This window comes from Physcomitrium patens, chromosome 18 (assembly GCF_059467195.1).
Source record: "Physcomitrium patens ecotype Gransden chromosome 18, ASM5946719v1, whole genome shotgun sequence".
Taxonomy (NCBI): domain Eukaryota; kingdom Viridiplantae; phylum Streptophyta; class Bryopsida; order Funariales; family Funariaceae; genus Physcomitrium; species Physcomitrium patens.
Window position 1 is genome coordinate 5,449,031 of NC_143427.1, and position 72,089 is coordinate 5,521,119.

Genomic DNA, 72,089 nt, shown 5'->3' on the forward strand with positions numbered 1-72,089 from the left:
TGGACCAAATTGTATGATTTTTATAAATCTATTTTTATATATATCTTTGCTTGATTGAGTTGGTCAAAAATTTCTTAAAATAGAAATAAGTTATATCAATTCTTAATGGTGATTTTATTAAGTCCTCAATAGTCTATGTATATTTGTAGAGATCCATTTTTTTTCTTTACAAATAAGATAGGAGTTCTTGCTTGAGATTTTGAATGGCATATGAAATTCTTAGCCAAGTTCTTGTTACTATATTACTTTTGTGGAACCAATTCATTTTGCAATAAGTTATAAATTGGTTTGAATAGTGGTTAAGCTCTTTCTTATAAATCAATTGAACAATCATATGATCAATATTTTACAAGAATATCTATATTTTTCTTTCAAAGAACGTGTTGAAAATCTATATACTTACTAAGAATATTACTTGATGTCTTTATTCAATCAAAAATAAGTGTGGTATATATAAAAAAAGATGATTATTCTTTTGCAACATGCATAAAAGCTTTTGCATCTATTACTAAGGATTTAGATGTACTAGACTTATGTATTTTTACTTGACTAACTAAATTTTAAATTAAACTACAAAAATAATTAAAGTTATGAAAAATTCTATCTATTTGAGGGTTATATTTTTTTAACTATGATAATCTTCAAATAATTAAGTTAAAAAGATATCTTATCATATTAAATATTATTAAACTATTATGATCTTTAATTATTACATTTAAAGGAATAATATCATAGATAATATCTCTAGAAGACAACAAATAACTATCTATGATTTTTATATGTAGGGGTTTAGTTTTCTTGATTAACATTATTCCTTATTTTTTGAAAAAGTCTTTATTTATAAAATAAGATTAGGTGGCTACATCTAATAAGATAAAGACTTTATGATTTTTGGATTATATATATATATATATATATATATATATATATATATATATATATATATATTAAAAAAATAAACTAAAAGATCTGAGAAAAAAATAAGACCTTTACTATGTGATGCATATAATTTCAATCTCATGGTTCCTATTATAGGTGGAAAAACTTGTTTTCTAAGACATTGCCTTCTTTGGCAACTTTACTCTTTATTTTTTAATTATATTATAATTTTGGATAATATTGAGTAGTGAGCTTAGCTTCTCTACAATATTAGCACAAATCCTCTTGATGACGTTGAATATTTTTTTACTTAGTAAAAAATTTAAAATATATTCTATCAATTTTCATGGATTCTAACTTAGATGAATATGTTTTTGAAAGATTAATGGCTATCGTCATTATTTGACTTATTCCTATTTAATTAAATCTTTATTTTTATTATCATTCAAATAGTTGATTGTCGCATGGAATGGCTGAAGTAATGAATTACTATAAAGAATCTACTTTTGATATTTTTAATAACAAAATTTTAATTTTATCCTTCAATCCATATCAAAATTGATTAATAAGGGCTTTGTCATTTTAATCCATATCTCAAGCAAGGTTTTGGAATTAAGCAATATATATGGTGGTTGATGATGATCTATATTGTAAAGATAAGAATTTAATCTCTGTTACTTTTTCTTGATTATTTTCTCTAAATGTGGCTATAAGTACTTCTAAGAATGAATTCAAATTATAAAAGAGCCATAAATTCTTTTCTATTAAAGGTGCAAACTAAGAGATAATACTTCAAAAAAAAGTGTATCTATGAATCCAACTTAAGTAAATCTATTGAAGTATTAAAAAAGATACAATCTTAAATAGAACTTAACTTATTATAGAAATCTTTGGAATTTTGATCTTATTCTATTAAAATTCTTAGGCATACTAATCCTTATTTTTTTTGTGCTTATAGAAGCAAAATTTCATGAATTTGGTTGTGAGGCTGATTTACTTACTTCTTTCAAGTACACAATTTCTTAGTATAGACTCTAAACTTCTCCTATAGGTATAGAAATAGTGCATCTGTGCTTGGTATTGGTAATGCATAAAATTTTCTTTCTAACAGTGTTCACAAATTCGTGAAGATTTGTATTAGTTACAAATCTATTCTGACTTTTGCTAAGTATAACAACCATAACTTTTCTTTCTATGTCAAATAAGTTAATGAATTTAAGAGTCAAATAAGAAGAAAGTAATTGGCAACCTTTACTGTTAAATAAAAAATTCCACAAAAAGAGATGATTGGCTCTCTTTTAAAAAAAATTAGTATTAGAAAACTAAATTATTTGTTTGAAAGTAGGTAATTGGCAGCCTTTAAAACACAATAATAGAAGTAAGATAATCCACTCATTTTTAAAATAAGATAAAAATAATAAAATATCACTCTTGTCAAATTATCAAGGATATAAATTTCAAAGAAAGAAAATTCAATATACTCTTATATCACTCAAAGATAGTAATATATTGAACTAAAATAGCTATTGTCTAAGATAAAATAATTAAAAAAATCTTAAAATAAGACTAAAAAGGCTTCATTCTTACCTCTATATATAGTATCTAATTAAGAGATATATAGTGATGTTCTATAGAACATCCAATATGTATTGACTTTGCTAAACAAATGTTTTAACTTACAAAGCAAGTTTTTTATATATACGCCACATAGTTGGTTTGTTCCACAAGCTATCAATACATATAATATATAGCTAATTTGTTAATTAGATTTCTAATCTATCAATTAATTATAAATACGTATAAAATCAAAAGAGCATCCATGAAGCTTCTAAAAAGCTATTTTAGAAGATATTATAAAATTAATTTATTATTACTTATTTCTATTTAATCATATAGGTAATTATTGGAATAAATATGTATGTTTGTAACAGCTCATACTAGAGATTTGAAATTGCATATGAAATTTTTGACTAAGTTTTCTTTAATATATTTCTTAAAATTTATCAATTCATTGTATAATAAACTATAGACTGATTTAAATGGCAATTGAGCTCTTTCTTAAAGGTCAATTGAGCAATTATAGGAAGTATATTCTAAGAGAGTATTTATATTTTTTTTTCAAAAAAATCTTAAAAATCTTAATATTGACTTAGAATGCCACTTGTAGTCTTTCTACTATTAAAAAAAAGTGTGGAATAAATAATATAAGGTAATCCTTCTTTTATAACATGCAAAAAAGTTCTTGCTTCTATAAATATATGTTTGGTTCTACTAGATTTATAACTTTCTACTTGAATAATAATATTCTTAGTTATATCTTCAAAAATATCATGACTATAAAAAATCCAAACTATTCAAGGACTATATTTTTTTAGTCATAATAAATCTAACATCTTTATTTTAAAGAAAGATATAATAGTAATAAATATTATAAACCTATTATGACTATTAAGTGCTACTTCTATAAAAAAAAATTATAGATAATATTTCTAAAAGACAAAAAATAATTAGTTATGAATTTTATATGAATATATTTAATTTTTTAAATTAAAGATATGCTATGTCTTTTAACAAATTCTTCATCTGAAAAATAAGCTCACACTCTTAAATCTAATGAAGCAAAGGCTTTGAAATATTTAGGTTTTAAATTGATATATATTATAAAATAAAGAAAAGAAAATAAGACCTTGACTAAGTATTATACATGATTCTTATTGTATAATTCCTATTATATCCAAATAAACTTTTTTTTGAAATATTATCTTTTTTAATTAAACTTAAAGCATTGTTCTAATAAACCTAACTTATGATTTTGGAGTTGTATAGCTTTAAAATTGAAGTTCAATTGCAAGTTGTACTTGATTGATGAATCTTCAAAATTTTGATTTTATGCCATCAAACTTTTCAAGCATGTCAATTCTTGGTTCTCTAAAGCTTGAATATTATTCTACCATATGAAGAGTAATATAATTTAGTGTAGATGTTGATGTACCTCCAATAATTTCCATATCTTCACTTCTTGCCAATCTTATTATTGTTTGTTGTGGTAAATTGAATTAATGCATAGTGTCACGGACACAAAATACAGACTTGAAATCTAACAAGAAGTTCAAGAAGAAGTGGCAGAAGTAGATTAAACAGATGAGTACAAGAACAACACCAGAAAGGTGAGCTAGAACTCCAAGAGATGTGTTGTCGAGACTGAAGAACCCTTCAGCCTCGACTCCTATATATACTACTGAATAGGAAGCTTCTCGAGCTACTTCCGCTAACTAGGACGCTTCTCCAACAACTTCTACTAATTAGGAAACTTCTCGAGCAACTTCCTAGAATCTATCAGAATATTCTAGAATCTTCTAAGAATATTATAGAACCTTCTAAGAGAATCTTTAGGGAATATTCTAAGAATCTTCTAGAACCTTCTAAAGGAATCTTTAGGGAATCTTTAGAGAATATTCTAGAAGAATATTCGAAGAATCTTCCAATGTATGTCCATGACATCACCTCCTCTTCTAACTTCGAGGTCTCCGAGAAGCAATGTTGTTATCAGTCAATACCAACGTAAGAAAATGAAAATCTGTCGCATCACATCCGCTATGAATTCCAATTGTTGTTCGCGAGGCAAATGATTCATCGGCCCTTGGAGCCAACGGTAGTGACCAACACCTTCAACCTCTGACCAAGCGTGGACTTCTGTGTCTTCATTGTGAAACTGTCCTCCAAACACACCTTCTGGCTGACCGTCATAGGCAGGCTCGACCTCAAATACAATTACTAGCGATCTGTTGCTCGGTATCCTCCGACGTCGTCGTGGTGCAGGCGGTTCTTCAACTCGCGATCGTCTTCGTGAGCTAGTCGCTTGAGATGACATAACAAGTGTAGTATCTTGACTATCCATGTCCAAAGGCTAAAATGATGAGAGCAAACTATACTTGCTAACAAAGTTCTACACTATCGAACTATGGATTTTGGAGGTGCCCTTCCCTTTTTATGCTACTTGATGAACAAGCTTCAGCAAGAAGCTATCGTTGAATCAGCTTAGGTTTATGAGGATATCGTTGATGAAATTCTTGTACCTTTTTTGGCGTATTGGCAAGATTTTCGGCACGCTCCCACGTTCGTTCATTGATGTCGTATCCACTCCAATACACTAAATACTCCAATTTTCTCCTATTACGCCGTGAATCTAGTACCTTTTCCACCTCGTATTCCTCATGGTTTTCAATTTCGATACTTGGTGGCGGACTTTATACTCTTTGGGGAAAAGCTGACTCTCGATAAGGTTCCAACAAAGACACGTGAAAGACTGGATGTACCTTCATAGTAGTTGGTAACTCCAGACGATATGCCACCGGATTGATCTGCTTCTCGATAACAAATGGCCCTCATCTCCGATAGTCCAATTTGTCACATGGCCGCTTGGTCTTGATATTCCGTCAAAGAAGCCATACTTTACTTCCAACTTTAAAAGTAGGCGCCTCATTTCGATATTTATCTGCAGATGCCTTGTAACTCTCTTGGGCAGATTGCAATTGAAGCTTCAACGTCGCTTGAAGCTCCGATAGTTGCTTCACAAATCCTTCAGCTGCTGGGTTGTTATTTGCTGAAGAACTCAATAAATCGAGCTTGGGGTGGTATCCGTAGTTGGAGAAGAATGGTGTTTGTTGAATTGACGCATGAAGAGTGTTGTTGTATGCGAACTCAGCAAGCTGTAGATATAAAGTCCAATCATCTTGTTGATAGTTGATGCTGCATCGTAAATATTGCTCCAAAACTTGATTCACCCGCTCCGTTTGACCGTCAGTTTGAGGTTGAAAAGCCGAAGAGAGCTTAATATCCACCTTCAATATCTCAAAGAGGGACCTCCAAAACTTGGATACAAACTGAGTACCTCGATCCGACACGATATCATCTGGTAGGCCATGATAACGATATATGTTATCAAGAAAGAGTCTTGCGGTGTCTTCACTTGACGATGTTTTCTTGCAAGGCACGAATTGCGCCATCTTTGTAAATCGATCCACCACAACAAAGATGCTGTCAAATGAATTCGATGGCGGTAGGTCAGTAATGAAGTCCATAGAAACTGAAGACCATGGTCGGTGCGGAATAGGCAATGGCTGGAGAAGTCCATACGGACGATGTCCAGGGATCTTGGATCTTGAACAAACATCACAAGAAAGGACAAATTCCTTCACATCCTTCCACATTTGAGGCCACCAAAAATCTCGTGAAATGAGCTCCAAAGTCTTGTTGAATCCAAAATGTCCCGCAACTGGAAAGTCGTGGCAAGATTGAAGTACTCGGAGTCAAGTTGGTGTCATGGACATACATTGGAAAATCCTTCGAATATTCTTCCATAATATTCTCTAAAGATTCTCTAAAAATTCCTTCAGAAGGTTCTGGAAGATTCTTAGAATATTCCCTAAAGATTCTCTTAGAAGGTTCTATAATATTCTTAGAAGATTCTAGAATATTCTGATAGATTCTAGGAAGTTGCTCGAGAAGTTTCGTAATTAGTAGAAGTTGTTGGAGAAGCGTCCTAGTTAGCGGAAGTAGCTCGAGAAGCTTCCTATTCAGTAGTATATATAGGAGTCGAGGCTGAAGGGTTCTTCAGTCTCGACAACACATCTCTTGGAGTTCTAGCTCACCTTTCTGGTGTTGTTCTTGTACTCATCTGTTTAATCTAGTTCTGCCACTTCTTCTTGAATTTCTTGTTAGATTTCAAGTCTGTATTTTGTGTCCGTGACAGTTTGTCGAGACTACATTTTCACTGGTATCAGAGCTAGTTCCTTCTTGTTAGAGAGTGGATTATCCCTCTTCTTGAAGGTGTGCTAGTGTTTTAGAGGTTGCGGATTACCCTCCTCTAAACTGATATCTCTTCTTTCTCAATATTGGAGCCTTATTCTTCTTGGAGAGAGTGGATTACCCCTCATCTTGGAGTCTTAAGGCGTTTTAGAGGTTGCGGAGTACTCTCCTCTGAACCAATATTGTCCTCTTGTCAAAACTCTTTTTTCTTCTTTCTGAAGGTTAGTCGAAGGTTAAGACGTTAAAATGGCTGAAAGTTTGGAATCCAAACTAGACGCCATCATAAATGCTCTTGCCTCGTTGTCACATAGGACAACAGAGATCGAAGGAGTCATGGTAGGACTCCATAACAATGGAGCATCTGGGATAGCGCCATCTAAAGCATATCAGCCTCAAACTTCTGCGCCAGAAGAAGCAGTTCTACCTCCATTTCAACAAGATCGAGTAGTCCTACAACGAAAGGAGCCTCGAGTTAGTCTTCCGGATAAGTTTGATGGAACTCGTTCCAAGTTTCGAGGTTTTGTCAACCAAATCAGGTTGATAACAATTTTACAGCCCGAACGTTATCCGACGGAGGAAGCACGTGTTGGGCTTGTTGGAACCTTGCTTACAGCACAAGCTCTGTCTTGGTTTACTCCCTTGTTTGAGAAGCGATCGCCAATCCTGAGCAACTTTGAAACGTTCTTGGAGGCATTTGCAGAAGCATTTGGCGAGCATGATAAAGTTCGATGGGCTACAAGAAAGATCCGATCGCTACGACAAGGAACACGCTCTGCATCAGTCTATGCCTCGGATTTCAGACAATTGGCAAGTGACATTAATTGGGGTGAAGAGGCGTTGGTGAGTCAGTTTTATTGGGGCTTGAAGGATGATGTGAAGGACTTGCTGTTATCTCTTCCTGATCCTCAAACGCTCAACGAAGCTATTAGCCAAGCTGTAAAGTGTGACAACCGCCTATTCCAGCGTCGCCAAGACCAACGTCCAAGACACCAAATGACTCGTTACGACGTGACTATGTCTGCAAATAGCTTAAACTCACATTCGGAGGCAACAGACATGCAAATCGACACTGCGCGTGTCCGATCTCTTACTCCAACAGAGAAGAAACGGCGTATGGAGGAAGGGTTATGTTTGTACTGTGGAGAAGAAGGTCACAAGGTTGGAAATTGCCCAAAGAAGCAAAATTGGCACCCTGTCAAGACTAGAAGTGCGATGATTCCGGAAAACGACGACGCCCAGCCACAGTAGGAACCGTGCGGCTGGACAATCTAATATCACGACAACAATCAGGTTCCTCCTTCTCTGTCCAACCTGCCCGTTGTTTTACAATTCCTTTGTTTTTAGGCCCTCAAAAACAAAAAACTTTAGCTTTATTGGATTCGGGGGCATCTACTTGTTTTTTAGATGAAGAGTTTGCTAAACGCCACAAGATCCGTTTAGTACAGAAGTCCAAACCTGTTCACGTAGAGGTGATAGATGGACGACCCTTATTGTCAGGCAACGTTACCCACGAATCAGAACCTATAGAAGTGGTGTTTAAGGACCATAGTAGTCACGTTATTTTTAATATTATTAGAACCCCATCAAGCCCTGTTATCCTTGGTTTTTCTTGGTTAGAAGATCATAATCCGTCCATTGATTGGAGGCTACGAAGGATAACATTTCCTCAAAAAAAATAATAATAAACCTGTTAGTAGAACCTACATGAAGAAATCCATGTTTATTGGAGCGAGAGCGTTCCTAAGTTCGTCCAAGGAAGGCGCACCATTTGTCATTTATGCAGCTCCAACTAGCGGCGAGAATATCTCAACATCGAATATACCAGAGCAATATAGGGATTTTGAAGACGTATTTCAGAAGAAGAACGCCGATATACTGCCGAAACATCGACCATATGATTGCGCCATAGACTTAGAGGAAGGAGCGCAACCACCTTTTGGTCCAATATACAACCTATCGCAGACGGAGTTGGCAGAATTGCGGAAGTACATCCATGAGAATCTAGCCAAGAATTTTATTCGACATTCAAAGTCGCCAGCTGGAGCACCAATCCTATTCGTGAAGAAAAAGGATGGCTCACTGCGGATGTGCGTGGACTACCGAGGACTCAACAAGGTGACCAAGAAAAATCGCTATTCCTTACCTTTCTCCGGCCTCTTAGATCAACTTGGACGTGCAAGAATTTTTACAAAGATTGATTTAAGAGGAGCCTACAACCTTGTGCGAATCAAAGAAGGAGATGAATGGAAGACAGCCTTTCGTACAAGGTATGGCCATTTTGAGTACAATGTCATGCCTTTTGGTCTTACCAATGCTCCAGCGGTCTTTCAGCATATGATGAACGACATCTTTCGGGAGTACCTCGATGACTTTGTTGTCATCTATCTGGATGATATTTTGATATTTTCCAAGAATGAAGAAGAACATGAGAAGCACGTTTGTTTGGTTCTTGAAAAACTACGCGAACGAGGATTCTACGCCAAGTTGGAGAAGTGTCAATTTCACCAGAATGAAATGGAATTTTTGGGCTTCATTGTGACTACAGAGGGCTTGAAGATGGATCCAAAAAAGGTAGAAGCAATTATATCTTGGGAAGTTCCGAAGACGGTTAGAGATGTTCAGTGTTTTCTTGGATTTGCTAACTTCTATCGGATCTTCATCAAGAATTATTCTCAAGTTGCTGCACCACTCACGCGTCTAACAAGCAAAGATAAGTTCGAATGGGGATCACAAGCAGCAAAAGCATTTCAAGATTTCAAGACGGCATTCACTACGACTCCAATCTTGGTACAACCTGACTTTGCAAAGGCTTTCTATTTAGAGACCGATGCTTCAGATTTTGCTTTGGAAGCTGTGCCTTCACAGATGGGTATAGACAAGAAGCTTCACCCAGTTGCGTTCTATTCACGAAAGTTCTCTGCTGTTGAGATCAACTACGAGATCCACGACAAAGAGCTGCTTGCTATAGTGGATGCCTTCCAAGAGTGGCGTCACTTCCTTGAAGGAGCTGCACATCCAGTGACTGTTTATACGGACCACAAGAATTTGGAGTACTTCATGACAGCTCGAATTTTGAATCGTCGTCAAGCTCGATGGAATATGTCTCTATCACGATTTGACTTTATTATCACCTACCGCCCTGGAAAACAGCAAGGATTATCTCACGCATTATCGAGGAGATCGTATCTTGCGCCAAAGGCTGAAGAAGCAGCGTTTGATCAACACTGTACAACATTGTTGAAACCAGAAAAATTCAGGATTTTTGCTACTGTTGCAACTATCGATGACGGCTTCCTCAGCGAGGTATGTACTGCGACCATTGAGGATTCTATAGCTCTTGACATCAAACAACGTGTCGATAATGACAAGTTTAAGGTAGAGGGAGATCTTCTGTATTTTGAGGAGCGTTTGTATATCCCAAAAGGACCAACTCGACTCCGAGTACTTTAATCTCGGCACGACTTTCCAGCTGCGGGACATTTTGGATTCAACAAGACTTTAGAGCTCATTTCACGAGATTTTTGGTGGCCCCAAATGTGGAAGGATGTGAAGGAATTTGTTCTTTCTTGTGATGTTTGTTCAAGATCCACGATCCCTCGACATCGTCCGTATGGACTTCTCCAGCCATTGCCTATTCCGCACCGACCATGGTCTTCAGTTTCTATGGACTTCATTACAGACCTACCGCCATCGAATTCATTTGACAGCATCTTTGTTGTGGTGGATCGATTTACAAAGATGGCGCATTTCTTGCCTTGCAAGAAAACATCGTCAAGTGAAGACACCGCAAGACTCTTTCTTGATAACATATATCGTTATCATGGCCTACCAGATGATATCGTGTCGGATCGAGGTACTCAGTTTGTATCCAAGTTTTGGAGGTCCCTCTTTGAGATATTGAAGGTGGATATTAAGCTCTCTTCGGCTTTTCAACCTCAAACTGACGGTCAAACGGAGCGGGTGAATCAAGTTTTGGAGCAATATTTACGATGCAGCATCAACTATCAACAAGATGATTGGACTTTATATCTACCGCTTGCTGAGTTCGCATACAACAACACTCTTCATGCGTCAACTCAACAAACACCATTCTTCTCCAACTACGGATACCACCCCAAGCTCGATTTATTGAGTTCTTCAGCAAATAACAACCCAGCAGCTGAAGGATTTGTGAAGCAACTATCGGAGCTTCAAGCGACGTTGAAGCTTCAATTGCAATCTGCCCAAGAGAGTTACAAGGCATCTGCAGATAAATATCGAAATGAGGCGCCTACTTTTAAAGTTGGAAGTAAAGTATGGCTTCTTTGACGGAATATCAAGACCAAGCGGCCATGTGACAAATTGGACTATCGGAGATGAGGGCCATTTGTTATCGAGAAGCAGATCAATCCGGTGGCATATCGTCTGGAGTTACCAACTACTATGAAGGTACATCCAGTCTTTCACGTGTCTTTGTTGGAACCTTATCGAGAGTCAGCTTTTCCCCAAAGAGTATAAAGTCCGCCACCAAGTATCGAAATTGAAAACCATGAGGAATACGAGGTGGAAAAGGTACTAGATTCACGACATAATAGGAGAAAATTGGAGTATTTAGTGCATTGGAGTGGATACGACATCAATGAACGAACGTGGGAGTGTGCTGAAAATCTTGCCAATGCACCAAAATAGGTACAAGAATTTCATCAACGATATCCTCATAAACCTAAGCTGATTCAACGATAGCTTCTTGCTGAAGCTTGCTCATCAAGTAGCATAAAAAGGGAAGGGCACCTCCAAAACCCATAGTTCGATAGTGTAGAACTTTGTTAGCAAGTATAGTTTGCTCTCATCATTTTAGCCTTTGGACATGGATAGTCAAGATACTACACTTGTTATGTCATCTCAAGCGACTAGCTCACGAAGACGATCGCGAGTTGAAGAACCGCCTGCACCACGACGACGTCGGAGGATACCGAGCAACAGATCGCTAGTAATTGTATTTGAGGTCGAGCCTGCCTATGACGGTCAGCCAGAAGGTGTGTTTGGAGGACAGTTTCACAATGAAGACACAGAAGTCCACGCTTGGTCAGAGGTTGAAGGTGTTGGTCACTACCGTTGGCTCCAAGGGCCGATGAATCATTTGCCTCGCGAACAATAATTGGAATTCATAGCGGATGTGATGCGACAGATTTTCATTTTCTTGCGTTGGTATTGACTGATAACAACATTGCTTCTCGGAGACCTCGAAGTTAGAAGAGGAGGTGATGTTATGGACATACATTGAAAGATTCTTCGAATATTCTTCTAGAATATTCTCTAAAGATTCCTTTAGAAGGTTCTAGAAGATTCTTAGAATATTCCCTAAAGATTCTCTTAGAAGGTTCTATAATATTCTTAGAAGATTCTAGAATATTCTGATAGATTCTAGGAAGTTGCTCGAGAAGTTTCCTAATTAGTAGAAGTTGTTGGAGAAGCGTCCTAGTTAGCGGAAGTAGCTCGAGAAGCTTCCTATTCAGTAGTATATATAGGAGTCGAGGCTGAAGGGTTCTTCAGTCTCGACAACACATCTCTTGGAGTTCTAGCTCACCTTTCTGGTGTTGTTCTTGTACTCATTTGTTTAATCTACTTCTGCCACTTCTTCTTGAACTTCTTGTTAGATTGCAAGTCTGTATTTTGTGTCCGTGACAGTTGGTCCTTTTGGGATATACAAACGCTCCTCAAAATACAGAAGATCTCCCTCCACCTTAAACTTGTCATTATCGACACGTTGTTTGATGTCAAGAGCTATAGAATCCTCAATGGTCGCAGTACGTACCTCGCTGAGGAAGCCGTCATCGATAGTTGCAACAGGAGCAAAAATCCTGAATTTTTCTGGTTTCAACAATGTTGTACAGTGTTGATCAAACGCTGCTTCTTCAGCCTTTGGCGCAAGATACGATCTCCTCGATAATGCGTGAGATAATCCTTGCTGTTTTCCAGGGCGGTAGGTGATAATAAAGTCAAATCGTGATAGAGACATATTCCATCGAGCTTGACGACGATTCAAAATTCGAGCTGTCATGAAGTACTCCAAATTCTTGTGGTCCGTATAAACAGTCACTGGATGTGCAGCTCCTTCAAGGAAGTGACGCCACTCTTGGAAGGCATCCACTATAGCAAGCAGCTCTTTGTCGTGGATCTCGTAGTTGATCTCAACAGCAGAGAACTTTCGTGAATAGAACGCAACTGGGTGAAGCTTCTTGTCTATACCCATCTGTGAAAGCACAGCTTCCAAAGCAAAATCTGAAGCATCGGTCTCTAAATAGAAAGCCTTTGCAAAGTCAAGGTGTACCAAGATTGGAGTCGTAGTGAATGCCGTCTTGAAATCTTGAAATGCTTTTGCTGCTTGTGATCCCCATTCGAACTTATCTTTGCTTGTTAGACGCGTGAGTGGTGCAGCAACTTGAGAATAATTCTTGATGAAGATCCGATAGAAGTTAGCAAATCCAAGAAAACACTGAACATCTCTAACCGTCTTCGGAACTTCCCAAGATATAATTGCTTCTACCTTTTTTGGATCCATCTTCAAGCCCTCTGTAGTCACAATGAAGCCCAAAAATTCCATTTCATTCTGGTGAAATTGACACTTCTCCAACTTGGCGTAGAATCCTCGTTCGCGTAGTTTTTCAAGAACCAAACAAACGTGCTTCTCATGTTCTTCTTCATTCTTGGAAAATATCAAAATATCATCCAGATAGATGACAACAAAGTCATCGAGGTACTCCCGAAAGATGTCGTTCATCATATGCTGAAAGACCGCTGGAGCATTGGTAAGACCAAAAGGCATGACATTGTACTCAAAATGGCCATACCTTGTACGAAAGGCTGTCTTCCATTCATCTCCTTCTTTGATTCGCACAAGGTTGTAGGCTCCTCTTAAATCAATCTTTGTAAAAATTCTTGCACGTCCAAGTTGATCTAAGAGGCCGGAGAAAGGTAAGGAATAGCGATTTTTCTTGGTCACCTTGTTGAGTCCTCGGTAGTCCACGCACATCCGCAGTGAGCCATCCTTTTTCTTCACGAATAGGATTGGTGCTCCAGCTGGCGACTTTGAATGTCGAATAAAATTCTTGGCTAGATTCTCATGGATGTACTTCCACAATTCTGCCAACTCCGTCTGCGATAGGTTGTATATTGGACCAAAAGGTGGTTGCGCTCCTTCCTCTAAGTCTATGGCGCAATCATATGGTCGATGTTTCGGCAGTATATCGGCGTTCTTCTTCTGAAATACGTCTTCAAAATCCCTATATTGCTCTGGTATATTCGATGTTGAGATATTCTCGCCGCTAGTTGGAGCTGCATAAATGACAAATGGTGCGCCTTCCTTGGACGAACTTAGGAACGCTCTCGCTCCAATAAACATGGATTTCTTCATGTAGGTTCTACTAACAGGTTTATTATTATTTTTTTTGAGGAAATGTTATCCTTCGTAGCCTCCAATCAATGGACGGATTATGATCTTCTAACCAAGAAAAACCAAGGATAACAGGGCTTGATGGGGTTCTAATAATATTAAAAATAACGTGACTACTATGGTCCTTAAACACCACTTCTATAGGTTCTGATTCGTGGGTAACGTTGCCTGACAATAAGGGTCGTCCATCTATCACCTCTACGTGAACAGGTTTGGACTTCTGTACTAAACGGATCTTGTGGCGTTTAGCAAACTCTTCATCTAAAAAACAAGTAGATGCCCCCGAATCCAATAAAGCTAAAGTTTTTTGTTTTTGAGGGCCTAAAAACAAAGGAATTGTAAAACAACGGGCAGGTTGGACAGAGAAGGAGGAACCTGATTGTTGTCGTGATATTAGATTGTCCAGCCGCACGGTTCCTACTGTGGCTGGGCGTCGTCGTTTTCCGGAATCATCGCACTTCTAGTCTTGACAGGGTGCCAATTTTGCTTCTTTGGGCAATTTCCAACCTTGTGACCTTCTTCTCCACAGTACAAACATAACCCTTCCTCCATACGCCGTTTCTTCTCTGTTGGAGTAAGAGATCGGACACGCGCAGTGTCGATTTGCATGTCTGTTGCCTCCGAATGTGAGTTTAAGCTATTTGCAGACATAGTCACGTCGTAACGAGTCATTTGGTGTCTTGGACGTTGGTCTTGGCGACGCTGGAATAGGCGGTTGTCACACTTTACAGCTTGGCTAATAGCTTCGTTGAGCGTTTGAGGATCAGGAAGAGATAACAGCAAGTCCTTCACATCATCCTTCAAGCCCCAATAAAACTGACTCACCAACGCCTCTTCACCCCAATTAATGTCACTTGCCAATTGTCTGAAATCCGAGGCATAGACTGATGCAGAGCGTGTTCCTTGTCGTAGCGATCGGATCTTTCTTGTAGCCCATCGAACTTTATCATGCTCGCCAAATGCTTCTGCAAATGCCTCCAAGAACGTTTCAAAGTTGCTCAGGATTGGCGATCGCTTCTCAAACAAGGGAGTAAACCAAGACAGAGCTTGTGCTGTAAGCAAGGTTCCAACAAGCCCAACACGTGCTTCCTCCGTCGGATAACGTTCGGGCTGTAAAATTGTTATCAACCTGATTTGGTTGACAAAACCTCGAAACTTGGAACGAGTTCCATCAAACTTATCCGGAAGACTAACTCGAGGCTCCTTTCGTTGTAGGACTACTCGATCTTGTTGAAATGGAGGTAGAACTGCTTCTTCTGGCGCAGAAGTTTGAGGCTGATATGCTTTAGATGGCGCTATCCCAGATGCTCCATTGTTATGGAGTCCTACCATGACTCCTTCGATCTCTGTTGTCCTATGTGACAACGAGGCAAGAGCATTTATGATGGCGTCTAGTTTGGATTCCAAACTTTCAGCCATTTTAACGTCTTAACCTTCGACTAACCTTCAGAAAGAAGAAAAAAGAGTTTTGACAAGAGGACAATATTGGTTCAGAGGAGAGTACTCCGCAACCTCTAAAACGCCTTAAGACTCCAAGATGAGGGGTAATCCACTCTCTCCAAGAAGAATAAGGCTCCAATATTGAGAAAGAAGAGATATCAGTTTAGAGGAGGGTAATCCGCAACCTCTAAAACACTAGCACACCTTCAAGAAGAGGGATAATCCACTCTCTAACAAGAAGGAACTAGCTCTGATACCAGTGAAAATGTAGTCTCGACAAACTGTCACGGACACAAAATACAGACTTGAAATCTAACAAGAAATTCAAGAAGAAGTGGCAGAACTAGATTAAACAGATGAGTACAAGAACAACACCAGAAAGGTGAGCTAGAACTCCAAGAGATGTGTTGTCGAGACTGAAGAACCCTTCAGCCTCGACTCCTATATATACTACTGAATAGGAAGCTTCTCGAGCTACTTCCGCTAACTAGGACGCTTCTCCAACAACTTCTACTAATTAGGAAACTTCTCGAGCAACTTCTTAGAATCTATCAAAATATTCTAGAACCTTCTAAGAGAATCTTTAGGGAATATTCTAAGAATCTTCTAGAACCTTCTAAAGGAATCTTTAGAGAATCTTTAGAGAATATTCTAAAAGAATATTTGAAGAATCTTCTAATGTATGTCCATGACACATAGCAAGCATTAACTTCATCAATTATTCATGTATTTGTATCATTGTGTTCTTCATTTCAATAAACTCTACCACGATTAGAAAATAAAAAAGATGATGTCTAATATTTTTCAAGATAAATAGTAAAAAAGATGGAAGTATAAAAAAAATTCTTAAAATAATATTAATTTAGAGGTAGATAATCTATAACTTCTAATATATTTTTTCTAATAAAGAAAAAGGAATAATATATTATTAATGAAAAAGAGACAAAGCTCTAATATTATAAGTATAATCTTATTAATCTATCAAAGATAAAAACTTGATGAAAGCAAATAAACAAGTTAGACTTTTCAAAGACAAAAATATGAAAATATGTATTTTAAAAAGATACTAAAATGGCTATTGCCAAAAGACAAGAAAACTAGAGATCCTTGAAACAAGACTTGAATCAAGAAAAGAATTAACAAAAGTGAAGAAGGCTTCTTTCTTACATTTTTATATACTATCTAATTAAGAGTTATATGACAACATTTTGTAGAATCTCTAATATATGTCCAATTTGGAAGACATGTGTCTTAACTCTCAAAGTAAGTTTCTTATATGTACACCACATGGTTAGTTTATACCACAAGCTACCAACACATACAACTCGTGGCTAACTTATTGGCCAAGTGTTCAACCTATCAATCATCTTTAGATATATATAAAAGTAAAATTGCATCTATGAAGCTTCTATAAAACTTTTCTATCAAATTTATCTACTTCTACATATTCATATTATTTAAGTAACTATTAGTATAAATATGTATATCCATGAGACTAACTTATGGAACTATGGTGACATTAGTACTATCCTAAATTTATGTTTCAAAAGTTTAAATAATAGATTACATGTGCATAGAATTTTTCAATGTATATAAACCTTATTACAATATCAAAGTATCCTTCAATTTATTAAGATTTTCTTAACTTGAGATTCAAGATTAAAAACAAGTGATATTAAGTTCTTTCATTTCCAATAAACTTTACATTATTTTAGAATGCATACTTTTAAAAAAAAAACATTGATATGTTTTCTTCTAATGATCAGCTATGTTTTCCAACATTATCAAGACTCATTTAGAGATTGAATGTAATTACTATACTATATATTTTTCACAAATTTTAGATAAAGATAAAATTGAATTTGGAAAGTGGACATCGTGGTAAAGAGAGCCAGATTCCGATAAACATGTGGAATCTTCATCCAAAGGATGAAATATTCCACCAACTGAGACGAACGCGAAAGAAGAAGGAGGGAAACCATTCCGACCTGTGCACACAGCGCTTTGACCTCTCTCTTACTGGGGATCTGCGTCCAAAAGTCCGACGGACGCCGACGAAAGTTGGAAAATTCGTTGGAGTTACTATACTCATCTAATTCCGCGAATTAGTACATTACTTTTTCAGTAATGTGTTACGAATGCTGACTAGTATGTTACTCTTTGTCATCCTAGAAGGCTCTCGAGACTTGCAGAGAGAGCTGAATCGCTCATTCCAGCGCCATAGCCAGTATTATTCTCGAGCTTTCCAGAGCACTGTACCTGTACCACGCGTTACCAAAATTGTCTGTGACATGCAAATTGTTAGGACAGTCCCTTCGGCCTGCTGCGATTTCATGCAGACGTTCGAGTGGATTGTGGAGTGAGAAGCTGGTCGTTGAATGGGAGCTACGAGAGTGTCATGAGTTTGTTTGCAGAGCCGAAGCCAGGGTTTGAGTTTCAGAGTCGCCGGTTGACCGCTGGATAACACCATGAGCGCGTGGGCGTTGCATGCGAAGCGGAAGGAGCCGGAGGAGGCTGTTGTGGAGTTGTTGCGCAATGTGAGCTTGTCGCCGCCGAAGCGAATGCGAGTCGCGGTACTGTTGCTTACACCATTGTGCTTTTGTGTCTAGTTCGGTTGGTGTTGGAGGTGTGGTTGATTTTTCTTGTGGGTTGGCGCAATTTGTGGGCGTTCGATTGATTTTGGACCTTTTTTGTGGTTCATGTGGGATTGCTGCTGCGTCAATTTGGCTTGTTTATTTTTGCTTCAAAGAACGTGAGATCCCTTCGAATATTCTCGTGCCCCCTTTTTTTCAAATTTTAATGCTGGATCAACACTCTGGTCGTTCGTTCTGGATCAGCGTTCTCCTACTGTATGTTGTTCTTATTTACGTCTGTTGCACTCTAACTTTAGTTTCGTTCTTTCGATGTAGTTGTACGTTAGGTTTATAGTTGGTTTCGTCTCAAAGCGAATTCCCAACTGCTGGGCTTATTCCTTTTAGGAAAACAATTCACTCGTCTTCTCCCCGCATTTTTTTTCACCACTGATGCTCTGATCGTGTTAAGACGTGGTTATGCAAGTATTCCTCCTCTCTAAAATGGGACATTTCCTTTTGGGGATTTAGAAGGTCATCTGCTGATCGATGCTGGAGATGTTGCACGTCACACTGTACATCAGTACTCCTGTAATGAAGGAGGTGGCAGTTGCCTAGAATAGGGGGGAAGTGCATGGTTATTCCTCTTTAACTGGCCTTTCTGCTGAATCTCGCATGGTAGTATCGTTCTAGGATATTGTTTTCCTTCCCTGAGCAACCTCGCCTACAGTGGAAGATTGTTTACCAGTTGAGCGGCACTGTCAACTTTCGAAGTATTGAACAGTTGCAGCCAGCCTTATGGCCCATATTTTACAAGTGCACTTCAGTAATTGCATTTTTGCTGTCTTTTTAGAAAACAGTGCTCTACTTAAAACACGTCCCGAGAGTGGTAGGGTGGCACTGGAGATTAAACAATTTGAAACTCGTATTGCTTTCGCAGAAGTGAAATGCAACCCTCTAGGTGATCATGCTTCCCTACGTTGTTAGAGGGCAGAGTGCGGGTCAACAGCTTTCTTATTGTTTGTCTTTTTAGGGTTTTCTGACCAGCTTTCCAAAATTTCCCATGTTTGGAACCTGATGTCGAGGACTCCCTTTCGTCATGACTTAGTGAATATTTGTCTGAAGTATTTATGTGTTGATCTCTATTATCGTCCTAGTAGTCGTTATGTCTCATGCTGTTGGTGAACATATTCTATATACTGTCCCAGATTCTTTTTTTGGGCCTCGATAAAATCTCTTGCTACTAAATTCATTTCCATGCAATCTGTATAATTTTCTGGCCATTAATTCCTGCTGTGGAGTAAGACATTGTGATATTTTATTTCAATATTATGTATTATCTTATGATTTTGATGTGCACATTTCAGGATTCGTGGATTTCAACCAATTCATGGCCCATGCCAAGTTTTCAACCCCAATTAGAAGCACAACCAGCACCTCCACAAGTAGATCCATTGAATTTTTTTCAAGCTCTTGAGTCACCGCTACCATCACCGTCACCGCCACCTCCTGTAGCCACTGCCGTTCCTGCTAGCGCTACTGATGAGAAAGCTATCGTATTGTATAAGCCAGTCAACCCCCCACTTTTCCCAGGAGGTCCACCGACAGGATCGCCAGAGCCACCGTTCATAGTAGATGCTACTGGAGCTCTGGCCGCTTGCAAGGGTACTGACAACAATGGCTCTAGTGTCGATACTGGGCATGCTTCCTCTGCTTTTGCTAATTCTTCTTCCACATGGACTGACCTCTTTGAAGGTAGCCCATTATACTTTCTAGTTTGTAGGCGGGGGGATTTCAGAATCTTTGGAGCTCAGACTCTCCTCGGCCTGTATCTTTCGATAGGGCTGACGCTGGCTTGTCAGATCTTGGCTCATGTCTGGCTCATCAGGGGGTATTAGCTGTGGATGGAAAATATCTTGCTGATGATGTTTTCATGCAGTCAGTGGATTTCAAGGTTTATGTGAATACTTCTGGATTTTGGTCCCGTTGTCTACAGTTTGTCAGTTTTGTTCTGCATTAATACTTGCCTCTGGACCAAAAACTCAATTGGAAGAATTTGCGGAGTACAGAAGAATGGTTGCCTGCTTTTTCTTCTTTTTCTTTTTCTTTTTCTTTTTTTCTTCTTTCTTTCTTTCTTTCTTTCTTTCTTTTCTTCTTTCTATACTTGTTTATCACAGTCTCTAAACTGTTCTATTCTAATCGTGTCTCCCATTTTGCTATGTTTGCAGCCCTTGATCTTCATGGTAAGAAACCATCGCTGCCCATAAGGAGGCTCCAAAGGACTTCATCATGCTCATCCTTACCTCGGGTTTCGTACTCTATGAATGACACCTCAATGGAAGAGACCGATACTCAACTCAGTAGTAGCCAACTAGCTCTTATACCTTACTCTCCTCCCGCTTTCCTGGTTCCAGCTGCCAACTATACTCATCAATCCTTACCAAATTCCGAAGCAGTTTTATCTGGAGCAGACCCCAGTGAAGAAATGGCGGATGATGATGCGATGGATGTGATGGAAGATACGTTACATGGAGATGGAGTTGCAACTGAATCTGGGACCGAGTTTGGAAGTCCAATTCCAACTTTTGGGATGTCACTGTGGGAGCCCTGTGACGTGTTCCAACCTCCCTGCTCTCAAGTGATGTGGTCGCATTGAACCTTTTGAGGAACTTGCTTCTCCGCTATTCGAGCTATTTTGCATCTCATGGTTTCACGGTACTTCTAAATCCGGACCAGCTGAAGGCCCAAGGGTCCTTCTGAGCTCGTAGACTCATGAAGATTCATAATGAAGAATTTTCGTATCCATTATGTTCAGATAACCTCGTCTTTTAAGCTACGGTAGGCGGTAGATGTACAATGATGAAGTGACTGCCGCTCAGCACTGTATTATGTAACATTTTCAGTTTTACCTTTTCGGTCGTCCAAAAAAACTATCTGTGCTCATGCCAATTACTTGTTAGAGCTCTCGTCTGATTTCGTGCTACATCACCTTCTAGTGATGGACGCCCTTTTTGTATCCTTGCATCAGCTTGAGGTTCTCGGGGATTACGGATGTTGATGTGCGCTTTCAAGTGAGTTCGCCCGAGTAAGTTTAGGGGCTCTGCACTGTAGAACAGGGTTATGTTTTCTGAGCAACCTGATTCACTGACAAAAATCATCAGGTGCAACGCTAGTAGGCAATCTTGAGCGTTGGATAATTAGTCCTTACAAGGCTGCAGTTAATATTATTCAAGTAGATCTGGAGCTGCTCTACGTATTTTGTGCGGTTTAAACTATTTTTCGGGTCCTTTGGTTTTCATTACCAGAGATGATCGGACATTCTCAGGCTTGTTGTGGATGCTCCATTGCAGTCCCTGATGACCTTGCCATTGTCATCAATTGCACCATCTAGGACTATCGTGTTGTGATCTATTATTCAAGCACTATTCATACACATGAAATTCTCATTACACTCTCAAGTCTCCATCAATCGAAGTTGGCCATGTGATTCTTGGCATTCTGCCAGTTCTCGTAAGCATCCTAGACAATTTCCCGAAACCTTTTCACTCCAGGACCTTGATTAGTAAATCCAAAGCTCGTCACAGCCGCTACGGTAGAATTAATGGATATGGTCAACTTTCTATGTCTCGACTAATGTCATTCACTGAGGGAGACCGCCTAAGGAATCCGTTCTGTACACAACTCTGTACTGGAAATGCAAGTTTGTTTTTCAATGTTAATCAAATTTTGTTGGATGTTGATTGGTGGGCACGAACACTAATGTATGCTTTCCACAAACTGAAGTGCAAAGCTCAGTTATCTTAGAAAAGGATCAATTGTCACAATGAATTTGAGTGCTGTTATAGAACTTCAGAAATGATCATCAAACCCTGCAAAGTGATATTTAATTGTACTGTAGGAGTTCAGATAGGAGAAGTTTTAATTGTCTAAGATTGTCACTTCAAAGATGGGGGTTCAAGTGACTACAAGCGAGCCTCACCCTTTCTAGAGGCTGTGTTTGTGATCAAGGGAGGTCCAAGTGGATTGATTGTTTCAATATTCTACTAGAGGGTGTTCAAGTCGTGTGGTTTGCGTCATTGCAGAGAATCCCGGGCTATGGCGAGACTCGAAAGCAAGTTATATTTGGTGACTGGATTTCTACAAGTGAAGCCGATGATTGGGGTGAAGAACTTGCAAATTGGTGAGGAAAATGGGCCGAATGGTGCTTGCAGAGCCCAGCTCTTCGTGCTCCAATTCCACCTCAAACTAGAAGCCCCTTTGAAGCCCAAATCTGCTGTTTCGAATAATTTTATTGCTGCAATGTAAGGATTTTCCTCAGTGCTCATGCCATCTGAAGATAATTTAAGGTACCACCATTTGCAGATGGACCCATCTCATACTTTTTGGACTCTATGAGTGTTGATAGCTGGCCCTGTCCATAATATTTACTATAAGCTACACTAAATACTATAGCTACAGTATTTAGAGTCTAGTGGAGAAGAACTGTTTATCCTCTCCCCTTTCTCTTCTTGTATACGAGACACAACCAGATCAATAGATTTTTATGTGTGAAGCTCTCACTCCTTAGAAACCCTCTTGTGTGTATGACTTACTACTACTCTTGTGTGTGTATTACTTACTACTACTCGTGTCTTTCTAAACATTGAGCACTCCAAAATCAATCATTGTTGTTCTCTTGGTTCTCAAGACAAATTCTTTTAATGTTCAGGTTGATTAACATCATTACAAATTATGGCAAAAAAAAAAAAAAAAAAAAAAAAAAAAAAACTTAGAAGTGACATATTTATTCACTATATATATATATATATATATATATATATATAATTCTTATTAGTTGAATTATCATTTTTTTGGTTTTTGAGAAGTGCTTTTTGGGCAAGAGTATTGACTAGAATTTAAATGGGATTTAGAAGAGAATTGATAAGGTATTATTTATTATAATTTTTATTTATTTATTTATTTATTTATTTATTAGCAAAAAGTCATGTCATAGTGTACAAAGATTGTTCCTTAGGATTCTAATCATTTTTTATTTTGAGTAATATTTCTTTTAAAGTCTTTTTAAATTCTAGTCAATTCTCATACTAAAAAAAACACTAGTAAATAAAAATATGATATTTTAGTTAATAAGAGTTAGAATTATAGAAGTAGATATGTCAATAACAAGAAGTGGATACATTATCTCCCTAATATTATTGTCTATAAAAAATTTGGCAATTATATATTATAAAATTCTAAGCTACATTCTTATTTGTCTAAAATGTATTAAGATTCTATCGAAGAATCTGATATTAAAAAAAAAAGAAAAAAGAAGTAATATGAGCTTGTAATTTTTAAAGATAAATAATTAAATTGTTTACATAAATTTCAAAGGTACGAACACTTTTAAAAATTATTAAGTACTTATTTTTTTGTGATTTGTTGTGTTGTTATAAGTTGTAAAGAATGAAGTTGTGTCATAAGTTAGAAAAATTTGAATACTAACTAAAAGAAGGTATACATATGGCATTTGAATACTATATGGTTTGGTAGTAATTTTCTAATATGCAATTAAATTTTAAAATGGAATAATAAAATTTTAGAATACATATTTACTAATATTTTAAAATAACATAATTTAGAATCTTAAAATATTGTAATCTTGGAAAATATTGGATAATAACTAATAAAACTAGAATGGCATTTGAGCAATTCTTATTTTGTATGTATGTGTTGGATTAATAATATAAAAGCTTTTTATGTAAACTATATCAAAAAAACAAAATTTTATAAATTTAGAATTTTATTAGAAAAAAAGATGTTTATTTGGTCTTATTAATTTTGAGCTATAATAGATTAAAAAAAAATCTTATAAAACACCTTTTAGAAAAAAAGTGATAAGTGATACTTTAAATTCATTATTTTTCTATTTTAGCAAGAAAAAAATATATTTGATAATAGAAAATTCAAATCAGTAAAATGCTAAGCCACATGGCTAATAAAAATCTTGTTTAATAAGGCCTTCATATTGATTAAATGGATTACTATTGGTAATGCTATTCAAAAGATATTTAAATGTTGGTTAGGTTGCATAAGCATTTCATAAAGCTTAATATTTTATTTCAATTTTTTTCATTGCATCAACCAAAATTATATGTGTAGATTGCTTATGAATTTAAGTAATTTGACCAAAGTCACAACCACTAAGACATATAATATGGTGTAACAAAACATGTGTTAGAATTATATCAATATTCTTTTTATTGTCTTGTTATGCTTAAATTTGAATTGTGTTCTTTACAACTCAAATATTAAAGATGGCACTATCACTACAACTTTGATACTTTTGTGATTAACAAGCTTTTCCAAATAAATATAAACATAGTTGCTAAGAACTTTAAAATGACTGATACATAAATAAAGGCAACAAAATAATAAATTTCTTGTACTACAATGCCTAGATTTGTTTAGAACCATTGCAATTTTTTTGAATAAAGAAGTCCACTCACATTATTTAGACAAAATATGTGCAAGGTCATCAATTAAAATTATTTATATTATTAAAAATGTGTAATCATTAGTCTTTAAAGCTTTATTATAGTTTTGAAATTATTTTAAATATACTAGTAAAGACAAAGAATGTAATCTATTAATCTAAATTTTAACCACAAGGAGACATTTTTAACAATAAGATAGAACTTAATAAATAATTTATTTGTATTTAAATAGAAACAAATTCAATTCATCAATAGCTAATGTATATCTAATACTTTTAGATATCTACCATCTATTTTTTTAATTAAATTTTTCTACCAAAGTTAGTACAAGGAAAAACTATTCAATTATCTAAAAAATATTATTTCTACTTAAAAGTAGCATATATAACAAAATTTAGCTAATGCAAGCTATACAAAAAAAAAAAAAAAAAAAAAAAAAAAAAAAAAAAAAAAAAAACTAAAATGTAAAGCTATAATTTTAAATTATATATCTTTTATTTGTTAATTGAACCTAAATACTTATACTTAAAATCTCTTAAAACAAGTGGACTATGTAAGAAGCTATCTAAATAGAAGATTTTTGACATTAAAATCAATGGTTAATATGAATTAAAGTGCATTTACAATTATGAAAAGTGAATAGTCAATGTTGTAAGCATCTTTTTGGTCTTGCACAAATAACTTAAATATACTACAGACTTGCTTCTTTAAAATTTCTTCTATGGTATTGTCAAAGAGTTAATATCCTCTAATCTTGTCAATATTATAGTTTTTAATCTATAAACAAATGGACTCTTGAGAATCTATATTAGCTAACATTGTTTTGTTATATATATATATATATATATATATATATATCTATATATATATATACATACAATTGTTGCAAGAAAAGTAGTCTTTGCATTAACAAAGAGAACTACGTATTTAATATGCTTCTTCTTATGCATCTTTTTATGTGCTTGATATAGTTAGTGCAAGAAAAAACAACAAAGTACTTATTGTTGATAGTAACCTTTTGCTTGCAACTCTCAATACTTTTACATGAGAAGGCAATACAAAACTTTATCAAGTTGAGAAAATGAAAGATAAGATTGTATTGCAAGTGGTAGATTCAATTCTATATGCTATTTCACTGTTGTGTCTAAAAACCAACATACTCTTGATTTTCTTCTATATAAATGTTGCTTTGTAACAGTAATATTGTTCAAAATTGTACGGCTCGCAAAATAAGTATTGCACGCGAGCTTTGGATCTCAATGTTTTTTAGAATATTTTAAAATTAATTTTGGTATCTTTGAAATGTTGAGTGCAATTTCCAAATTTTTAGTCTTATTGATGACAAATAATTCCATCTTATTGCATTTGAAGCACTCTTAAAAGACAAACATAACTAGTGTTTGAAAATATATTCCAGACATTTCGAAAAAATTCCAATACTTATTTTAATTATGTGAATAACTTAGTAAATAAATGTTTCTTGTCAAATATCATTCATACTTAAATGTGGAACTTCAATACATGCTTTGTAAAAAAATAAGATGGTAATGAAGATTGGTGTGGTAACAATCCACATATTATCTGCAAATACAATATGCAAATTATTTTCATGTGATACCAATGCATTTACAAAACTTTATGCTGCCATAACTGCCTTGACGAACAACAATCGTATTGGTATGTAATACTTGACAAAATTAAACAATCTACATAAAGATATAATTAAGGGATTATTTACAGATGTGCAATTTGCACATGTGCTTGAATATAGACTACCAAATCATGGATGTGGCACAGTTAACAATTCTAATACGAATCTAGGTGGACACAGATCCACAACTTGAGAAATACTTCCACTGTGACGGGCCTCGGTGAGTGAAATCAGCCGTTTTATTGAATCTAGAACACAATTTGAGGGTGAAATAATTAACTAAAGTACAGCTCTTTAAAAGATTTTCTAGTGAGAGCGAGTGAAGCTGTTGCTGGTTCCCCTCATTCTTGAACGACTAACATTGTTTTACAAGTCACAACTCCGCTTACATTTCAAACGGGTTGCCGTAATGGTATCTTCAAGCCCTCAGTATCAGTTATTCTCAGTGTCCACGTTGCAGAAGATACTCACGTCATTGTCACATATAGCCACAGTACTACGAGCAAATATATATTAAGGCATCGTCGACTTGTTGCTCGAGTAACGCAAATAACCTTCTCACTTTCTTATAAAAATCCCTCATTAATCAAAACCCAGCTGTGTTCCTCCTAATTAAAACATCAGATTGTTCACATCCCTACTTTCTTATATTCTTCGTGTGCCATCTCAAAGAGATATAAAAGAGCAGCCGATATCCAACAGCGAAACAGACCATAGAAACAATACAAGCCCATACGTGAACCTTTCCTAGCGAAAAGACGACTGAGAGGACCCTACTTGAGTCCATATTGTTGTACCAGATTACATTTTTCTGAGCCATAAATTCGGTGTGCATGATTGCTTCATAGGGATACTTGAATATCGACAAGTAGTGAAACCAGATCCAGTACTTCGGAATAGCAGATCTGTAAACAAGAACAATGTAACATTTCAAGATCTTTCCATCAGAATTGCGCAAAAAATAAGTTTAATTGCAGTTATCACTTAATGCAATTCATAGTTTTACCGTTGCATCACTTACTCCACTACGAACAAATAATGTGGAAATCTTTCTCGGTGCAAGTCTCTCGAGGTTGATATAGTAAGTTGAGCAGGGAATTTACCTCAGAATATACAATCCGGAGAAGAGATAGAAGAAGGCACATATACTTGACACAGCAGGCTGTCCAGCAGACATGTCTGGAACCAGGCTTGCAATGAAGGCAACGAAGGCATCGGCGACACAAAATGTCAGGAAGAGCATTAGGACGTATAAGAGAATTGCGTTCACGTTCATCACCATGCCAACCAAGAAGTAGGAAGTGCTCGTGTAGATCACTGCCACCAGAAGTAGGAACGGTAGCATGACTATGGGCTTTGCCAAGACGTAAGATGATGTTCTGTAAGCCCCCCGCGATGTCTCACGTATGAATACCTGTCTCTCTTTCAAGAAAATGGGAAGGGAATCGATAGCGGTGAAGACAATGAAAGCCAGTGTGAAGCTGACGAACCCTTGGCGTTGTTGGACTCCCTTGCGATCCTTCTTGGCGTGTAGGAAGAGTGTGCCCAATATAGAGCCGCAAAGTACCTGTAAGACACGATAGTACATAAGGTTATTTCCAAAATGCTCCAAAAAATTTGAAAAAATAGTAGTTTAAATCTTGCTGTTCTCTTTTCTGATTTCGGAATGGAAGTCCATTAAGATGAAGAACTTTAGAAGGCAGTATTACAGTTCACACATACTGCCAAAATGACTCGGATATAGAAAATGGCTGGAGTGCGGAGAACGGTCAGCAACTCGCGGTGCATGAGAACCGCCGTCTCTGGTATGAACGAATTCGCAAATACAGGATTTGGGTCCTTATCGGTGAACCCTGCTGACATTGCTTGGTAGGTGAATTTCTCTCTGTTCTCCTCAACTGCGTATGCCTTCCTCTGCAAACAGAAAGTCAAATTTGAGCTACTGGTTTTGTGAAACTCTGTGCTTTCTTAGAGTGAAGGAGGATCTGATATAGGAATTGCCTCAATCTAATAATTAGGGCAATGATTTTAGCCAGGTCCGACTGATCAGTGATACGATGCGCAGAGTACATATGGTGCTCACTTGGTATTCCACAAGGCGCTGAAGCCCATTGGGATAGTCCTGCGCCTCCTCAATAAGATCTAGTGCGTATTCGACCACGTTCACCTGCGAAGTCAACATATATCTTCACCACTTCATCATCTGGTACTAACTCTTGCCAATCCATCTCCGTGAATATTCCTGAACTAGCACTAATCTGCTGCAGACATGTAGACAGCAATCAAAAGACCAAATGATGAAACAAGGTGTCAGAAATTATCACTCACATGTGCTGGCATGCCACGTTCAATGCAGTTGAAATAAGTGACCATCCCCGAGACCGGGCCGTGGTAAACGACATTGCCCTTCGCCAGCACCAAAAACTTGTTAATTGTGGTAAGAATACGGTAGCTAGGTTGGTGGATGGTCAAGAGAACAGTTCGTTGGCGCTGGACAGCCATTTGAGAGAGGATCGACATAACATGCAAAGCGGATGAGCTGTCCAGGCCGGAAGTGGGTTCATCCAGGAATAAAACAGCCGGATCATGAATCAAGTCCACTCCAATAGAGACGCGACGTCTCTCTCCACCCGACAATCCTCTCACCTGATGACACAATATACCATTAATCCAAAGATTATAATTGGTAACTATACATATCTACTCACAATTCTGTGAAAGTGTTCATTCGAAAATTATCATTAGCAGAGGAAATGAAGAGACTTCAATTACCTTCTGGTCTCCAACGTATGTGTCAGCACAAGCGGTGAGACCAAGCATCACAATTAAGGATTTTACTCGCTGCCGCTTCTCCTCAAATTTCATGCTCCCAGGAAGTCTAAGCCGCGCGCTGAACATGAGAGTCTCTCGAGTCGTTAGATGGGGATACAGGGCATCGTCCTGCAATACATTGCAAAATCCCTCAGTTTCACAATCAGCAGAGAAGCAAATTAGGAATGATTCTAAGTTAACTTTGATCGTGAAAGATTCATATTTTCTTTTTTAGCTTCAAGATGATCATTTGACACATACCTGCATAACATACCCAGACACGCGCTTGAATGCTGAATCCATGGGCCTCCCATTTACTAGAATCTGGCCTTTAAGACTATTACGATCAATACGCCCGGCCAGCGCATCCAGAAATGTTGTCTTTGAGGAACCAGAAGGTCCTGCAATAGCAAGCACTTCACTATGGTTGGCATTAGCCGTCACATTGTTGAGCAGGACTTTCTCTCTCGTTTCTCCACCTGTTACCTTCGAAATCACCTTCACACATTACCGTCCAACATCATAAGTCTATTACTGCTGCAAGTATTGAACATAGGACTTAGCTCGCAAAATACTTCTGAAAACAGCACACATGAACGAGGGTTTGGTACACAAGAGGTTTGAGAAGCTCACCTTGTAAGTCAGGTCCAGGACAGAGAGCTCGTAGACTGAGGCCCGCTCCGGCGTGGGTGGGAAGATGGAACATGCCTTGACAGAGCTCTGCACGTAGTCGTAGGAAGGAGAAGGCATCATGTTCATCCGAGAGAACCCACCAGCCTCCGGTTTTGTGACATTCGGTCTACCGGAGGGGCTCCGGTCGAAGCACAACGCTGCCATTTCGACCTGAGATAGAATATAGGTCAGCTCCAGCTACAAGCTCCGAGGAGTTTTGCGCCCAACTTTGATGTTGCTTGTGACGGCAACCTCAGCATTCATATTAATGTGACATGCGACCCACAAACTAGATTCTTTCTGGGCGTATCCATGTCCGTTCCATCCAACGCTGTTGATAGAAGAGAAAACGAAGGGAAGTGTCTTTCAAAGATCTTCGCAACTGCGGCAACCACAGATGGGTTTAGCGGAACACTCTAGCTGGCGAATTCATCCTGCAATCGGGCCTTGACTATGCTGTGAGCTGAGATAGCAGAGACAGGCAGTGAGAAGCAGCGTTGAAAGCAATATGAGTTTCACCTACTCGTCATTACTGGCGGTACACAGGCGAGGGCATTTAAATGCAGCATTATCATGAAGTTTAACACCAGAGGAGCCTGAAAATCGCTTGCAGCAGAACTTGCCGTGTGGACATCCTGATATTATTCTCATCTAAGAAATTGCGTATTCTTAAAGAAGTGACTGGACCAAAGGGAGTTTATGGGCCCACAGAATAAAGCTGCTGCAAGGGCCCGTTACAAGGTTGTAAAAAGGGTTAAGATTCAGCTCTCTGGCAACAAAAGTTTATTTAAATCAAGAGTTCCCCTCTGCAATCGATCTCTATCGCACGACATTATGACCGGACAACGATATCTGTGCCACATCTAATTAACACGATGACTGATTAAGCTATAAACCTAAACCTGATATTTTCACTCCGGACATCGTAAGCAACTAGAAACATAATGGAAGACGACAACAATGCACTGAAGAAATTCATTGCATCGCTCATGACTAAACCAGCTCTTCACCTTCCGATGCTTTTCGAAGACTCCATAGAGATAGGATTCACTTTAACCTCAATATTTCAAACATGAAGCGGCGGGATGCCAACCACGTAGCTTCTTGCTGAGTAAGGTAGACCACATCGTCGTTAGACATTCGCAAGTTCGATTCAAACACATGTTTTTACAGAACCAAAAAGATTCCCGCAGAATCAATCACGCTAACCGCAGAAAGAGGCAAATGGGTGCTTGCAAACCTCGATGGTAATGCGGAACGGTATGATGTACGTCGACAGGGAGAAGATGTCACAGTAATTACCCAGATGGACACCTAAAGCTTGCTTGATGGAATGGAGCGGGAGAAACACGTCGCATGCAGGTGATAGCAACTCCTGGTCTGCGGTGCGTCGTCCACAGAAATCGGTCAGGTACTGAGCAGCGTAGAAATTATGACAAAATTCGTCGCATGCAAGAATACAAAGAAATGGACAGCCTAACAAAATGCCACTAGGCGGGGGGGGGGGGGGGTGACATATCCTCCGGGTGGGTCATGGGCTTGTGTGAACTTAAACTGTACATCAATTCCCACTTCCTCATGGGAGTGCAATGACGTGACGTTGCATTTGGAATTGGAGACGTCAAGTGGTAGCTCAAATTTCAACAACAACTATCAAACCTGAATGAGGTGGAACTGGTACCGAGGGAGGACTGGAATTGTTGGGTTGGTAGGAACTGTTAACAAAGATTGAAACTTAGTGGGTGAGGATTAAAAGAGGCAAATGGTTATCCTTGAACACCAGAAAATGAGATCTACTCTCATGAGATATGTCTCGTCTGCTGACTTTGTAACAAGGCACAGTGAGTAGTACAAATTTTGTGCACTCATGAGTTCATTATTAAGTACGCATTACCCTTCTGCTTGTGTTAGTTGACAATTTATTCCTCGCAGTTTAACACCAGGCTGCACCAACAAGGCTCAACTCGAAACTCCAGGCCATGTTCTGGGGACTTGATGCTAAAAAAAATTGTTCGTGTTTGCCTCGTGAATGGAGACGGAGGTTTTCGAAAATTTTGAAATGTGGAGCTGGTGTAGAATATTTGATTGGCCAGGAGGACGAGACGGGGGGCACTTTGAGTTTTTCTCTCAAACTTCATGAAAACTGTGGGCTGCAAAACCCCATTTTCATTAAAAAAGAATAGGTTAAAACTCTTATGTTTCCAAAGATAAAAAGGCTCATAAATTAATAATTGAAAATAAAAGACAAAACAAAACTACAAAGAAATAATAATAAAAGAAAAAAATTAAAAAAGGAAAAAAAAGAAGGATCTCATTTCTTCCTCTACAGGCTGATCATTTAATTGTGTGCAAGTATGAGCTATTTATAAAATAGACAAATTGGAGGCATTTATTTTTATGCACTTAAGCCATTTATGGTTACGTTGAAATTTTTTTTATTTTTATTTTTCATGAAGATGCACGAGCAATTTAGGACACTCAAAATATTGCTTTAATACTAATTGAATAGATCTGCTACTGCCAACCAACTTAAATATCCAGCCACTATATATATATATATATATTTATATTTATCAGACTCATAGTAGGCGATGTGGTTGGTTTGGAACGACAACCATTATTACCAATATGCTGAAATCCTGGGCATACCGTGAAGCAATTTGACCTGCTGAAAAGACAAGTTACAAGCAACTGGGTTTCATGTGCTGTCAGTTTTTTCGGCTACAGCTGGTCATGCCTTACTAGCTAATTTAAATTTTGGAGCAAGGAGTGAGGATGAAACCTACTGAAAAGAATTTGGTCGCTAACCTTATATCGTACCTCTTAGGGTTAGAGTTTGTTAATCCATTCTCAGAAACTTCCTTCACGAGATTTCTTTCAGCACAAGTTAATGATTAAACTCAGCGAAGTGTGTGTGGTGCAACAAAGACAACTATTCTATGTAATATATTTAGTTTTGGGTTGGGTTAGATGATTACTGTCTTGAGAGTACTTCCAAACTAGCCAATAGAAAAAGGAGTACATACATACATACATACCATACACACACACACATGAATAAAGAACAGATAGGAAAAAAAAGAACATAAAAGAAAAGAATAAGAGGCTACCATACCATGTCATTTTAATATTCAACTTTCTTGCCAGATACCGACAAGCAGATTTTGGCTCTAGAGCAAGCCTGTAACTTTCAATCATTCAATGTCGTGGAACATCTTGTAACTTGGCATGGTTGTGATTCATTACCAAATGACATGAAACTCACCTTCGAATGAAATGTGATGGAAGTCATCTAGAAACAGTAAACTATGGGCAACATTTATGAAGGCTCACGATGAGGGACTCTCACGATGGATCCGGCCTCATGACGAGGAGGCAAGACTCTTTCATGGGAGCCCGAGCTCTGACATCGTGACCAAGAGCGGATGTCACGTCATTCTGTTCCAACTTCCAGAGAGAACAGTAACTAGTTTTAGAAGTAGCTGATCAGATCTCCTGCCAGAAGCGACGCAAATTTATGTCGCCACACATTACTTCATTGTACTCCAGGCCACTGACTCGCAAACCCGGAAGTACGATTTTTTGCTCCTGGGCTTTCTATACTGTATCCAAAACGCACAATCATCCACCACAATTACGCAGATACGTATTTCATGCAATGGATAGAGTAATCGGAAGCTGCTAATTTGTTATGTAAACTACAATGCGTGATTATGTCGTTCCGACGATGAGGACAGCCCGGAGTCGTGATTATATACACCGAGAGATTTGTTATGGCAGTGTGGACGTCGCTGTGAGTGATTGAGACTGCGAGCTGGTGATGGTGGTGGCGATTATGAATCTCACTCTCCTGCGTTGGATCTCTTCTCTTCGAAAGAGCTGATTTATGTAGTTGGTTCACTAGCCAGTGGTTGGATGTATCTGCCGGTCGAGATGGTCCTGGGGGGACGATTTCTATTATTTTTTTGAATTGTCAGCCTAGACTTTTGCATACCTTCTGGTTGCCCTTCACCAGTTCGGTGGGCGTCGGAATTGTATGCTGCTTGCGTTACTGAATAGACTGAATTGCGGCCGAAGGGTGCATAGATAGATTCTGATTTCTGCGGTCTCTTCTGTGAACCGACCACATAGCTTAGCGTTTTAAGAGGGGACGTTGTGTTGGACACCCTTCGAGGTTTTCATCTTGTGGGCATGAGATATCGAACACAACGTCGAAAGAACGTCGTAGTATGAGAAGTGCAGAATAAACTCGCGATGGGTGACAGTTACGAGATTTCGGATGCTTCCATCAGGCAGCGGCCCGTCTTACAGGGACTTCGAAGCTTTCCACCATTGGGATGTGCCGCATCGCCCTCTCCTGCTCACCAAGCCCGACTAAGCCTCATCAACTCCGTTGCCGTCTTCCCTCCCACGCCGGAGAGGGCTGCTCTCTACGACATATCCGTGCGGAACTTAACCTATAAGGTGTGCTCACTACTTCTTACCCACATCTGCTCAACTGGAGACACTTCCTGTCACTATTGCACACAGGTTCCTTTTAACCTTGCTACTGATTTCACCAGCATATGATTGTATACATCACCAAGAATTTGAAGGGGTATCCTCATCCTGACAGTTGTAAGTTTTCGCACGAGAACCAGTCTCGTCGTTTTGAGACACTGAAATCGGCCCCACTCGTATAAAAAAGAAAAAAAGGATGCAATCTCTGACGGCTGTGAGGGGTGTGTGAAGGTGATTGTGAAGCACAACAAAGAAATAAGGGAGAGAGTGTTGCTGAACAACGTTTCTGCTCGCGCCAACCACAGTGAGTTGCTGGCAATTGCGGGACCTTCTGGTTCATCCAAGACAACGTTTCTTGACGCTCTGGCTGGCCAGATAAAACGAAAAAGTTTGAAAGGCCAAATTTTGGTGAATGGCAAGCCCATGGATCCCACCTTCCGGCGTGTCTCCGGGTACGTCACGCAGGTATGGATCCATGCAAAGCTTACACTAAGGTCTTGAATTTACTCGGCTTAATCAAGAGCGTAACATTGTTGGATGTCAGGGAGATAAGAATGTCGTCTCTGTGTGGGAATGCGTCTGACTTTAAAAGCATGAATAGTCTGCCGAAGTTTTGTTTGAATTTGACGTTGATTGGTTTTTGTTATGATCACCTACATTTATCATAGTGGCAACCAATATGGTGCAGGATGATGCCATGTACGCAACCTTGACCACTCGAGAGACGCTTATGTTCAGTGCGCGCCTGCGACTCCCTGGCAATACGAAGCTTGAGGAGAAAAAGAAACGCGTGGAATCTCTAATTGAGATGCTTGGTCTCAACGAATGTGCTGATACTTACGTTGGCGATGAGAAGGTCCACGAACAGTTTCAAATTCTACTCTTCCATCTTGTAAAAAATCATTTTAAATATATGTAAACACACACACACACACGTGCATGTAATTTTGTATTATTTCAGAACCATGACTGTGTCTCAAATGCAACAGATGCGAGGTGTCTCTGGTGGAGAGAGACGTCGCGTCTCTATAGGAGTCGACCTAATTCACGATCCAGCAGTTTTGTTTCTGGATGAGCCCACATCGGGCCTGGACAGCACTTCCGCCCTACAGGTGATGCAAATCTTGTCCCAGATGGCTGTTAAACGCAACCGCACAGTGCTCCTAACGATCCACCAGCCAAGCTACAGGATCCTCGACACAATCAACAAATTCTTGGTGTTGTCTAGAGGTAACGTCATATACAATGGCGGCGTCATGGAGATGGAGACCTATTTCAGTGGTCTTGGTTACACCATGCCAGAAAACGTAAGTATACCTCTTCGTGCTCTCCATGGCTGTGGTGGGACCTTAAATACCACGTATCAAAAATGCGTAGATGAGCTCAAACTTGACACTCGAGTCTGTATAGATGAGCGTGGTGGAGTATGCTTTGGATATCATTGAAGAATGTCAAGACCAACCTGGAGGTCTTGCTCGCCTTGCTGATTGCCAGGTAACTAACTCTCTCGCATCCCTCAGTTTTGGTTTTATGGAAATTTATTACTGTTTATTACGTACATCTCAGGCTTTCATTTCCTAAAAATTTGCTTGTTATGCATTCAGGTGAAGTACCAGCAGACGAAGGAGGCTGTGGAGTTCGGGCCACTTGGTAGCCCATACAATGCCCCCCAAACCATGGATACCTTCAAGCCTGCCTTTGCAACTTCAATATTCTCTGAGATGTGGGTGTTGGGTTACAGATGCGTCCTCACTACTTTCCGCTCGAAGCTGCTGTTTTTGACAAGGATATGCCTGTCGGTAGGTCATCGTTTACTCGGTACTCATATTAACGTCTCAATCCACCCTCTCGCAAGCTTTGAACCAAAATTGAATCCTTCGCTGTGCGACGTTTCTCTGCAGATCATTGCAGCGTTGATCATGGGAAGTCTGTTCTTCCATTCTCAGTACAACTATAAGGGAATCCTGCAACGTGCAGGCTTCTTCAACTTCGCTCTCGTCACTCTCATCTTTAGTTCTAACGAAGCACTGCCCATTTTCCTTGCCGAACGCCAAATATACATCCGCGAATCTTCGCGAGGTGCATACAGAACGCTGACTTTCGTCATCGCACAAGCTGTTGTCATGATCCCCTTCCAGTTAATAATTGCCCTGGTCTTCTCATCCATCTCGTACTTCATGGTTGGTCTCGTTTCAAACGTTTGGGCGTTCTTCACGTTTGTCTTCGTCACCTTCCTCACCCTTTGCGTAGCCAATTCCTTCGTGGCTTTCGTTGCAAGCATGGTGCCGGACGAAAACGGTGGGCAAACTGTTATACTAGCAGTCTCCGCCATGTACTATTTGTTCTCGGGCTTCTTCGTTACAAGGTAAATCTCAATGACGTTTGGAAGTTCGTTACTTATTTAAAACGTAAATCGCAACGTGAAGATAACTTAGTTTACAGTATTTGGATTGACCGTAAGCATGGACGTCTTCTGTGCAGATCCGGCATTCCAAAGTACTGGATATGGCTTCACTACCTCTCTACATTCAAGTACCCTTACGAACTGCTGCTTGAAAACGAGTATGGCCACCTGCGGAAGGTGATGTGGTTCTTCGGCGTGGACTCACAGACGGTGTTGGACAATTTTGACGCTGGCAAAGTTGCTGACCATCGTTGGATCAACTATCTGGCCATGGCATCCTTTGTGATCGGATATCGTGTGCTCTTCTACCTCTCCTTACGGTTCAACACCAAAAACGTACGCAAGTAGTCAAGCTCAATCAGTCGAACTTGAACTCACCGTAGACAGATAGCAACAATAAGCAATCTATTCTCCGTTTCATTGTAAATTGTGAATAAGCGTCTAATCGAAAAATTGACCTGGACCCAAACATCCTACAGCAAGAAGAAACATGAAGTTCCAGTTCTTCAATTGTGCAAACGGATACTAATTCACCTCAACCTACACACACACGCACACCCGAACATTTAAAATGGGTCCGTTGGCAGATCATATAAGATATGCATATGCAGACGGCGCATCATGGCGCAGGACTGCCAAGCCTGGAATCCTATGAACCCCGATTCAAGTCGAGCCCGTATTGAAGATGGCTGCAGGTCACACGCATGAACCTCTAAGTCAGTTCCTGGTTGCTCATCGTAATTACAAAAAACTGGATCGTGCAATTAATCCTCACTGTAGGTGTGGGTCGTGAATACTGACTACAGTCCAGGTGCATTTACTCCGACTGACAGAATTCCAATTCTGGAAATGATCACGATGGCGCTCCCGAGGTGCTCCAGGTGGCGAAGAAGTAGGCCATACTGTTGATGTTATGCGGTTACAATGCCTGCATGTCGCTTTTCTCCTGCAACCTTCTAATGATGGATTTGTGTCTGAATTTGTTACAAAAACAGGATGAAAACATGAAACCAGGATGGACATCATTTGTTTTGTTGCTAACGAAAGCCAAAGGAGGGCAGGAAGCAAAAGGAGGGCACTTCCAATGTCTTACTTAAGAGTTGGATAAGAGTTGGATAAGTCTCACCTTTCAATATGGTATGGAATATTCAACATTTTTCCTTTGGAAGTGGAACTTAATTCTCTATTGAAACAAGACCTAATATATCCCTAAAAGCTGGAAACTTATCTTTAGGGAGAGGTTTTGTAAAGATGTTTGCCTCCATCTACTCCATCGAACAATATTCCAAACTAATTTGTCCTTTCTTGACACATTGCCTAATAAAATGATGTTTTATATCTCAATTCTTTGTATGACCATGGTATACTTGATTCTTAGCAATAGCAATGGCATTCTAGTTATGTTCATAAATGAAAATCCTTTACAGCTCACAAATGTCATAATCCTTAAGTACTTTATAAAACCACAAAGTTTCTCTTGCTGTAGCAACCAAAACTATATTTGCAACTTTCATCCCAAATTCCTCTAACTATCAATAAATGTACTTAGTTTGGCTCAAACTAATAGTATTATTTTTTATATCTTGTAAAAATATAATATAAAAAAAATCTCTAGATTCACCAAGATCTTTCATCTTTTAGCACTCTTACAATTCATCCTTGCATTTCACAAGGATCTCAAAGTTCTTGCCACTAATAAGTATGTCATCGACATAGATAATTAGTATAAGAACTAGTTCCTCAATACACATTGTCTACAAACAAGGATATAATTCTGAGCACTATCAACCAAGATACAATAAAGATTTATCCAAACTCTCGTTCCATCCATGTCTAAATTACTTCAAACTGTATAAAGTCTTTAGCAATTGCAACACCTTTCCTTTGTGTTCTAATAGAACTTCCAAATCTTTTCATATAAATATCGTCTTTTTTAAGTTTGTCATTTAAATAATTTGAAATAACATTAAGTTATAACATATTCTAATTAAAAGTAGTGGCAATTTCAACAAATATATAAATTATTACAAGGCAAGCAAATAATGTAAAAGTTTCTTGGTAATCAAGATCCTTTACTTGAATAAAATTCTTTGCAATCAATCATGCTTTAAAATGTTCAATAGAGCCATTTCTAGTAAGTTTTTTTTTTTTTTTTTTTTTTTTTTTTAATAAAAAATCCATTTTAAATATATAACCTTTCTACCATTAGATAAAAATAAAAATTTCTATGTACCATAATCTTTTAAATAACCTTCATGACATAACTCTATTCTTTGCAAAAAGGTGAATTCATGGCTTGTTCAACAGTCTCTAGTTCTACATATTCATGAACATGAATTACATTTGTTGTTTCAATCAACAAGTTATAATTTTTGAATAAAGTTTTTATCTTTTTTCCAAGGCATAATATGCATCCTACTACCACTTATAATATTTTTCGAGTCAATGCCATCTATATAATGATATTTTAGTAATAGAGCTTGAGTAATTGCTTCCACTTCTGATTGATGGAAATTCACTACTTTTATTGGTATAGGATTTGCTTCTTCTTCAACCATTTCTCTATCCAATCTATCATGTACATATAATCTTAAGACTTGAGATTAAGATATTTGTGATTTATTTGAATGTTGAAAATTTAGTATATCAAGATTATTTCTATAATCCATATCGTCTCTAATTTTTTCTTGAGGAGTTAGTAGCTCACTAAGTAATTCATCCTTGTTATTGAAAAAATCACATCTTTAGTAAGGATCATTTTTTTTTTCTCATGTAGGAAAATTTTACATCCTATTACAACTTCTAAATATCCAACAAAAATATCCTTTCTTGCCTTTGCACTAAGTTTTTTACCTTTCTTTCAATTCTTTTTTATGCCTCTACTTCCTAAGTCTTATAAGCAACACATACTTGGTCTTTAGTTTAATGAAATACAAGGCTATAATAGCCAAAGTATTCATTAATCTACACAACTAATTATTTGGTGCCATCAAAGTTAGCCATATTGAAATAATCAAGTTCAAATACTATTACATCTAGAATACCATTGGCATGCTTGTGTGAAATAGGTTGCTTATAGGCCTTACTAAGAATGCATGATTCATATGTAGGTATTTTATTCTTTTCCTTCTTGATCTTTAATCCTTCAATATAATTCACCCATTGTCATATTACATATATTCTTGTTTGAGAATGTACCTAGTACTTAGGAATTGAAAGAAATACAAGATAATCTAATTAGATGTTAGGTGACCTCCTCCTCCAACTTAAATGTTAAACTTCTAATGTCAATATTTCCTTCTTAAATCATTGAATTGCTCTCAAATTTTACTTAAACATTGAAAATCAAGTCTAATATCCATATTAAAAAAAATTCACTTCAATCCAATCAATAAATTACTAAAGATCTTAGAAACACTCACTATCCTTTAAACTCCAATTTTTGAAACCTTAATCTACAAAAATCTTCATATATTTTAATCTAATTGTTTGATTGATTTTAAAATTTTTATACACATTTACAACTAATATACCAATACATTGTCCAAATTTTATTTATATACACATAAAAAAACTCAAGGAACCTTCAAATTTATAAATATATTTTTATTTTTTAAACCCTAATTCCATCAAGAACATCACTAATTTAAAAAATCTTTCAAAATCTCAATATTGTTTCAAATGACATGAAATCAATGCATAAAAATCTTTCTTCAAATTTTCTCTCAAATTCTACTCTTTAATCTCTAAAAAAATCTCTATAGTTATTATAGATGTATGGTTTTGTATCTGAGGATCTAGTTTTGACCTTGGTTGACAACTAGCCCTCTTTGGATATCAATTCTTGGCTTCTTGAAATAAATTATACTAAAATCTATTCTTAATTTATTCTTGTATATGCATGTATCATTTAATTTTTCAATCTACTTTATTTTGCTTCATTTATGGTCCTACAAAGTAAGTAAAAGCTTATTTTATAAAAGGTACTATTAACACTTTTTTGTTTTACTATCTTTTATATTATTATTTATATTTTTAAGATAATTTTTTATAATATTTAAAAATAAGATCTTTTATAATATATATATATATATATATATATATATATATATATATATTTTTCTTTCATTTATTAGCCGTGTTATATTACAACATCTACCTATCTAAACCTATGCATTATTTGGCATGCGTCAAGTTTTCTTTATTACATTGATATAGAGTGTCAAATTCTTGGTCAAATTCTTGATCTTCAATTTGCTCTTCTACTCCCATCTTAATGTCTTATAATAATTTTTTTTCTTTATTAAAACAAATTTCTTCATCTCTTTATTTAAATAACTTGATTGACTTGCTTGTTCTAAATATCTTCAATTTTGTATCATCAAGTTCTTGTAACAAGTATGTTCTATTGTCATATACTTATTTGACAATATAAGGTCCAAACCATCTCTTTGCAAACTTCTTTGTTGTGCTATGTTGATTATCTAAGCTACTATCATAAACTAATATCTAATTACCATCTTCAATTGCCTTATGTCATAATCGATGATTTTTATCAAATCATTCTTTATTCTTTCTCCTTCAATTATATTTGATGCATTATTAAAAATTAAGGATATTGAAGGTGTTAATTAATGCATTACTAAAGGGAGAAGGTATATATTTGAATACACTATTGAAAATATTTTCAAAAGATTTATATGAAGGAAAATGAAAAGATATTAGAGAGTATTTAAGTACATTAAAGCAATGATAGGATTGGACAATTCAAAAATTTAAGAAAATTTATAAGAAAGTCTATGGATATTTTTTACATGATAGATATTTATAGAAACATCAAAAAAAAAATATTATGATAGATTATATATGGTTTAGAATGTCAACAAAAGATTATTAAAGAATTTCATAAAAATTTATGAATAGGGCATTAGAGTATTTGAGTAACATTTATTAAGTTGAAAGAAAAATATTGATAGAAGGGCATGCACAAAGACATAGAAATTTTTATAAGATCTTGTAAAACTTACCAAGTGTATTCAAATATTTGACATCAAGATGGATTACATTCAATATATCCTTTAGCTTTATATTATAAGTAGGTGGTGGATTTAATGCCAATGTCTATAGAACTTAATCAAATGAAGTATTTGATATTTATATGAGAAAATTTATCAAATATGATTGAAGGATTTGCATCAATTTTTAATATCACTAGCCTTCTACATTCATAATTCATTTTTTTCAAAGTTAGAGGTAAAAAAATAAGTTCTTTTAATTTTTTTATAGTTTTTTTTGTTTTCTATTCTATTGAAAATTTTGATTCTTTCATAACTCATACAATAGATTTATTACATATATAAAATGAGATATCTATATATGATAAAAAATACATGCTCCTAAAAATCTTTTAACTTTTGTTATGTTTGCACATTCTTTTATTTTTTTAATAATATCAATCTTTTTTATATTTGACTTATGTCTATATAATCTACACATGTGTCCTACTACCAAAACTTTTTTTACTCCAAATATTGATTTTACTCTTAATAAGATTAAATGAGAATCTTTTAACCTTATCAAAATCTTTTCACAATCATCAATATTATTGGTAACAAACTTTTTATATCCTTTTGAATCTAATGTCTCATTTTTTTTTCTTCTGCACATCTTTTAATTGGCACATCATGTAAAAATAGGCAATTGAAATTGGAATTGGCCTCAAATTCCATAGTTCATGTGGAATTATAAAAATAACCATAGATGCTATAATATTTGAAACAATGCACATTATTTTATGTGATTCAAATGCAAATATTTTATTATATTATAAAAGCATTTTTTTTGAAATATTTATCTTTATTATTTGTTAAAAAAATTTCACACCCAACTTTCAAACCATCTAATATTAATTCATCTTTAAATTCATGACCTATTTTTCTTGGATTTCATAAATTATATTGTATAGAAGCCTTTTCAATCCTTTCTTCAAAATCAAATGGTAATAGTAATACCACTGATTTAATCTTCTTTGCACCAGTCTTATATTTTATATTCATCTTTTCTTTATACATATCTACATATTCTTTTAATACATCATAAAATTGCTTAGAATGCACGTTTATTACTTTACCACCACCTTCAAAATCTAAATCCAATAATATTTGTAAATTACCCATAATATCATTAAAACAAGTTTCTTCAAACATCCTTGATATGTATTCATTTTCATCAATTATTTCACATTTCTTCAACTCATGTTCCATATTTTTAATATTTTTTTCTATCTATCATTTTAAAATTATTTATATTTTTCAATGAAATATATCTATCTTGTAATAATCCTATAATGGCTTTATTTTTTTCTACTAGGTAGAAAGCTATCACCTTTTTTTATTAATGCAACCTTTCTTTACAATGGTATTTAATAAAAATCCTTTGAGTCATTAAGATCTTTAAATTCTTTGTCTATCCTTAGCAAATGATGTTCCTTCAAATAATTCCGATTTCTATCATGATTTGTACAAACCATTAAAAATTACACAACCTCCTTTTCATCTTAACTTCTTATCTTTACATAAGCCAAACCATCATCCATAACCTTTGTTTCTATTTGTGTAGCAATAATATATGATTGTCCTAATATAATAGGATATATAGATATATCTTATACAATTTTTTTTATTCATGGATAATATCTCCTATTGTCACCTTGATATTTAGACAAGCTCCATACAAATCTTTCTTTGAATTATTTGCTACTCTTATCATTCACCCATATTCAATATTAATAGACCATTTTTTTCTTTTATAAAATTCTTTTGATATTAAATTAATTTAAAAACTATGATCAATCAATGTTACAATTGGTCTTTTAAATCTTTCAATTTTATCAAAGTTTTTGTAATAGCCTTAGCCTAATGATTAGAAGCTTGAATCACATTTTTTTTTTTTTTTTTTTTTTTTTTTTTGTAAATCTTACTTGCAAGACATCTCCAATAAATTGTATCAACTTCAATATCTGATTGTAATTTATAAGTATGAGCCTTTTTTTTTTTTTTCTTTTATAATTTTTCTTTCTTTTGTAGAAACACACACTATTCTTTCTTCCTGCATAAGTTTCTTTTATTGTTGTATTTTTTTTCTCCTTATAGTTCTTTTTGATGGCTTTTTATTATTTTCATCTCTTCTTTATTTTTCTTCTATTAATGCTTCATGCTGATTCCTTATAATATGAGCATATACTGATAATCCATCTACTGGATCATGCTACCTAGTAATTTATCAAATATTATTGCCAACACGTTTTAAATCATCTCTAGTAAATTTTTCTTTTTTAGCATAATTCATTGTATTTGACCAAAAAAAACCTAATTCTCTTAAAAATTTTAGATTTATGTTTAAACACTTGTCTAGATTTTCTTCCATCTAATATATTGATGCTTCTTTTGTAAACATCTTCATCTTCCCTTCATTAAAGTTTGTCTCTAATTTTTTTCCACTTTCTTTTAAATATATCAGACCATCTTTAAAAAAATAATTTCTTTTCATAATTCCTCTATAAAATCTTCATATTCTCTTCTTGAATGATCCATGCTATTACACCATATGCACCTATGCACTATACCTTCCATTGGTCTTCATTTCTGTCTTATTAATATTTTTGATGATTGATTCTTCTCTCTATGTTTTGCAAATTTTATTTGTAAATCTCTCATTTTTTATATGATTTCATTAATGCCCATGTTTTCTTTCTATACTATAACCATTAAAGGTTGAACTATAGATGTAAGATGGGTAGTAGGCATTTGTATCTTACATACTTACAATGATCTTTGAATACCCACCTTATTTTTTATTTTTTTATATTTTTATATTTTTATATTTTTATTTTTTTTCAAGCAATCCTATTGCCTCTTCTACTTCTCTTTAATTTTTTGTCAATTCTTTATTGTTATTGTTATTGTTGTTGTTTTTGTTTATTTATTTTTTGTTTGTTTTTTGTTTTTTTTTTAACTTCAAGCAAGATTTCCATTTTTTTTTTGCAACTCTCCATTGGTCGCTTGAAGAAAAAAATCCTTTTTACTTGGATCTAATAATTACCTTTCTTTCTTTGTTAAACAAGAATATTTCTTTTCAAATTCTTTTAATAATTTTGTTGTTAGAAGATCCTTCTTAAACTCAAGAAACCTTAAAATTTGTAAACATATTTTTATTTTTCAAATCCTAATTCCACCAAGAACATTACTAATTTTGATTTAAATGACATGAAACCAATGTCTAAAAATCTCTCTTTAAGTTTGTCCTAAAATTTTATTCTTTAATCTCCAAAAGAACCCCCATAGTCATTATAGGTATTTAGTTTTGTACCTTAGGATTTGATTTTGACTAAAGTTAATAACTAATTCTTTCGAGGTATCAATTCTTCGCTTCTTGAAGTAAATTTTGCTAAAATTTATTCTTAATTCCTTTTTATACATATGTATAACATTTAATTTTCCAATCTACTTTGTTTTGCTTTATTTATAGTCCTACAAAGTAAGTAGAAGCTTATTTTATAAAAGGCAATACTAGAATTTTATTATTATTATTATTATCTTTTTGACTATTATCTATATTTCTAAAATAATGTGTAATAATATTTTAAAATAAGATCTTCTATAATATAATATTTTCTTTCTTTCTTTCATTCATTAGCTATGTTACATCACAATACTATTTTTCTGCCTTTATTGTATGTATTGAAGTATGTACTAATATTTGATGACATTTAATAATTATATAATTTAAAATAGATGAGCTAGAAATTGTGGCAACTTCTTCAATTCTATAAGTCATAAAGTAAGCTTTACCTACTAGCATGTCTTGTGTGAGTAAGTCATCTAAATATAGAATACAATAAATTCTATTGACATTTAAGTTAAATTTATAAAATTGAAGTTGATAATAAAATATTACGTGTTCCACAAACCTAGTGGATATCCTTCACAACTACAAGAATGTGCTTTTTTATAGGATCTAAAATTCTAAAATATATCGTACCTCTCCGTTGTGATTTATTAATGCTACCATCATAGCTTAGAAGTTGAATAGTTATATTTGCATCAAAATTGAGAAGCTTACTTCTATTGCCTTGAATATGTACATACATTGCACTTTCAATACATATATAATGCCATAATTGAGATAACAATGCAATCATTATTTTTGAATTAAATGATGACTCTCAAGTTGAAAGAATAACAATAACTCTTTCATTTATTATACCATTGTTGTTTGTTTTAGAGCATTCTGTATCATCTTGCTAATTCTCCTTTTGTTTATAAGTCCTATAAGTACCTCCAGACTTATCAATCTTAGGCTTTTTTATTTTTTGTGGATGGTACTTCTTTAAGATTTACTTTCTTCTTACATGCATTACTAAAGTAGAAAATAGAGGATTAATCTTCTCCTTTTTTTGCATCTCTTCTTCAGAAAAAATAGATTGCAATACTTCTTCTGTGATCTCTTCTCTTTTTTTTAATACAATCAATTATATACGTTGATTCTAAGATTTTGGTAATATGATAAATGTAAAAAATACCATATTTTTTTTTTATCTATTTCACTATCGGCTTCAATATATTGATTCCTAAGATCAAAATTTTCTCCAAAAAAAATCTCTATAAATTCTTCATCTACATATCAAAGATTATATAATTTCTTCATTAAAAATAATTCTTGAAGGCTTGCGAATCTTAGCCAATATGTCCCATATTTCTTTTGTAGTATTACATTTGCATATATAAGTTAATTACAAAGACATAACATTAAGTAAAATCAATGATTATGCTTCTTCTTTTGTTGATTTCTATTTTAATTTTTCATTAATATCCATAGAATATTTTAATGTCCCATCTACATGCATGTAGAGCTTCCAAATAAGCATCAAGTGTTTCATAACAAATGTGCATGTACCATATTTTTTTTTCATTTAATCAATCAATGCAATGATGCATTGAAGATGCCATTGCCAAATATAATTAATGCAATAGCAACAAATAGTTATAAAAAAATCAATAAATAACTATAAGGGACAATTAATAAATAGTCTATAAGTTATAAATGTAAAGAATAAAAGTATCAAGCTATATTTAAGAAAAAAAAAGGCTTATTTTTACCACTAGTAATAAATATAATTTAATAAAATAAAAATCAATATTAATAGAATTAAATTCTAGGAGCTCCTTAGCTTAGGTAGTATTTCAACAATGATGGAGCTCCAGCAACAAGCAGATTTCCTAAATTTTTATCTACAAAAAATATCTATTTTTCATCCAAAATTTATTCAATAATATTCATTCATGATATTTTTCATCCAATTCTAATATCATATTATAAAAATAAGATAAAAATATGAAAGCAAGATGGACATTATTTGTTGCTAACAAAAAGTGCCAAAAGCCAAGAAGAAGGTACTTCTAGTGACTTAGTTAAGAATTGAATAAGTCATAGCTTTTGGTATATATAGTATGAGATATTGAACAAAAATTGATGATAGAGGCTTGTTGATGCAATAACCATAGTGCCAAGAGTTGATTTTTAATGGTGAAGTATTACTATTAGCTTTGTTGTTTTAGTATGAAGGTTACAAATCATTCCACAAAGCATATTGTCACATACCATTGGCCCTTTCAAAACCTATTCTATAGAAACATGAGACCTTCAAAATCCCACATCACTTTGATAGGATAGCTTCTTCTTTGCCAAGTCTACTTGTATCTTATGTTATCTTCATGATAAAATTTCAATACAATTTTTTATCTAATGGCTTGAAGATTGGTTGTCTTATTGTATTATTTTAGAAATTAATTGAAACATTTTGATCTTAAATTAATTGGAATCATACCATCTTATTATGATGTTTATTAAAATAAACTTCATAGTATTATCTTTATTAAATAAATATGAAAAATAAATGATTTCTATTGGATTGTGTATGTATATATAATAATAATAATAATAATAATAATAGGTGAATATAAAATAATTTTCATTTTATAACTTTTATAATATTTATTTATATGGAATTAATATGAAAATAAAAAAATATGAAAACATAAAAACCAAAGAAGATAGAAATATAGAAATCAAGATATATAAGAACTATGAAACATAGGAATGAAAGACTATAGAAACATGGAAACAAGAGAACATAGAAACATAGGAGAAAGAAAATATGGAAATAAATTTGAAAACAAGAGAATATGGGAACCAAAGAATATAAAAATTAAAAAATTAATAAATATAGCAACTACAACAAATGGAAATGAAAGAATGTAGGAAAATGGGAACTAAAGAACTAAAGATTATTGAAACTAAAGAACATTAGAATATAGTAATGAGGAAACATAGAAATGAGAAAGCATAGATGAATGACAGAATAGATAAATGTGCTAAAGATTGTACTATCAAACAACACGAGTTTTATAAATATATATATATATATATATATATATATATAATTATATATCTATCATATAAGACAAGTTAAATATAATATAAAGAATTAGAAAAGCCTTTTGATTGGAAATAAAGAAAAAAATAAAAAAATCTTAGGAATATAGAAACAAGAGAACAAGTGAACAAAGAAATATAGAAGTGGGAATAAAAGAAAGAATATAAGAATGAGGAAGCATAGATGAATGAAGAAATGAAATGAATGAAGCATGGATTTGCCAAATATTGGAGTATTTGATGGCTTGAGTTTTTGCTAGTATATATATATATATATATATCTATTATATTAGACAACTTAAATATAATATAAAGAGACAAAAAAGCATTTTGATTAATTATAAAGAATAAAATGTAAGAAAATTTAAATATATAGGAATGAAGGAACATGAAAAAAATGAAATATAGACACTAAAAAACATAAGAATGTGGGAATGTAAAAAAGAGAGAATATGAGAACAAAAAAGTATAAATGAATGAAAAAATAGATAGATGTGATGGAACTTGATGGCACAAATTATTGATGGTACAAATTATTGCTAATATATATATATATATATATATATATATATATATATAGACATATAATTTTTTTCTATAGCTACTATAATTTTCCATCTATTACATACTACTATGATATTTACTAATTTAACAAAAAATTATCTTAAACTTAAGTTTTATACCATAAGATAAATTTGGATTTGTATATAGAGGTAAGAGTAAAATCTTCTATACTCTTATAAATTAATTTCTTGCTTCTAGTTTAGTTTCAAAGATCTTTAGTCTTCTTGCTTTTAGTGATAGCTATTCTAATTTCCTCTTATATATATATATATATATGCTTTTTTATCAAGTCTCTTTGATACACATCTTACATATCTATTAAAATTATTTAAGTTCTTGTCTTTGATACATACTTGTAATATATAATCTTTATTGCTCAAATAAATTTTTTTCATATTTTATAGATTAAGATTTTAAAAAATAATATATTTTATCTCCTTTGAAGAGCTAATATCTATAGAAGAATGAGAGAATTCTATGAGTTACAATTCATGGTCCTCTTTAGATATATTAAAATTATAAAATAAAATGGATGATGATTGGAGAACCTTAGTTATAGGAACAAAAGAAGTAAATACCTCTATATTCTTAATAAGATCTTATGCACTTAGACATAAGAATGTATAATTATTTAAATCATATTCTACAACCAAATTTCAAGGTATGCTCTTGATTAGTAAGTATAAACACAATTTAGCCTCTATATACTATAACTTGAACCATGTTGGATCTTTTTTCTTTAGTTGGATGTCAAAAGATATTAGGAATTAACTTAGAACTTTAATTAAGAAAGAAAAATTTTAAATATTACAAAATAAGACATGTATATAAAAAAAAAAAAAAAAAAAAAAAAAAAAAATTAAAAGTCAATAATCAATGATTAATATTAAAAATAAGAAGAATTAAAAGCCATAAAAAGCACATAATTAAGAGACAAATTGAAAAGACTAATGAATATATTAGTCTTGTTTTTATTTACATTACTTACAAGACTTATGGCCTGGAGTCTAAACCTCTCATGTCTAGCCCGAGAAGATAGTAAATTACTTGTCAAATAAATCTCAATGAAGTCTTTCAAGAAAATTTTAAAAAAAACTTGGAGTTTAAGTTAAATCACATGGCTTTATTCCTAAGCTATTTTAGAAGTTTTTTAAAATACTAACTAATATAGTTTAATTTCTAAGAAACCTATTACATATATTTATGAAGTTTTAAGATTATTTTATAAAAATCTTTAATAATAAGAATGATTCTTTAAAGATTTTAAAATCTTTTTTTTGTATGTCTTTGATATCACCTCTTCTTTTAGTAACAAGTTGTACAATAAACATTGATATTGTTTTTTCTCACATTTGTAAAAATTCTATCATTTATTAAAGAATCCTTGTTATAAATGTTACTTTTTAGTCTTTAATCAATGGATGAATAAATCCTTCTAACCAAAATCCATGGTTGATATTTCTTAGATTCAAAGTATAAGTAGATGACTAGATCTAAATTAAGACCTTCAAAAATTCTTTTAAAGAAACATCTCAACCTTGTTGTTCAACATTTCTAACTTGAAACACTACAATCAATGCTCAAGCCTCGTCTTGGAGATTTCTATGTTAGATTTGATCATAGCAAGGACATATCTAATATTTATATGGTGATTTCAAAAACATCTGTAGAATGGTGATTGATGTGATAATATATGAAATTCATCCCTCAATGAAAGCTTAAGCTTAGGATCTTCAATCTCTATAAAAATCTTCCAATTTGATATATTGAAGTTGCAAAATAATAATCACAAACTATAACTTAAAAAATAAATAATCAAAAGATAGACTACAAAATATTGATGATATTCTTAGTTGAGTTTTTCTTCTTTAAAACTATTTTTATGTTAAATCTTCTTCTTAAAGTTGTTTTGACAATGTCATAATTATGATATCATGACTTTTGATAGTTTGTCTTGGAATCGTAAGAATAATAAGAATAAAGGTTTAATATCTATACTAGTGCATTAATAACATTAGATGAAAGCTTTCATGTTTGCTTATTAATATTTTAATCCTTCAAATGTATAAGATAATCTAATAAAATCCTTATTATTTGTAAATCAAGAATTTTGAACTTCATATTCAACTTTATGATTGATTTTAATTTCAAATGGAGGTAAAATATTTATTTTTGAAATTAACAAATGATTATAGGTTTACAGTAAAGAAACATAAAATATAAAATGGATTTTATATTTTCTAAAAATTTGAAACAATAAATAACTAATTTAATACTTTGTAAAATCTTAAATGGTTCCAACCTTTAACTGTCTAACTTCTTTGATGGTCACCTTGTTTGAATATTTTTATATCAAAAGTTGTACTTGATTCCTAATTTGACAGTTGGCTGAACTCTTCAATGAAAATTTTTATAATCTTTGTATTCATCCTAATCTTTTCACAATTGAGATGTTAATTCTTTATAAACTTTTGCAAGATATATAGCTAATACTTCAGTTGCAAGGCTTCTAATAATCTTCACTTTAACCAATGAATTTAAAGATGTCTTTTATAGTTTGCAAAGAATGGCATTTGTTTAATTACAAAATGTATAATATTATTATAAAATAATTTGTAAGAGGTAGAAACTTAGATCAATTTTCTTTTTAATAATTTATATTTTAATAAAAAAAATTATTTAAAATTTAATTCACATATTTATTTTTATTATTAATTTATAGATAATTTATCAAATAAAGATTAACCTTAATTTTTAAGATTTCAAATAAGCTCCTATAAAATTTAGAAATAAATTTTATACCTAAATCTAATACAATATAATTGGAAAGTCTATAAAATTAATAAATATTATCAAAAAGTAATTTAGCATTTTTTTTTCTCTAATTATCATTTTATTGCATAAAATAAGATATATTATTTTGGTTAATCAACCAACCATCACAAAAATAGAGTCTTTTAAATTAGAAATTAGAAGATCTATAATAAAATCCATAGATATAGATGATTAGAGATCTTTAAGTAGTGGAAGTGGATGAAAAAGCTTATATTATCAATGTCTTGGTATTTTTTGATCTTATATAAGTAACACGTGATTTTATAAATACTTTTAAAGATTTCTAAATTTAAGACCAATAATAATTCCTAAATATAAATAACAGAGTCTTATTGAAACCAAAATATTTAGCACTTAAAAAAAATTGTGACATAATTTTAAGATCTTCAAGCAAATAGATCCAAGACATATGTATAAAATTTTAATTTAATAAAGTAAATATTCTTTGAATTTAAATCCTTTTTAACTTTGAAAGGATCTTTATTAATATATAAATATTTCTTGATACTTAAGATAAATTATTCTGTTTTATAGCTTTTTAAATTTCTTTAAAATATTGCATATCTTTACATAAAGAAAAGATTGATGCTTTCAATTGCAAATTAAATGGCTTTAAGATTATTGTCTTTTGTTGATCTAAAATATCATCACTTGCTTTTGGAACTGCATATAATTACTAAGATATAGTATTTGAATTTTTTTAAACATATATAAGTCTATAAATTATCACAAATTCAAAACAAAATAATAACATACTCTAACATGCTTGTTGATAATTTAAAACTAGTGCACTCATAAAACACTTAAGATTCTTATGATTTATATATACCATAATTGTATATTGAGTTCCTTCTAAAAAATGTTATCATTCTTTAAATGTATTAATAATAGTAAAAAATTCTTTACTATAGATTTTATAGTTGATCTCAACTATAAAGAACTTACAAGATTAAATGAAAATGACATGAAATTTTTTAACTTCTCTATATTGAGAACCTAATTCCAAATAAAATAATTATGATATATGAATTACTATTGGAACTAATATAAATGTTTTTTTAATATCCAAAAAGCATCTTTAGCCTTTTATTTTATTTTATTTTTTCTAGTAAATTAGTAGTCTAAAACTTTTAGAATAATATTTTTATGAAGATTTAATAAAAATTTACAAAGCCAAAAAATCAATAGACATTTTGTAATAATATTGGTGTTATCTATTCCAAAATAATTTGTATCTTCTTCTCATTAATAGAAATTTTTCTTTTAGAAATAATTTATGTTAAAAAATCTATCAAAGTCTTGTAAAAGAGATATTTCTCCAATTTGACATAAAATCTTCTTTCTTATAGCTTCTCTTAAACTAATCTTAGATGTTGTTAAATTTCTTTATTATTGTTTGAATATATAAAGATGTCATCTAAATAAATGACCATAATGCCATCTAAATAGTCTTTGAATATATATCATTCATTATTTGTTGAAAAATGGTAGTAGCATTGGTGAAGCCAAATGGCATATCATTATATTTAAAATAGCTATATTTTGTTCAAAATATAATTTTTTACTTGTCTCTTTCTTTGATGCAAGTAAGATTGCAAGCTCCTCAAAAGTCAATTTTGGTGAAGATGTGAGCTTTTCCAAATTGCTACAAAAGTCCTAACATTAATAACAAGGATGTATTTTTTTTATAATCTTGTTAAGACCATAGTAGTCAACATACATCCAAATAGAGCCATCTTTTTTCTTTACAAATAAGATTTGTATCCCAATTAGAGGTTTAGAGTATTGAATAAAGTCTTTAATAAAATTTTCATTAATATGTTTTTGCAAGGCCACTAATTTACATTATATTAGATTATAAATTGATTCTTATGGAGGTTGAGTTCCATCTTATAATTAAATTGTATAATCATAAGGTCAATATTTTAGTAACATATTTGTTCTTTTTTTTTTGTTTTTTTTTTTTTTTTTCTCAAATATATTCTTAAACATTGATATCAAAGAAATATGTCTTAGAAAAGTTTTATTTTTAATATACTTATTAGCATTGCATAAAAAAAATTAAATAAATAAATAATTATATTATTTTCAGTGGCTTACATAAAAACTTTTTATTGTTATAAATAAAAATTAACTTAACTTGCTTATTTTAAAATTTAATTTTTTTGAGATTCTTTTAAAATTTTAAGCAATATTACGATTATATAATTCAAACCAAAGAAGGCCAAATATCATTAGATTTGAAGAACATTGAGAATTTTTTTTAAAAAAAATAAAAATCTGTAATATTTAGTCTTTTAGTACCACCTTTAATAGATTGGTTTCTTCAACAATATCTCCAAATGTAAGTAATTGGCTACCAATCATCTCCACTAATAATAAAAAACTTTTCTTTGCAAATACCAAACTATGTTGTTTTGCAAAATCTTTGTCAATAAATACTGTGAGGTGTTAGTGTCTAAAAGAACTTTGATTGAAAATTCACACATTGATATTTTATCACAAGTTAAAAACCTAAAATAAGGTATAGAATCTAATGGTATCATGAAATTTATATTTCATGGTTAAAAAATATAATTTTTTAATTATAAGATTTCTATTATAATCAAATATCTTTATTTCTTGACTATTTATCATCGACATATACATGTAAACCAATAATTACCTATATAATTAGATAAAATTATATTAATTCTATAATATCTTCTATAGAAGCTTTTTAGAAGCTTTATAGATATCTTTTTGACTTTATAAGTGTCTATAATTGATTTTTTAAGTTAGAAATGTAGTCAACAAATTAGCCATGTACCACACATGTTGGTAGCTTAAAAAACAAGCTAACTATGTAACGCACACATAGAAAACTTGCCTTATTAGCTAAGGCATATGTCTTACAAAGTTAACACGTGTTGGAAGTTTTGTAGAATATTGCCATATAGCTCCTAATTAAATAGTATATATAGAAGCAAGAATGAAGCCCTCTTCACTCTTGTCAATTCTTTTCTTGTCTCTACTCTAGATTCAAGAGTCTCTAATTTCCTTATCTTTTGGCAATAGCCATTCTAATTTTTTTTTAATATACATACTTCTTTATTTTTATTTTATTATATTTATTTATTTATTTTTATCAAGTTCTTGTCTATAGTAAATTGAGAAGAATATTCTTATAATATTAGAGCTTTGTAATAGAATATACATAAGATAATTATATTCATAATTAGAACCATAGAAGTTTTTAGAATTGAAGTTAAGTTAGTGGACCAGGTAGGATCTACTATAGAATATTCTAGAAAGGATTTAAGGTGGATATTTAGGTAGAGCCTATCATAGAATCTTTTAGAAAAGAAATTTAAGGTAGTTATCTAGGTGGGATCCATTACCTAAGAACATTCTAGAAAGTCTAGGGTGGTAGGACAAGGTACAAATAAGACTGGCTAGGGCCTTTTAGGGCATTTGGTCAAGTATTGCTTTGGACTCTTTCTCTTAATAAAGTTTGGTTTTGCATCTTTATATTCAGATCTGTTTTATTTTGTCTCTATTTGCTCAATTTTGTCTTTTATATCTCATTTTGTTTACTTCCATTCAATTTTTTTTTTGGTCTATTTTGTCACATTTTGTAAAGAGGGCTTATGTTATTTTGGATTAGAAGGATCTTGGATTTTTGAGTTAATCTAGTCTTGTTTCATTAGTATCAGAGCGAATGTTAGATTGTTTATTTTTGATAGCATGTCAATAGTCATCATTTAGTCCAAGGTCAGTTATTGTGGTCACACTTGATACTAAATTGAGGCTATCACAAGCTACTCTTGAAAAGTAAATCGGAAAGTGAGAAGGCATTATAATAGTAGAATCTAGCGGAGAAATTATAGTATAAGAGATATGGCAGAGTAATCATAGATGGAGGCTCAAATACAACACTTTTTAGGTTAGATAGCTACTTTATAAGAGCAAATAGAATCCTTGAAGAGAAGAAAGTCGACATCTGTTAGGTTGAAATTAAGTAAGCATAGTACATACTCTAGAACTTTAAGACAAAAAGATATATGCCAATGGTTCTTTAATATGCGACAATACCTCCAACTATTTGGGACAAATATCATTGAAGAAATTATATATGAAGCCATCTATTTGAGAGATGCAGCAGCAATTTGGTGGCAACATTGAATTCAAAGTTATGGAGCTCAAGGTAGATTTTGTGACTGGAATGAGTTTGAGATCGGATTTAGGAATCAATTTTGGCCCATAAATGTGGAAAAGATAGCACGCAATCACTTGGCAAATCTTACCCAAGCTAGGTCGGTGTAAGATTATGTCTCTCAGTTCAAGTCCTTATATTTCCAAATTAGCAATATTTCAGAGGCAAAGATGATGGATCAATTCCTATGAGGTTTGAAATATGAAATCTAGTAAGAAGTGGAGTTAAGGGATCTTCAAATATTCAAAGAGGTAATTTGGATTGCAAAGAGGGTCAATGCTATAGATTTTAAAAATCGTAGAGCACAACCTACAACATAATGTCATATACCTCTATCTAATATTGCGGTACAAAAATCAACCAATGGAGATTGATGCCTTACAAAGATCATTGACACTACAAAAATGACAAATATTGGTCCAAAAAAGATTGTATTTCTATTATTGAGAGTTAGGCCATCAGATTGGAGGTTGTCCAAAATATCAAAATGCAAGTACTAGCATAATAAGGTGAATTTATAGTCTTGAAATTCATCAAATTGATAATGAATCAAAACAGAAAAACAGAGCTCTCCAATATAAGTGATGGGGGTAAGTATTGGAGATAGCTATTGTCTCTTAAAAATAAATGGTATAGCCTTAGATAACTATAAAAAGAATCAAGTGGTGCTTCTAACGAGACAACTAAGAAGACAACCATGTCGAGTGCTTGTAGATTGTGATTCTACAAAAAATTGCATCTCAACTGAAATTATCGATCGGTTTGGAATTAAAACCAAGGAAAACAAATGAAAAAGTATATACCTTGTAAATTATTGAAAAAACATATTGAGTAAGACAAATAAAGAAAAAACCTTGAAATTAAAAGACACATACATCTTAAGAGAGAAGTTCAAGGTAACAAAGCTAATAAATGATGTTATCATTCGTATGCCATGGCTAGAGATGGAAAATAAACAAGTTGATTGGGTAGCAAAGGCAATGTCTTTTAAAGATGGAGGATGTAAGATAACTTTTCATACCTCAACATCAAGTCAAAAAGAAAGATAATTTGCAATCAAAGACTTATTTTTAGGGACGACCTTTATAAAGAAGCAACTATAGCATAAGCAATGAATATACATGGTGGTTCCAAATCTTCCGTCAGTGGTAGGAAAGACACCCAAATGAATAGAACAAGCGGAGGAACTCATATAAGAATATCAAGATGTATTTTCAACCGACCTACCTAGTGGTATACCTCCTGATCAAGGTGCCTCCTTTCAAATAGAACTATTGAGTAGAACAAAACCAATAAGATGACGAATTTATCACATAGTACCAAAAAAAACTTGAAGAGTTGCAAAAGACATTGGACAAATTCTTGGAAAAAGGCCTCATTTAAAAAAACACATCACTATAGAGAGCACTTGTACTCTTTATACCTAAGAAAGATAGTGGACTTTGCCTTTGCATTGACTATCAAGCTTTCAATAAGTAAACTATTTAAAATGTATATCAACTTCAATGCGTGGATGATCTTCTTGACCAACTTTGAGGTGCGATCATCTTTAGTAAATTAGATCTTTGAAGTGGATATTGGCAAATACCTATTGCAAGAGAGGATGTAAAAAAGACAACATTTTATACGTGCTATAGACATTTCAAATGGCTGATTTTATTCTTTGGCCTCACCAATGCTCCAACCTCTTTTATAGGTGACATGAATAGATTGTTTCAAGATCTTTTGGATAAGTATGTAATTGTCTTCATTGATGATATCCTTGTATATAATAAAACTTATGAAGAGCATGAGCAATACCTACAAGAAGTGTTGTGTCGACTAGAAGATAGTTTCTTTTATTATAAGCAATCAAAATATGAACTTTAGAAGTCAAACATCACTTTTTTGAGGCATGCAGTGTCCTCCAAAGGCATGCATATGAAACAAGATAAGATAAATATAATAGAAGATTGGTTAATTCCCAATGATGCTTCTAAAGTTTGTTCATTTTTAGACCTTGCTGGATACTATTGTCATTTTGTTTAGCAATTTATTCACATTGTTGCCCCATTGAAAAATCTATTGGAAAAGGGTGCTCCATTTGAATAGAAACTAGAAAAATAAAATGCCTTTATTAGTTGAAGGAGGCACTCATTACTGCTCTAATATTGCAACCATATGATCCTAATTTCTCTTTTACACTTGATATTGATGCTTTTTACTTTGCTATTGGAGTAGTCCTTCAACAAGACTTTGGTAAGGGCCTTCAATTTGTGGCGTATGAATCACGCAAGCTCAGAAGGGTAGTGCGCAATTACTTTGCACGTGATTGGGAGCAATTGGGAATCATACACTCTACAAAGGTGTAGAGATACTATCTATTGCAGAAGCTAGTGGTTGTTTGGGCTGACTATCAATCCTTGCTACATGATTTGTATTTGAAAAATATGAAATTGTGGCATTATCATTGGAAAGAACAAATGCAGATTTTGATATTCAAATTTAATACAAACAAGGACAACAACATACTAAGCTAGATAGTTTATTACAAAGACTAGACTTGAAAGACAAATCAAAAGACAAGATAAAAGTCGCTACTATTAGTAGTATCATTTCAGATCTAATCAAAGTGGCAAAATGGAAAGAAGCTATGTAACACAATGCTTATTTTGAAATGGTTATCAATCCATTAAAAGTGGATAATATACAATATTAAGATTACACTCTTAGTGAAGGCTTGCTCTATTTCAAGAAGTAAATTTATATATCAAACAATGCTAAACTGTGGACGTGCATACTTCAAGAAGAATATGATATTCCAATACTTGAACCTCTGAGATAAGAGAAGATTTTAGAAAAGATCTCAAGGATATGATTTTGGATAGATTTGAGTCATGATGTTTGAGCCTTTGTACACTCATGCACTTTACACTTATATGAGTCTTCTTTAATACCCTCTTTTGTCACCATAGATTATCTTATGTCATCATTTCAAATCAAGATCTATGCTTCATGGGAAGTTTTTGGTAAGCCTTATTCAAGCCATTAGACATACAACTTGCTATGTTTACAATCTTCTATCCACAAACAGATGGACAAATAGAGCATGCAAATGAGACCTTAAAAGATATGTTAGAGACATTTGTGGCAGTTCATCATAATGATTGAGATGAATACTTGACACCCTTATAGTTTACTAATAATGTTAGTATTCAAGCAAATACTACTCATTCACCATTTTTCCTTAATATCAGTCAGCTGTCACGGCCATAATCATGTAAGCTAATAATTACATATAGAAATAGGTAGAAGTAAGTAAAAGTAAATAAAAGTAAGTTAATTCTATAATATTTAATATAGAAGCTTCCTAGAAACTTCCTAGATGCTGCTTTGACTTCATAGGTGTCTTTAATTGACTTTTTGGATTAGAAACGTGGTCAACAAGTTGGCCATGTGCCACACATGTTGTTAGCTTGAAGATCGAGCTAACTATGTGGCCCACACATAGAAAAACTTGCCTTGTAAGTCAAGGCATGTGTCCTACAAAGTCAACACATATTGGAGGTCCTATAGAACATCGCCACGTAGCCCCTAGTTAGATAGTATATATAGAGACAAGAATGAAGGCTTCTTCACTCTTGTCAACTCCTTTCTTGCTTCTAGTCTAGTTTCAAGGGTCTCTAGTTTTCTTGTCTTTTGGCAATAGCCATTCTAGTTTCTCTTTTCAATATACATACTTATTATTCATATTTTGTTACTTTTCTTTGAGTGAAGGCTTACTTGTCTGAAATGTTTTTTCATCGAGTTCTTGTCCTTGACAGAACATACTTATTATTCATATTTTGTTACTTTTCTTTGAGTGAAGGCTTACTTGTCTGAACTGTTTTTTCATCGAGTTCTTGTCCTTGACAGATTGATAAGAGTGTACTTACAATATCAGAGCTTTGTTTTTCTTGAGTAAGAGTGGATTACCCCTTTCTCTTGACAAGGCATAAGCGTATTAGAAGTTTGCGGATTACCCACTTTTAAACTGATATTGTTCTTAGTATCTTCTTTGTAATCAAGTCTTTCTTTTCTTTTGTCTTCAGCAGTATCAAACAAATTTTTCTTCTTCATGTCATTATGGTAGAGCTTGTTGAAATGAAGAGTGCAATGGCACAAATGCAAGAGCAAATGAGGGAGTTAATGCTTGCGATGCATCAACTCAATTCACCAACACAGGAAAGAACAAGAATAGTAGAAAGTGAGGATATAGAGATGATCGGAGCTGCTTCAACATCTACAACAAATCACGTTCCTTCTCCAATTGTACAACACCCTATAAGCACTAGAGAACCAAGAATTGCCTTACCTGAGAAATTTGATGGTACGAGATCAAAGTTTCGAGGGTTCATCAATCAAGTACAATTGGCAATTGAACTTCAACCGCAAAGCTATCTAACTCCAGGATCACAAGTCAAGTTTATTGGCACTCTACTTTCTGGTTCTGCATTATCGTGGTTTTCGTCTTTTCTTGAACAACATAATCCAATATTGGACAATTTGGAAGCTTTTTTGACGGAGTTTCGATCTATATATGGTGAACACGATGCAACTCGTGTTGCAACAAATAAGATCCGAATTCTGCGACAAGAAAATCGCTCAATAACAGTGTATGCTTCACAATTTTGACAACTTGCAATTGACATCAAGTGGGATGATGCTGCACTCATCAGTCAATTTCTTTATGGATTGCAATACGAAGTAAAGAAATTGATGCTCAACTTACCTGATCCTCAAACTTTGAGTCAAGCAATCGATTTTGCAATAAAATGTGATAATCGACTTTTCGAATTTCGATCCGAGAATCATTCATGGGAACCTCAACGTTATTACTCAATGGCAAAATCAACATCTTTGCCAAACGTACATTCAGAAGTAGAAGACATGCAAATTGACGCGGTACGTTTTAAACTCCTAACTGAGCAAGAAAAGATTCGTCGTCGTCAAGAAGGATTATGTTTATATTACGGAGAACCTAAGCACAGTGCTCAACATTGTCCAAAGAACGACGCAACTATAAAATGAGGGGTATGATGGTCAAAGAAGACAACATGTCAGAAAACGGATTTGTCCAGCTACAATAGGGACCATGCAGCTGGAACCTTGTACAATTCCTAATGAAGGTCCTATCCTCTCCTCAAAACCCTCTCCTTGTTTTATAATAGACTTATATTTAGGACCTAAGAATTACAAAGCCTCTGCTTTATTAGATTCGGGAGCCTCAGCATGTTTTTTGGATGAACAATTTGTTAAAAGTCGTAAAATACCCTTTGTACAGAAACCTAAACCAGTACATGTAGAAGTCATAGATGGTCGTCCCTTGTCTTCTGGAGATGTCACTCATGAAACTCATCCTATAAAAGTAACAATAGACGGTCATGATAGCTACATAGCTTTTAACATAATTAAATCCCCATCCAATCCAGTTATTTTAGGTTTATCCTGGCTAGAAAAATATAACCCTCGAATAGATTGGAATTCGCGTAAACTTGACTTTTTCCAGAGCATTATTAATAGTTCTACCAAGCAAGTAAAAAATTATAAGTCTAATATAGTAAAACCCATACTGATAGGTGCAAAAGCATTTATACACGCAATAAAAGAAGGATCAACTTTTGCTATTTATGCTGCACCTATTTCTGAAAACGTAAAGACTTCAAGTAGCATTCCAAGTCAATATCAGGAGTATCAAGACGTTTTTGAGAAAAAGAATGCAGATATTCTTCCTGAGCATCGCCCACATGATTGTTCAATCGACCTCAAGGAAGGAACTCAGCCACCATTTGGACCAATTTACAGTTTATCGCAAGATGAGATGGCTGAACTCAAGACATATATTGACGAGAATTTAGCAAAGAATTTCATACGCCATTCAAAATCTCCAGCAGGAGCTCCAATTCTATTCGTAAAGAAAAAAGATGGATCTTTACGAATGTGTGTTGATTATCGATGACTCAACAAGATCACAATCAAGAACAGGTATCCATTACCTTTGATATCAGGACTCCTTGACCAGTTGAATCAAGCTAAGATCTATACAAAAATAGATCTAAGAGGAGCATATAATCTAGTACGGATCAAAGAAGGAGACATTTCGAATATAATGTCATGCCCTATGGACTCACGAATGCACCAGCTGCTTTTCAACATCTCATGAATGATGTATTTTGTGAATTCTTAGACAATTTTATCGTCTGCTATCTAGACGATATCCTGATCTATTCTAAGAATGTCGAAGAACATGAAATACATGTTTGTCAAGTGTTACAAAAACTTAGAGATGCAGGATTGTACGCCAAGATGGAAAAGTGTGTATTTCACACTACTCAAGTTGACTTTTTAGGATACATCATTTCAAATGATGGTCTCATGATGGATTCTAAGAAAGTCCAAACAATCATGGATTGGAGATTCCAAGGACAGTAAGACATGTCCAATGTTTCTTGGGATTTGCCAATTACTATCGGATCTTCATCAAAGATTTCTCATGAGTTGCAGCTCCACTTACACGCTTGACTAGTAAAGATAATTCCAATGGAATCAAGAAGCGGAAGCAACATTTGAAGCCTTGAAGACATCATTTGTCTCTGCACCAGTCTTATATCGTGTTGACTTTTCCAAGGCATTTTTTATGGAAACAGATGCATCAGATTTTGCCTTGGGTGCAGTTTTATCACAAATGGGAACAGATGACAAACTTCATCCGATAGCTTTTCATTCAAGAAAATTCTCAGCAGCTGAGATCAATTATGAGATCCACGATAAAGAACTTCTTGCGATCGTGGATTCCTTTCAAGAATGGCGTCATTATCTAGAAGGCGCTTCTAGTCCAGTCACTATGTATACAGATCACAAGAACCTCGAGTATTTCATGTCAGCATGCGTGTTGAATCGTCATCAAGCTCGTTGGAGTATGTCTTTGTCAAGATTCGAGTTCATTATCAGTTATCGACCAAGAAAACAACAAGGTTTGTCTGATGCCCTATCTAGACGTTCTTATTTTGTACCAAAAGAAGGAGATGCAGCTTTTGAGCAACAAAGAACGGTCCTCTTGAAACCGAAGCAATTTCATCTCCGAGCAATGAAATCAACATTGACTGTTGATTCAACTTTTCTCAAGCAAATCCAGTCCAGTATGTCCTCAGACCCTCTTGTTTAAGATATCGAGAATAATTCTTCCAAGTCTCATGATCCTTCTAAGTTCGAGTTTAAGAATAATCTATTATATTTTGAAGGATGCCTATATGTTCCAGAAGGAGAAGCACGTTTATGTGTTCTTCAAGCATGTCATGACTTTCCAACAGCAGGGCACTTTGGATATAATAAGACTTTGGAACTCATATCAAGAGATTTTTGGTGGCCACAAATGTGGAAGTCAGTCAAAGACTTTGTACAATCATGTGATATTTGTTCAAGATCAAAAATTCCTCGTCATCGACCTTACGGACTTCTTCAGCCATTACCTATACCAGAACAACCATGGTCTTCTGTTTCTATGGATTTCATCACAGATCTTCCAAGCTCAAGATCTTATGATTCTATATTTGTGATAGTAGATCGTTTCACCAAGATGGCACATTTTGTGCCATGTACAAAATCTATCACAGGTGAAGAAACAGCTAAGTTTTTCATTGATAATATCTATCGCTATCATGGATTACCTAAAGATATCATATCAGATAGGAGAACTCAATTTGTGTCAAGATTTTGGAGGACCCTTTTCAAGATTTTAAAAGTGGACATAAAGCTATCTTCGGCTTTCCATCCTCAAACTGATGGACAAACAGAGCGCATAAACCAAGTCTTGGAGCAATATTTAAGGTGTACTATCAACTACCAACAAGATGATTGGACAACCCTTCTGCCATTGGCAGAGTTTGCTTATAATAATACAGTACATTCTTCCACGCAACAAACACCTTTCTTTGCCAATTATGGCTATCATCCACGACTTGATACTTTTGATTTTTCAAAAGTTGATAATCCTGCAGCAGAAGATATGGCAAATCGGTTGTCAGAGTTACATGCAATAATGAAGACGCAATTGAAGGAAGCTCAAGAACGACAAAAGATAAACGCAGATCTATATCGTAAGGAGCAACCACAAATCAACGTGGGTGATAAGGTATCACTACTTCGTCGCAATATCAAGACTACTCGACCTTGTGACAAGTTGGACTATCGTAGGCTTGGCCCCTTTTCTATTTCTGAACAGATCAACCCAGTTGCATATCGGTTACATCTACCGAAGTCAATGAAGATCCATCCTGTATTCCACGTGTCTCTTCTTGAATCATATAAGACAGTGGATATACAAGGAAGAAGACAAATGCCACCGCCTCCTATAGAAGTAGATAATAATGAAGAATTTGAGGTGGAAGAGATATTAGACTCAAGGCGGCACCGAAATAAGGTGGAATATCTTGTTCATTGGCGCGGATATGATATTAGTGAATGCACATGGGAGCCATCCAGGAATCTAGCAAATGCATCAACTAAAGTCAAAGTTTTTCATCAACGACATCCATCAAAACCAAGATGAAAATCTCTCTTATAAAAGAGACAAGATTGAGGCAAGATAACATTCAATTTCTTATCCTTGTTTGTAACTTCTTTACATTTGTGACGCTAATTAGATGGAGAGCCAACAACCAGCGGATTCAACTCAAGAACCTTCATTTGCTGACCTGCCGGATGAGACATTACGATTATCACAACCTTCAAGACGACACAATCGAGATGAAGATCTTCAAGAACGACATGTTCTTCCTCGAATAGATGGTGAGATACAACGCGTTTAGTATCACGATTTGGGAAGGGACTCTCGATGTTTGGTGATTTTGCTAGAAGTAGGAACAACTCCTGATGGTGTTCCGAATATTCTATTCGAAGGAAGTTACGAAGGCCTCAACAATGATCAAATAACTGGGTGGTCTTCCCGCCCTGGTATGGGACACTACCGATGGTTGAGAGGCCCTATCAATCATCTTTGAAGAGAACAGAGATCAGAGTATGTGGTGAATACAATTCGTCGCATCATAGATTTCTTCAATATATGATGACCACTCCTCGTGGAACTCGTCTCTAGAAGGGGGGGTAATGTCACGGCCATAATCATGTAAGCTAATAATTACATATAGAAATAGGTAGAAGTAAGTAAAAGTAAATAAAAGTAAGTTAATTCTATAATATTTAATATAGAAGCTTCCTTGAAACTTCCTAGATGCTGCTTTGACTTCATAGGTGTCTTTAATTGACTTTTTGGATTAGAAACGTGGTCAACAAGTTGGCCATGTGCCACACATATCGTTAACTTGAAGATCAAGCTAACTATGTGGCCCACACATAGAAAAACTTGCCTTGTAAGTCAAGGCATGTGTCCTACAAAGTCAACACATATTGGAGGTCCTATAGAACATCACCACGTAGCCCCTAGTTAGATAGTATATATAGAGACAAGAATGAAGGCTTCTTCACTCTTGTCAACTCCTTTCTTGCTTCTAGTCTAGTTTCAAGGGTCTCTAGTTTTCTTGTCTTTTGGCAATAGCCATTCTAGTTTCTCTTTTCAATATACATACTTATTATTCATATTTTGTTACTTTTCTTTGAGTGAAGGCTTACTTGTCTGAACTATTTTTTCATCGAGTTCTTGTCCTTGACATCAGCATCCAATTATACAAACAACTCTCTATCATCCCATGGATACCAACAATTTGACAATGGAGGAATTTATATAATGGCATACAATGGCCTTATAAGAGATACGGTACTACCTTCTTACTACATAGAATCGACAAAAGCAGTATGCAAATAACTATCGGTAATATAAGACCTTCTAAGAGGGTAATCAGATCTTACTCTTCAACACCAACTTGTTACTTACTACATCAATCCAAATTCATAAACTAGTACCTCGGTGGCTTAGACCTTTTTGCATCTCTGTAGTGATATCTCATGTTGCATATTGCCTCAAGCTTCCACCACATATTTGGATCCATTTAATCTTTAATGTTTCACAATTGAAGGAATTTCATACCGAATCAAAGTACTTTTCAGATCGACACCAACCACTACCATTAGTTGTAGTAGATGACCAACAAGAATATGAAGTAGACAACATTTTGGAGCATCACTACCTTTGTTGTGGCAGTGGACGTCCACAACTTCAATACAAAGTTCTTTGGAAAGATTATCTTATTCACAATGTAATATAGAAACCTACAAAAAACTTCACCCATTGCTAAGAAACTATTTGGAAATACCATTGAGAGAAAAACAAAGACGTTTTGTATTAGTGAAGGAAAATTATCTGTAACAAGATATAGATAAGATAATTATATAGATAATTAGAACCATAGAAGTTTCTAGAATTGGAGTTAGGATAATAGATCAAGTAGGATCTACCGTAGAACATTCTAGAAAGAATTTAGGACAGTTATCTAGGTGGAATCCACCACGTAAGAACATTCTAGAAAGTCTAGGGTAGTAGGACAAGGTATAAATATGACTGGCCATGGGCTTTTAGAGCATCTGGTCAAGTATGGCTTTGGATTCTTTCTCTTAATAAAGTTTGGTTTTGCATCTTTTTGTTGTAATTTGTTTTGTTTTATTTCTATTTGCTTAGTTTTGTATTTCATGTCTTATTTTGTTTACTTCCATTTAATTTTGTTCTTGTTTGTTTTGTCCTATTTTGTGAAGAAGCCTTATATTGTTCTAGATTAGAAAGATTTTGGATTTTTGAATTAATCTAATAGTATTTCAAGATTTATCTTGTCTTGATTAAGAGTGGATTATGCATTTCTCTTGATAAGACATAAGCATATTAGAAGTTATTGATTACCTTCTTCTGAACTAATATTATTCTTAATATCTTCTTTATTTCCAAGTCCTCTCTTTTACTTATCTTGAGCAATATTAGACTTTTTTTTTTAAGTATTATCATGTCAGAGCTTGTTGAAATGAAAAGTACAATCATACAAATATAAAGCAATTGAAAGACTTGATACTTGTAATGCATCAACTCAGTTTACTACTACAAGAAGTAACAAAAATAGTAGGAAATGAAGATATAGACATGATTGGAGGTGCTTCAACATCTTCATCCAATCATGTCTCTTTTCTTACAATGGAATATCCTTTCAATGCTAAAAAACCAAGAGTTGTCCTATTTGAGAAGTTTGATGGTAAAAGATTCAAGTTTCAAAGATTTATCAATCAAGTACAACTTGTGATTGAACTTCAATTCCAAAGCTATCCAACTCTATGATCATAAGTTAAATTCATTAGTACACTTCTTTCAAATTCAGCATTATTATGGTTTTCATCTTTTTTTAAATGACAAGATCTAATACTAGATAATTTGGAGGCTTTTCTCGTAGAGTTTTGATCTATGTATGGAGAACATGATTCAACTTGTGTTGCAACCAACAAGATTTGTATTTTGCAATAAGACAATCAATCTATAATATTATATGCTTCACAATTTTAATAGCGTACAATTAATATGAAGTAGAATGATACTGCACTCATTAGCCAATTTCTTTATGGATTATAATATGAAGTAAAGAAATTGATGTTCAACTTACTTGATCCTCAAACATTGAGTCAAGCAATTGACTTTGTTGTGAAGTGTGTTAATTGACTTTTTGAATTTCAATCTGAGAGTCAAATAAGTGGACCTCAACATTACTATAATTTGATGGCAACACTAGTGCCTCCTTAATACATACATTCAAAAGTAGAGAATATGTAAATTGATGTCATACATTTCAAATCTCTCACTAAGCAAGAACAGACTCATCACCGTGAGAAAGAATTGTGCTAATATTGTAGAGAATCTAAGTACAATATTTAACATTTTTTAAAGAAATGACATAATTATAAAATAAAGAGTAAAAATTTCAAAGTAGATAATATATCAAAAAATAAGTTTGTTTAGCTATAATAGGAACCGTATAGTTGGAACCTTATATAATATCTAATGAAGGTCATATTCTCTCTTCAAAATCCTCTCTTTGTTTTATATTAAATATTATTTTAGAACCTAAATATTACAAAGCCTTTGCCTTATTAAATTCAAGATCCTCAATATATTTTTAAGATGAAGAATTTGCTAAAAGACTTAACATATCTTCTAATCCAATTATTTTAGGCTTATCACGGTTAAAAAAATACAATCCTTGAGTAGATTGGATTTCTTGTACTCTTAATTTTTTTAAAAATATAACTAAAGATATAGTTAATCACAAGTAAAAAATCACAAGTCTAGTACAATTAAACTTGTGTTTGTAGATGCAAGAATTGAGGCTCCTATTGGAAATAACAAATAGATAAAAAGAAAAAGATGGATCAATTGCAAATGGGTGTTGATTATTGAGGACTCAATAAGATCACCATCAAAAACATGTGTCCACTATCTTTAATATTTGGACTTTTTTATTATTTGAATCAAACTAAGATCTATACAAAAATAAATCTACAATGAACATACAATTTGGTATGCATCAAAGAAAGAGATAAATAAAAAAAATTATATTTTGAATCAAGTATGGACATTTCAAATATAATATCATATTTTTTAGACTTACAAATATACTAGCAACTTTTCAACATCTTATGAATGATGTTTTTTGAAAGTCTTTGGACGATTTTGTTGTTTGTTATCTAGACAATATCTTAATTTACTCTAAGAACATAGAAGAATATGAACTTCATGTTTGTCATGTGTTACAAAAATTAAAAGATGTTGGATTCTATGCCAAAATAGAAAAGTGTGTATTCCACACTACTCAAGTTGACTTCTTAGGTTACATCATTTCAAATGATCGACTTATGATAGATCTTAAGATAGTTCAAACTATTATGGATTGAAAGATCTCAAAAATAGTATAAGATGTCTAATATTTTTTAAGATTTACTAATTACTATTAGATCTTTATTAAGGACTTCTCTTGAATTACAATTCTACTTCTTTATTTGACTTATAAAGACAAACTTCAATAGAATCAAGAAGGAGAAGCAACATTTGAAGCTTTAAAGATAGCTTTTGTTTTTTTATCAATCTTGTATCTCGTTAAGTTTTTTAAGGCATTCTTTACAAAAATAGATGCATTAGACTTTGCTTTGAGTGCCATATTATTACAAATGGAAACAAATGATAAACTTCATCCAATAGCTTTTTATTTTGAGAAATTTTCAGCAGCCGAGTTTAACTATGAAATCCATGACAAAGAGCTTTTTACAATTGTGGATTCTTTTCAAGAATGGCATCATTATTTAGAAAGCACTTCCAATCCAATCACCATACATACAAATCATAAAAATCTCAAATACTTCATATTAACATGTGTGTTGAATCGTCGCCAAGCTCGTTGAAGCATGTCTTTATTAAGATTTGATTTCAAGATGACATATCGATTTGAAAAACAACAAGGTTTATTAGATACTCTCTCTAGACATTCTTATCAAAAGAAAGAGATGTAACTTTTGATCAACAAAGAAAAAAATTCTTGAAGCTGAAGCATTTTTATCTTCAAATTATGAAATTAACAAAGACTATTGATTCAACTTTCATTAAACAAATTCAATCAAATATGTCTTCTGATCTTCTTATTCATGATATCAAGAATCTTTCTTCTAAGTCTTATGATGCTTTCAAATTTGAATTCAAAAACAAATTGTTCTATTTCAAATGATGCATATATATTCCAAAAGAAAAAGCATGTTTTTGTATTTTTTAAGTACACCATAATTTCCTAGTAGCTTCACATTTTGAATACAATAAGATTTTAGAACTGATATCTAAAGATTTTTGGTGGCCGCAAATATAGAAGGTGGTTAAAGATTTTTTTCAATCATATGATATTTTCTCAAGATTTAAAACTCCACGTCATCAACCTTATAGACTTCTTCAGCCATTACCTATTCCAAAATAGTCATGGTTTTTTGTTTCTATGAATTTTATCACGGATCTTCTAGTTTCAAGTTCATATGATTTTATATTTATAATAATAGATTATTTTACAAAGATGGTATATTTTATACCATGTACAAAATCTATTATAGATGAAGAAACAACCAAACTTTTTCTTGACAATATCTATTGATATCATGGATTGTCCAAGGATATTATATCAGATAAGGAGACTTAATTTGTATTAAGTTTTAAAATAATCTTTTTCAAGATTTTAAAAGTAGATATAAAGCTATCTTTGGCCTTTTATCCTCAAAGTAATGGATAGATGGAGCATCTAAATCAAATTTTGGAGGAATATTTAAGATGTACCATTAATTATCAACAAGATAATTGAAGAACCTTCTTGCCATTGGTAAATTTTACTTATAATAATATAATACATTCTTCTATATAATAAATACCTTTCTTTATCAATTATAGTTATCATCCATAACTTGATGTTTTTGACTTTTCAAAAGTTGATAATCTTACAACGAAAGTTTTGGCAAATTGTTTGTCTGAGCTATATATAACAATGAAGGTAAAATTAAAGGAAGCTCAAAAACGACAAAAGATCAACTCAAATGCTTATCAAAAGAAATAACCAAAATTTAATGTAGGTAATAAGGTATGGTTACTTTATCATAATATCAAGACTATTGATCTTTGTAATAAGTTGAACTACCACAAGCTTGGACCTTTTCCTATTTGTCGACAAATCAATCTAGTTGCTTATTAATTACATCTATCAGAGTCAATGAAGAACTATCATGTCTTCGACATGTCTCTTCTTGAACCAAATAAGATTGTGAATATACCAAGGAAAAGACAAGCTCCACTTCCTCCTATAGAAGTAGACAATAATAAAGAATTTGAAGTGGAAGAAATTCTAGACTCAAGGCAATTCCAAAATAAATTAGGATATCTTATCCATTAGTGCAGATATGACATTAGTGAATGCACATGAGAGCCAACAAAGAATCTTACAAATTTATCAAAGAAAGTAGAGGCTTTTCATCAAAAACATCCATTAAAATCAAGATGAAGATCTTTCCTATAAAAGAAACAAGATCTAAGTAAGATAATATTCTACTTTCTATTCTTGTTATAGCTGCTTTGTATTTGTAATACTAAGAAGATGGAAAATCAACAACTTGTGGATTTGACTGAAGAGCCTTTGTTTGCTGACTTGCCAGATGAAACATTACAATTGTCACAACCTTCAAGATAATCTAATTAAGATGAATCTCCTCAAGAACAACATGTTCTTTTTAAAAAAGATAGTGAGATATAATACGTTTGATATTACAACCTTGGAAGGGAATCCTAATATTTTGGCAATTTTATTATATGTAGAAACAACTCCTAACAATGTTCCAAATGTTTTCTTTGAAAGAAGTTATGAAGGTCTCAACAATGATCAAATAAGTGAGTGGTCTTTTTACCTTGGTATGGTATACTATTGATGGTTGAGAGGTCCTATCAATCACCTTCAAAGAGAATAAAGATCAAAGTATGTGACAAATATAATTCACTACATCTTGGATTTTTTCAACATATGATGACTGCTCCTCATTGAAGTTGTCCCTAAAAGGAGAATAATGTGATGGACATATACATGTAAACCAATATTTACCTATATAATTAAATAAAAGTAGATAAAAATAAGTTAATTCCATAATATCTTATATAGTAGCTTCTTAGAAGCTTTATAGATGCTGCTTTGACTTTATAGGTTCCTACAATTGATTTTTTAGATTAGAAACGTAGTCAACAAGTTAGCCATGTACCACACATATTAGTAGCTTGAAGAATAAGCTAACTATGTGGCACACATAAAAAACTTGCTTTGTAAGCTAAGACATGTGTCTTGTAAAGTCAACACATATTAGAGGTCCTATGGAACATCGCCATGTAGCTCCTAGTTAAATAGTATATATAGAGACAAGAGTGAAGCCTTCTTCACTCTTATCAACTTCTTTCTTGCTTCTACTCTAGATTCAAGAATCTCTAATTTCCTTATCTTTTGGCAATAGCCATTCTAATTTCATTTTAATATATATACTTCTTTATTTTTATTTTGTTATACTTGTTTATTTATTTTCATTAATTTCTCATTCCTAACATTCTTTTAACTTTGAATTTATACTTTAAAAGTCAAAATATATTTAATTTTATTTTAAAATCTTATACAATCTTGTCATAATTCTCTATAATATAAGTATAAATTTTCACATTGATGTTTATTTTTTTCTTCAAGAATTAGTTACTTAAATTGAGTGGTATCAATTTTTATAGGTTTGAATTTTGAAGAATAGTTTTTCATACTCCTAGAATTAGATGCCATAATTTAATTTTCTTCTCTAAAATCAAGTCTTTTT

The 72,089-nt window shown here is 33.7% G+C and overlaps 3 protein-coding genes across 5 annotated transcripts; 2 read left to right on the forward strand and 1 right to left on the reverse strand.

The window, feature by feature from the left end:
• The first annotated feature begins 17,801 nt into the window (after positions 1-17,801).
• On the forward strand, positions 17,802-21,078 carry LOC112295514 (uncharacterized). Of its 2 annotated transcripts, none has more exons than XM_024547240.3 (3): positions 17,802-18,132; positions 19,497-19,884; positions 20,358-21,078. In XM_024547240.3, the coding sequence occupies exons 1-3, from the start codon at positions 18,028-18,030 to the stop codon at positions 20,783-20,785; spliced, it is 921 nt and encodes a 306-aa protein (XP_024403008.1). In that variant the 5' UTR covers positions 17,802-18,027; the 3' UTR covers positions 20,786-21,078. The 2 variants fall into 2 exon arrangements, with proteins under 2 accessions (XP_024403008.1, XP_024403009.1); XM_024547241.3 differs by having other exon boundaries at positions 19,497-19,794.
• Positions 21,079-26,477: 5,399 nt separating this feature from the next.
• LOC112294995 (ABC transporter G family member 10) lies at positions 26,478-31,160 on the reverse strand. 2 transcript variants are annotated; one of them, XM_024546046.3, is made up of 9 exons: positions 30,980-31,160; positions 29,701-30,121; positions 29,329-29,565; positions 29,029-29,196; positions 28,585-28,902; positions 28,340-28,423; positions 27,979-28,170; positions 27,360-27,823; positions 26,478-27,161 (listed from the first exon to the last, which is right to left on the reverse strand). In XM_024546046.3, exons 2-9 carry the CDS (start codon positions 29,902-29,904, stop codon positions 26,894-26,896), a joined length of 1,935 nt encoding a protein of 644 aa, XP_024401814.1. In that variant the 5' UTR covers positions 29,905-30,121; positions 30,980-31,160; the 3' UTR covers positions 26,478-26,893. The 2 variants fall into 2 exon arrangements, with proteins under 2 accessions (XP_024401814.1, XP_090100623.1); XM_090244497.1 differs by lacking the exon at positions 30,980-31,160 and adding an exon at positions 30,263-30,675.
• Positions 31,161-33,294: 2,134 nt separating this feature from the next.
• Positions 33,295-37,112, forward strand: LOC112295022 (ABC transporter G family member 10). The gene is made up of 8 exons (XM_024546121.3): positions 33,295-34,203; positions 34,471-34,704; positions 34,928-35,095; positions 35,229-35,546; positions 35,650-35,733; positions 35,844-36,038; positions 36,141-36,604; positions 36,721-37,112. The coding sequence occupies exons 1-8, from the start codon at positions 33,994-33,996 to the stop codon at positions 36,989-36,991; spliced, it is 1,944 nt and encodes a 647-aa protein (XP_024401889.1). The 5' UTR covers positions 33,295-33,993; the 3' UTR covers positions 36,992-37,112.
• Positions 37,113-72,089: the final 34,977 nt, after the last annotated feature.

Excerpts from the sequence above, each read along its gene's own strand:
- LOC112295022 (XM_024546121.3), top strand. The coding sequence starts at position 33,994 with ATGGGTGACAGTTACGAGATTTCGGATGCTTCCATCAGGCAGCGGCCC. Across the intron at positions 34,705-34,927 it reads TCTCCGGGTACGTCACGCAG|GATGATGCCATGTACGCAAC; the intron begins GTATGGATCCAT and ends AATATGGTGCAG. Across the intron at positions 35,734-35,843 it reads CTCGCCTTGCTGATTGCCAG|GTGAAGTACCAGCAGACGAA; the intron begins GTAACTAACTCT and ends TTATGCATTCAG.
- LOC112294995 (XM_024546046.3), bottom strand. The coding sequence starts at position 29,904 with ATGGCAGCGTTGTGCTTCGACCGGAGCCCCTCCGGTAGACCGAATGTC. Across the intron at positions 29,566-29,700 it reads TCCTGGACCTGACTTACAAG|GTGATTTCGAAGGTAACAGG; the intron begins GTGAGCTTCTCA and ends TAATGTGTGAAG. Across the intron at positions 28,171-28,339 it reads AGCGCCTTGTGGAATACCAA|AGGAAGGCATACGCAGTTGA; the intron begins GTGAGCACCATA and ends TTCTGTTTGCAG.
- LOC112295514 (XM_024547240.3), top strand. The coding sequence starts at position 18,028 with ATGAGCGCGTGGGCGTTGCATGCGAAGCGGAAGGAGCCGGAGGAGGCT. Across the intron at positions 18,133-19,496 it reads CGAAGCGAATGCGAGTCGCG|GATTCGTGGATTTCAACCAA; the intron begins GTACTGTTGCTT and ends TGCACATTTCAG. Across the intron at positions 19,885-20,357 it reads ATGGACTGACCTCTTTGAAG|CCCTTGATCTTCATGGTAAG; the intron begins GTAGCCCATTAT and ends CTATGTTTGCAG.